Genomic DNA, 61,883 nt, shown 5'->3' with positions numbered 1-61,883 from the left:
TTATTATCAAAAAATTCAATTTTTTACAATATTTACAGTACAATATTACAATGAACAATACAGAAGACACTATCCTAACATAGGCAGGTGAACAATTCACCCCCTATCAAATCAAAGAACCCAAAGAAATAAAAATACAAAAAAAACTCAGACATGACTAAGACATAACAAATTCCACCCACAAAATAGGCAGATAAAAGCCACCCCCTACCAAATAAAAATAAACAAAGAAAATATTCAAAATAATTCTTTCAAAAATTATAAGTGATTCCTCCACCATCCACCTTTGCAAACAACCCACACCCCTCAACAAAATGTTCATCAAAATCTTCCATCCCATAATTACACCATCCTTATTCACTAATCAACATAAAATACATAATCTAATATAGACATTAGACATACTCCATTTCAGAAGTTAACCCTAACTCCCCCTCCTCCCTCCTCCATAGACACTAAAGTACTCCCCTTTATAAACATACTTTCAAATTTCTCTAGTTTTGCATTATACATTAATTCCACCTGCTTTCTTAAACCTGCTTTAAAGATTACCCAGACATTCACCTTTTTCCCTTCAAAATGTTTCATATTCCTTCTACAGTAAATTGCATACCTCACAAAACTCAAAACAATATTCAACAGGTACACATTCACACCCAAACATTTCCCCATTACTCCAAATAATATTAACCTATCCCATACAAAACTTTCTAAAAACTCTTTTCTCCAGTGCCTCCACAACAAAATTTTTACTTCCTTAAAAAAACCTGTCAGACTTGGACATTCAACAAATAAATGCAATAAAGACTCTGGCTTCATCATACACACATCACATTCCCGCCGTACATCGCGGTTTATCTGATGTAAAATAATATTTGTGTATATACGATTATGCCGTATCATAAAATCCATGTTCTCACAATTTCGTTTATTCCCAAACAAAACCAAATTCTCCCACATCAAAGAAACATCCAAATCAATAAACATTTTTCTCCACATCCTCTCAGCCGCAGGCCTCACACACACAGACTTCAACATACACTTGTACAATCTTTTCTGTGTTACTTTTGATAAAACTTGTTTCCCCGATCCTTTACCCACATAGAGACTTGGCAGCACATACAAGTCCTCATATTCCCCCCCTCCCCATTTATCACTTTTATCCACTCACCCGGAATGCATAATTTAATTCTTTCGTATATCTGCAATACTAATTTTCTCTCCACTGTATCATCAACCTCCCACACAGTATCCAGAATTGCCTGCCCCCTTAAAAACCCCGGTATAACCTCATAAAGAAAATCTTTTACCAATATTAACCCAGCCTTCATGAACATTTTGTTGTACAGCACCTTCCCACCACTCTCTATTTTCGGATTCAAAAACACAGGCTGATTAAATATGTTGTCCTTATTTGTACATGTGTACTCAATCTTAGGAAGAAATTCCCCCCATGCCAAGAACACCTCTTTATAGAACTCAGGCAAACCCTCCAACATATCCTTCTTCCATGACATCAATAATCCACTTTCTTCACAACCCCCACTTCTGTACAAAAAATGTTTAAAAAACCCTTTTCCATCCATAATCTACCTCCCCATATAAGTATTTTTGCACAGTTTTTATTCTCATTGCTTTTCTCTTCACATCCAGATCCACCAATTTCAACCCCCCATCCTTTAAATCCGAGATAAGAGTTGCCCTTGCAATCCTAGTCCCCTTCCCCTCCCATAGGAAATCTGTAACCAAACCATTGAATTCTTTTAACACCCATTGTGGCATATCCAACGAACCTAGAACATAGATACATTTGGATGCCACCAAAGAATTAATCACCACCACCTTCCCCCTCAAGAACAGTTTTCTTGCCTTCCAATAGGATAGAGTATGTTTTATTTTATTCAAAACCCCAGTCCATGTCTCATCTCTCGTCCCTTCTTTATCCACCCCCAAAACCACCCCTAAAGTCTTTATATAACCTTCAGCCTTTTTGAAAGGGAATCCACAGTCCACTTTTTTCATCTATCCCCACATACATTATTTCAGATTTTTCAACATTAAGTTTTGCCCCTGATGCCTTGCCATATACCTCAAAACACTCCATTACATTCTTCACACTTTCAACATCTATCACAGTACATGTAGTATCATCCGCATATTGCTGTATAACACTCTCCCCCCCATCCGGTATCCGTATACCTCGAATTAATTTGTTTGCTTTAATCATTGCTGTAAGCGGCTCCACCGATAAACTATAAAGAGCAGCTGATAACGGACATCCCTGCCTAACAGATCTCTCCAGAGGAAAAGAATCTGTTAAAATCCCATTACATTTTACTCTGCTCCTTGCATATCCATTCAGTAGTCTAATCCAACCTATCATTCTTTCACCAAACCCAAATTTCCCAAGTGTACGCAGTAAAAAGGAATGATCAACTCTATCAAAAGCCTTATTTAGATCCAAACTCATCACAAACCCCCCTTCCTCCCCCATATGCTTTATCACATCCCTTATTGTTCCCACTGTGTCAGAAATATCCCTCCCTGGTACACTATATCCTTGTGTCTCTGCTATTACTCCTCCCATAACTTTTTAACTCTATTAGCTAAGACCTTGGCTAAGATCTTATAATCACAATTTAAAAGTGTCAACGGTCGATAATTATCCAAATTTACCACGACTCCCCTTTATTTTTATACAGTATGGTTAAAACTCCTGTGGCCAGCGAATCTGGCACCACTTGAGTCTTTTCAATATATTCATACAGTTTTCTTAAAATTGGAGCCAACAAATCTGCAAAAGATTTATAAAATTCCGCAGTTAGGCCATCAGACCCCGGACTCCTATTGCAATTAGCATCTAATATGGCCTCCTTAATGTCAGTTAGACTCATATCTTCATCACACATGTTTTTTTCCCCTTCTGTTAACTTAGTATCCACGTGTTCAAGCACCTTATCCATACAGGAATCATTAACCTCTTCTTTTTAAATAAGCATTCATAATATCTCTCGACCGTATCCAGAATCCCCACCAAATCATTAACCTTTTTCCCCTTTATCATTAATTAACTCCGTAATATAAATCTTCTCTTGTCTTCTTTTTCTAAATTCAAGAAAAATGAAGTACACCTTTCCCCCTCTATCGCATATTGCACTCTACTCCTTACAATCGCCGCATTACATTTCTTCTTCTCATATTCATCAAGTGCATCCTTAGCCAGTAAATAATCCTCCACCCCATGACCTTCATCCTTTTCTATACACTCAAGTTCATGTTTAACCTTCTTACGTAGTTTCCTCTCCTTCTTTTTCAAAAAATAATTCCTCTTAACAGCATATTTTATAGTCAATTCCTTACATTTGGTTTTCAGCTCCTCCCACCACAACCCCATATTCACCTCCATTAACTGTTGTCTTTTGGCCTCCCCAATACATTCTGATATCATCTCAATATAATTTTCCTCCTCTAGCAAGCTATTATTTAAACACCACAGCCCACCAGATTTAGTATGTGTCCTTACTCCACAAGAAAATACCACCGCCGCATGATCACTAAAAGCTGTAAAAACATACTTAATTTCTTTCATAAAATTCCTTAAACCCTCATTTACTAAAACCAGATCTATTCGCGTCTGTTTCAACTCCCCTAAAACCACCTGCCTTCTAGAAATTCCTCTCTTGTTCGGATTCTCCTCCCTCCATATATCAATCAAACTGTTTTCAAACATAATCTTCCTTAAGACCCCCCTAGATACGTCATTTCTAAAAATAGCTCCCCTTTTCATATCTAATCTATTCATTTTTACATTAAAATCCCCTACTAAAATACAGTTACCCTTACACCATTTCCCTACTTCTAAAAATAAATTATTTCGCTCTATCTCATTATTCAGTAGCATAAATATTTATAATCCTAAAAACCCTATTCATATATTCAAAATCCAAAATTAAAATCCTCCCATTATTATCATTATATATCTTCTTCACATTTTCTACTACATCCTTCCTTAATAAAATTGCAACCCCACTTGAATTTCCCCTGCCATTGTTAACATAAATAAAATCCCTCCATATTTTTTTAACTCCTAAAACACATGCATTATCCCAGTGCGTCTCTTGAATACATAAAATATCTGAATTCTTCATTTGTACTATTCTATTAAATTTTCCCATAGTTCTCAAACCATTTGCATTTATTGACATTATATTTACCATTCTAATAAATAATAAAATAGTAAAATATAATTTCATTATCCTCTACCTGTTATCCAGTTTCTTTCCTCTTCCCCCCTTTCCCTCTCCCTCTTCCCCCGCTTTCCTCTTCCTGTATCCTTCCCTCGTTCTTTCACTCTTTTCTCCATCATCCGTGTCCGATATCTCCTCCAAGTCCATGTTATCCAGCCAACTCAACTTCTTGTCACCCTCATCCGTTGTGCTCCCCATGTTCATCTCCGTCTCTGGTATTGTCATCGTTGTGCTCCCGTGTTCATCTCCGTCTCATGTATAGCCGTCGTTGTCGTTTCTGTTATTGTTCTCAAACTCGAACCCCTCTCCATTTCTTCACCCCCGAGGTACTTGTTAGTACTGTGCTATCCCCCCAAAACCTGTGAGTCCCCCGTGCTTCCCCCAGTCCACTCCCCCTCCTCCTGAAAACTCCCTCTTCTTATTTCTGAGTCCATACTACTCCCAATTTCATTCATCTTCTGGTCCTTCTCCCTTCTTCCTTCCTCCGTCTCTCCACTCTCCACCACGTCCTCTCCTCCATCTTCTTCTCCTTCTTGCGACAATACACCTGCTTCCTCGAATAGTGCTTGACTCCCCTCTTCAGCCATAACCTCTCCACAGTTGCACTCCGCCAATCTCTTTCTGCATCCACCACAGAAATTCCTTTCCTTCTCTCCGACACATTCTCTCGCATAGTGTCCTTGCTTGCCACATTTGAAACACTTAAATTCAGGGCAGTCTTTAACTATGTGCCCGGGTTGAATACACAACCGACACACTCTGACCTATTTGTCATGAAGGACCCTAAAATATTCTGCTCCCTCCAACGTCTCAATTCTTGTAGAGTAAGGCAATGATGTCACTTTTTCTGTGAACTTGACTTTGCAAAAACGTGTCCCATCAACCACCTCCGTTCCTGGCCAAACTCTCCTCCTTATCTCCGAAACGGCTTCCACTCCCCCAGCTACTCAGCTTACCCAGTATCACACCATCTTCTACATATACTGGGAGATTCATAAAAGACACCACCAATTCCTTCACATTAACATCTCTCGCCAAAATCCTGGTGTCCTTTATCCATATTCCATCCATTAAACGTTCTTTTCCTTTTCCGTTTCTCATCGTAACTTCATACTTTTTTTTCTCCTTTCATTCGGCATCCCACCACCTCTCCACACCCCTCCTTAATTGCTCGTAGTAGTTCCATTGTCGTCACTTTGTCTTCTCCTACCAACTCAATTGCCACCGTGTATTCTTTGCCATATTTCATTCCTTCTTTATCTTCATTTTTCTTCCGTTGCGCCCTTTCGTTGTCTTTGTCCATTCCGTTTGTCATTTCCATGTTGTCCGTCATAGTGATTCAAAAAAAGAATCAGAAAAGAGAAAACTCTCCCCCAAGCAGCAAAACTGCAAGGGGGGAAGACTAACCAAACTTAAAACTATTCAACTGCAAGAACAAACAAAAAAATATATTTCGAAATCCAAATAATTAACAAAAATAGCTCTCGAGCAAACACTCTTCAGCAAACACTCACTCACAGCTCAAACCTCGCACCTGTCGTCACTTCTCCAATCAGGATGGGTGTATTCAGGCTGGTATGGCCGTAAGCGAGTGAACAACTCTTGGTACACTATATAAAGACATTAACAAAATTTACCAGTGATTCGAATTTCCGTGCAACTTAATGAACCGACTAAAAACAAAGGCTGAATGTACTGCCTATATTTTGAGGGAAACGCTTTGTCTATTATTTAATTTGACCAGGGCAGGGCAGCACATACAAACTGCATTTAGTCCAATAAAAATACATGATATTATTAGGGTGATAAATAAAAGGCAGTTGCTCCATGACACATATATTTTGAGGGAAACGCACTGTCTATTATTTAAATTGATCAGGGCAGGGCATGGCAGCACATACAAACTGCATTTAGTCCAATAAAATTACATGATATTATTAGGGTGATATATAAAAGGCAGTTGCTCCATGACACAAGAGTACTCTCTAGTGGAACAAAAGCTTACAGCACCTGTTATTCCCAGGGGGTCTCCCATTCAAGTACTAACCAGGCCCGATCCTGCTTAGCTTCCGAGATCAGACGAGATCAGGCATAGTCTGGCTGGTATGGCCGTAAGCGCAGGAAATACTCTTGGTACACTATATACAGACATGAACAAAATGTATCAGTGATTCATATTTCCGTGCAATTTAATGAACCGACTAAAAACAAAGGCTGAATGTACTGCCTATATTTTGAGGGAAACGCACTGTCTATTATTTAAATTGATCAGGGCAGCACATACAAACTGCATTTAGTCCAATAAAAATACATGATATTATTAGGGTGATAAATAAAAGGCAGTTGCTCCATGACACATATATTTTGAGGGAAACGCACTGTCTATTATTTAAATTGATCAGGGCAGGGCAGCACATACAAACTGCATTTAGTCCAATAAAAATACATGATATTATTAGGGTGATAAATAAAAGGCAGTTGCTCCATGACACAAGAGCACTCTCTAGTGGAACAAAAAGTTTACAGCACCTGGTATTCCCAGGCGGTCTCCCATCCAAGTACTAACCAGGCCCAATCCTGCTTAGCTTCCGAGATCAGACAAGATCAGGTGTATTTTTAATTTTTTTTAATTCCTCACATCATAGCTTCCTATATCATGTCATAGCTCCTTATGAAACACCATAGCTTCTAATTACATGTCAAAGCTTCTTATATCACAGCTCCTAATAACCCATCATAACTTCACAGCTTATTTTTACATATCATAGCTTCATATTTCACATCTCAGCATATAACACAGATTATCATACCACTTCATACATTCTTTTACAGCAACTGGTATTCCAAGGTGGTCCCCCATCCAAGTACTAACCAGCCCTAAACCTGCTTAGCTTCCGAGATCTGACGAGATCGGGCGTATTCAGGCTGGTATGGCCGTAAACAGGTGAAAAACTCTTGGTAAACTATATAAAGAAATGAACAAAATTTACCAGTGATTCGAATTTCCGTGCAACTTAATGAACCGACTAAAAACAAAGGCTGAATGTACTGCCTATATTTTGAGGGAAACGCTTTGTCTAATATTTAATTTGCCAGGGCAGGGCAGCACATACAAACTGCATTTAGTCCAATAAAATTACATGATATTATTAGGGTGATATATAAAAGGCAGTTGCTCCATGACACCAGAGCACTCTCTAGTGGAACAAAAAGCTTACAGCACCTGGTATTCCCAGGCGGTCTCCCATCCAAGTACTAACCAGGCCCAATCCTGCTTAGCTTCCGAGATCGGACGAGATCAGGCATGAACAAAGACATGAACAAAATTTACCAGTGATTCGAATTTCCGTGCAACTTAATGAACCGACTAAAAACAAAGGCTGAATGTACTGCCTATATTTTGAGGGAAACGCTTTGTCTATTATTTAATTTGACCAGGGCAGGGCAGCATAGACAAACTGCATTTAGTCAAATAAAAATACATGATATTATTAGGGTGATAAATAAAAGGCAGTTGCTCCATGACACATATATTTTGAGGGAAACGCACTGTCTATTATTTAAATTGATCAGGGCAGGGCAGGGCAGCACATACAAACTGCATTTAGTCCAATAAAATTACATGATATTATTAGGGTGATAAATAAAAGGCAGTTGCTCCATGACACAAGAGCACTCTCTAGTGGAACAAAAAGCTTACAGCACCTGGTATTCCCAGGCGGTCTCCCATCCAAGTACTAACCAGGCCCAATCCTGCTTAGCTTCCGAGATCGGACAAGATCAGGCATATTCAGGATGTTTTGGCCATAAGCGAGTGAACAACTCTTAGTACACTATATAAAGACATGAACAAAATTTACCAGTGATTCGAATTTCCGTGCAACTTAATGAACCGACTAAAAACAAAGGCTGAATGTACTGCCTATATTTTGAGGGAAACGCACTGACTATTATTTAATTTGATCAGGTTAGGACAGCAAATACAAACTGCATTTAGTCCAATAAAAATACAGGATATTATTAGGGTGATAAATAAAAGGCAGTTGCTCCATGACACAAGAGCACTCTCTAGTGGAACAAAAAGCTTACAGCACATGGTATTCCCAGGGGGTCTCCCATCCAAGTAGTAAACAGGACCAATCCTGCTTAGCTTCCGAGATCAGACGAGATCGGGTGTATTCAGGCTGGTATGGCCGTAAGCGAGTGAACAACTCTTGGTACACTATATAAAGACATGAACAAAATTTACCAGTGATTCGAATTTCCGTGCAACTTAATGAACCGACTAAAAAAATAGGCTGAATGTACTGCCTATATTTTGAGGGAAACGCTTTGTCTATTATTTAATTTGACCAGGGCAGTACATACAAAATGCATTTAGTCCAATAAAAATACATGATATTATTAGGGTGATAAATAAAAGGCAGTTGCTCCATGACACATATATTTTGAGGGAAACGCACTGTCAATTATTTAAATTGATCAGGGCAGGGCAGGGCAGCACATACAAACTGCATGTAGTCCAATAAAAATACATGATATTATTAGGGTGATAAATAAAAGGCAGTTGCTCCATGACACAAGAGCACTCTCTAGTGGAACAAAAAGCTTACAGCACAATGTATTCCCAGGCGGTCTCCCATCCAAGTACTAACCAGGCCCAATCCTGCTTAGCTTCCGAGATCAGACGAGATCGGGTGTATTCAGGCTGGTATGGCCGTAAGCGATTGAACAACTCTTGGTACACTATATAAATAAATGAACAAAATTAACCAGTGATTCGAATTTCCGTGCAACTTAATGAACCGACTAAAAACAAAGGCTGAATGTAATGCCTATATTTTGAGGGGAACGCTTTGTCTATTATTTAATTTGACCAGGGCAGCACATACAAACTGCATTTAGTCCAATAAAAATACATGATATTATTAGGGTGATAAATAAAAGGCAGTTGCTCCATGACACATATATTTTGAGGGAAACGCACTGTCCATTATTTAAATTGATCAGGGCAGGGCAGGGCAGGGCAGCACATACAAACTGCATTTAGTCCAATAAAAATACATGATATTATTAGGGTGATAAATAAAAGGCAGTTGCTCCATGACACAAGAGTACTCTCAAGTGGAACAAAAAGCTTACAGCACCTGGTATTCACAGGCAGTCTCCCATCCAAGTACTAAACAGGCCCGATCCTGTTTAACTTCCGAGATCAGACGAGATCAGGCATATTCAGGATGGTATGGCCATAAGTGCAGGAACAACTCTTGGTACACTATATAAAGACATGAACAACATTTATCAGCGATTCGTATTTCCATGCAACTTAATGAACAGACTAAAAACAAAGGCTGAATGTACTGCCTATATTTTCAGGGAAACGCTTTGTCTATTATTTAATTTGACCAGGGCAGGGCAGCACATACAAACTGCATTTAGTCCAATAAAAATACATGATATTATTATGGTGATAAATAAAAGGCAGTTGCTCAATGACACATGTATTTTGAGGGAAACGCACTGACTATTATTTAATTTGATCAGGGCAGGGCAGCACATACAAACTGCATTTAGTCCAATAAAAATACATGATATTATTAGGGTGATAAATAAAAGGCAGTTGCTCCATGACACAAGAGCACTCTCTAGTGGAACAAAAAGTTTACAGCACATGGTATTACCAGGCGGTCTCCCATCCATCTAGAAGGACAAGAGCAGAGAGAGAGAGTTAGCTTTAGCAGTGCGGAGAGCCTCCGTGACACAGAGAAGAGCAGTCTCAGTTGAATGACCAGTCCTGAAACCTGACTGGTTTGGATCAAGAAGGTCATTCTGAGAGAGATAGCAAGAGAGTTGGCTAAAGACGGCACGCTCAATAGTTTTGGAAAGAAAAGAAAGAAGGGATACTGGTCTGTAGTTGTTGACATCAGTGGGATCGAGTGTTGTTTTTTTGAGAAGGGGTGCAACTCTCGCTCTCTTGAAGACGGAAGGGACATAGCCAGCGGTCAAGGATGAGTTGATCAGCGAGGTGAGGTAGGGGAGAAGGTCACCGGAGATGGTCTGGAGAAGAGAGGAGGGGATGGGGTCAAGCGGGCAGGTTGTTGGGCGGCCTGCAGTCACTAGTCGCAAGATTTTATCTGGAGAGAGAGGGGAGAAAGAAGTCAGAGCATAGGGTAGGGCAGTGTGAGCAGGACCAGCAGTGTCATTAGACTTAACAAACGAGGATCGGATGTCGTCAACCTTCTTTTCAAAGTGGTTGACGAAGTCATCCACAGAGAGGGAGGAGGGGGGGGGGGGGAGGATTCAGCAGTGAGGAGAATGTGGCAAAGAGCTTCCTAGGGTTAGAGGCAGATGCTTGGAATTTAGAGTGGTAGAAAAGTGGCCTTAGCAGCAGAAACAGATGAAGAAAATGTAGAGAGGAGGGAGTGAAAAGATGCCAGGTCGGCAGGGAGTTTAGTTTTCTTCCATTTCCGCTCAGCTGCCCGGAGCTCTGTTCTGTGAGCTCGCAATGAGTCATCAAGCCACGGAGCTGGAGGGGAGGACCGAGCCGGCCGGGAGGATAGGGGACACAGGGAGTCAAAGGATGCAGAAAGGGAGGAGAGGAGGGTTGAGGAGGCAGAATCAGGAGATTGGAGGGAGAAGGATTGAGCAGAGGGAAGAGATGATAGGATGGAAGAGGAGAGAGTAGTGGGAGAGAGAGAGAGCGAAGGTTGCGGCGGCGCGTTACCATCTGTGTAGGGGCAGAGTGAGTAGTGTTGGAGGAGAGTGAGAGAGAAAAGGATACAAAGTAGTGGATGGAGACATGGAGGGGAGTTGCAGTGAGATTAGTAGAAGAGCAACATCTAGTAAAGATGAAGTCAAGCGTATTGCCTGCCTTGTGAGTAGGGGGGGACGGTGAGAGGGTGAGGTCAAAAGAGGAGAGGAGTGGAAAGAAGGAGGCAGAGAGAAATGAGTCAAATGTAGACGTAGGGAGGTTGAAATCCCCCAAAACTGTGAAGGGTGAGCCATCCTCAGGAAAGGAAGGCGTCAAGCTCATTGATGAACTCTCCAAGGGAACCTGGAGGGCGATAGATGACAAGGATATTAAGCTTAAATGGGCTAGTGACTGTGACAGCGTGGAATTCAAATGAGGAGATAGACAGATGGGTTAGGGGGAAAAATTGAGAATGACCACTTGGGAGAGATGAGGATTCCTGTGCCACCACCCCTCTGACCAGATGCTCTCGGGGTATGCGAGAACACATGGTCAGACGAGGAGAGAGCAATAGGAGTAGCAGTGTTTTCAGTGGTAATCCATGTTTCCGTCAGCGCCAGGAAGTCGAGGGACTGGAGGGTAGAATAGGCTGGGATGAAGTCAGCCTTGTTGGCAGCAGAACGGCAGTTCCAGAGGCTGCCTGAGACCTGGAACTCCAGGTGTGTGGTGCGTGCAGGGACCACCAGGTTAGAGAGGCAGCAGCCACGCGGTGTGAGGCGTTTGTGTAGCCTGTGCGGAGAGGAGAGAACAGGGATAGGCAGAGGCATAGTTGACAGGCTGTAGCAGATGGCTACAATAATGCAGAGGAGATCGGAATGAAATGAACTAAACATCTGGGAAAGGAGAGAGCAGGGCCTCCCTTACCCAAAAAAAAAATATAACTCTCCCAACTTCCACCTCAGAAACTATAATTGTTTCACTGAACCACCCGAATAAAACTCTCCCAACTTCCACTTTAGAAATTAGAATTGTTGTAAACTACAGCGGTTCAATGTTTCAAGGAATAGACTCAACTTACTTTATTCAGCTAGCTAACTATGACGCCATAGCTGACTAGCATGCTAGCATCCAATAACACACAGTTTAGCACCAATACTTGGTTACAACAAACTACCAATAGTGTGTTAACACACTAAACAGATAATTAGTGTCCGTGTCTAGTTCTTTCATAACGCAGCAATAATTAAACGTTGGCTAGCTAGCACAAAGATATTGTATTTAGCTACCACAGTACAACTAGCTGGTAGTGTTGGCTAGCTAGCAATGGCTGCTGTGTTGACTTTGTTTGAAAAACGGCGTCGCTGCGAACGAATGTAGCTGGCTAAAAGGATATTGTATTTAGTTGCTACCGTTGCTAATAGCTACTCCAACTAGTCCAGAAGGTGAGTTAGCTAGCTAGCCGTGCTACACCGGCACCGCCGCACCGCCGAATACAAAGTAACCTACAATAACTACATACAACAACTACCCACAACAGCCCACGATGCCTACCTATAATACCTAGTAATATACAGCCCACGATGCCTACCTATAATACCTAACTACAATCTAAATACATAGTTTAAGCCTTACTCGACAAAGCCCAAGCTATGTATAAAGCCAAACTTACCCGACGCCAGCTGTCTGGGTGGCAGACTGCAATCAGTAGCTGTAATTAAGTAAATAAAAGGCAGTTGCTCCATGACACATATATTTTGAGGGAAATGCACTGTCTATTATTTAAATTGATCAGGGCAGGGCAGGGCAGCACATACAAACTGCATTTAGTCCAATAAAAATACAGGATATTATTAGGGTGATAAATAAAAGGCAGTTGCTCCATGACACAAGAGCACTCTCTAGTGGAACAAAAAGTTTACAGCACATGGTTTTCCCAGGAGGTCTCCCATCCAAGTACTAACCAGGCCCAATCCTGCTTACCTTCCAAGATCAGATGAGATCGGGTGTATTCAGGCTGGTATGGCCGTAAGCGAGTGAACAACTCTTGGTACACTATATAAAGAAATTAAATTTTTTTACCAGCGATTCGAATTTCCGTGCAACTTAATGAACCGACTAAAAACAAAGGCTAAATGTAATGCCTATATTTTGAGGGGAACACTTTGTCTATTATTTAATTTGACCAGGGCAGCACATACAAACTGCATTTAGTCCAATAAAAATACATGATATTATTAGGGTGATAAATAAAAGGCAGTTGCTCCATGACACATATATTTTGAGGCAAACGCACTGTCCATTATTTAAATTGATCAGGGCAGGGCAGGGCAGCACATACACACTGCATTTAGTCCAATAAAAATACATGATATTATTAGGGTGATAAATAAAAGGCAGTTGCTCCATGACACAAGAGCACTCTCTAGTGGAACAAAAAGCTTACAGCACATGGTATTCCCAGGGGGTCTCCCATCCAAGTAGTAACCAGGACCAATCCTGCTTAGCTTCCGAGATCAGACGAGATCGGGTGTATTTTTATTTTATTTTTTATTTTTTATTTTTATTATCAAAAAATTCAATTTTTTACAATATTTACAGTACAATATTACAAAGAACAATACAGAAGACACTAGCCTAACATAGGCAGGTGAACAATTCACCCCCTATCAAATCAAAGAACCCAAAGAAATAAAAATACAAAAAAAACTATTATACAAAAAAAACAGACATGACTAAGACATAACAAATTCCACCCACAAAATAGGCAGATAAAAGCCACCCCCTATCAAATAAAAAAACAAAGAAAATATTCAAAATAATTCTTTCAAAAATTATAAGTGATTCCTCCACCATCCACCTTTGCAATCAACCCACACCCCTCAACAAAATGTTCATCAAAATCTTCCATCCCATAATTAAACAACATATCCATGTGTTTACTAAACAGTGATATAAAAATACCCCACACCTTCACCCTCTTCATGTCAAAAAAACCATAATTCCTCCTACAAAAAATAGCATACCTCACAAAACTCAAAACAATATTCAACAAGCACACATTAACGCCATCACATTTACTAGACACTCCAAATAACACAAGTTCCTCCCACACATACTTTTTTCAAGAAATCACCCCCAGTTTTTACTTAACATTTCCTTAACTTTACAAAACATATCTTTTAATTCCTCACATTCTATAAACAAATGCATAAGCGTTTCTGGGAAACATCCACATATATCGCATTCCCTTTTTACTTCACAATTAATTTGATGTAACACCACCTTTGTAAATATTCTATTGTGTCTTAACTTAAAATCATTATTTTCACACTCCTTACTATTATATTTTACATTTAAATTTTCCCATATCTTTTTTTCATCCAATTCTGGAAAAACTGTTTTCCAAAATTTTTCAGCAGCCGGCCTTCTATAACATTTTCCTACCATTATTCTATACAATATTTTCACTGGTATAGTAGATAAATGTACTTTCTTCTCACTGCTACCAATGAACAAATTAGGAAATACAAACAGATTTTCTCTTTCAACCTCACTATTTATTAAATCCACCCATGCGCTTGGTATGCTATTCTTTATCTTGTCATACATATTATTCACTGTTCCCCTTCCCACCTCTTCATCCCATTCCTTGATAATATCAAAAATAGCTTCTTCAGGTAAAAACCCTGGAATTACCTCATAGGTATAATCTTTTATTTGTCGTAGACCTGCACTCCTAAATACTTTATTATACAAAACTTGTTCTTTGTTCTTGATTTTCTCATTCAGAAATATAGGTTGATTCATAATCAGGTCAATATGACCACATTCATAATATACATTAGGCAACAACTCTGCCCATGCATTTAGCACCTCTTTATAAAAATCTGGTACCTTTTTCAAACATTTTCCTTTTAAGCCCCATCAATAAACCATTATCTCCACATCCACCACTCTCCTCTAAGTAGACCTTAAAGAAGTGTTTCCAGCCATAATCTTCACTGTCATACAAATATTTCTTTACTGTTTTTATCCTAATAGCTTTTCTTTTGACATCTAAATCTACAAGTTTTAAACCTCCATCCACATAGTCAGCTATCAATGTTTTCTGAGATATTCTAACACCTTTACCATCCCATATAAAATTAGACACCACCTTATTTAATTCATTTAGCACCCACTCAGGCATGTCCAGGACTCCCAAAACATACACAAATTTAGATAATACCAAAGCATTTGCAACAATTACTTTACCTTTTAACCTTAATTTTCTATTTTTCCAGAAATTTAACGTTAGCTTGACTTTATTAAGGATCCCAGTCCAAGTTATATCTTTTGCCTCTTTCTCCTTTACACCAATGTTTACTCCCAGCACTTTAATAAAATCCCTTGCTATCTTGAATGGAATCTCACACTTATTTGCATCGATATCCCCAACAAACATTATTTCAGTCTTCTCTATATTAACTTTAGCGCCCGATGCCTTACCATATATATCTATGATTCTCATAATGCTTCCAATGCTTCCTATATATTTCACAGTGCAAGTAGTGTCATCAGCGTACTGATGTACAACACTGATACCACCACCTGGGATTCCGACACCCCTTACCTCTTTATTACTATTTATTAAAGTAGCTAACGGTTCTGTAGAAATACTGTACAACAGAGCTGACAAAGGACAGCCCTGCCTTACTGACCTCTCTACAGGAAAAGTATCTGTTACCACTCCGTTACATTTGACACAACTTTTAGCCCCGCTGTACAACAGGTTGATCCAAGCTACAAACTTTGGCCCAAAACCAAACCTCTCCATAGTCTGTAATAGGAAGCTATGCTCCACTCTATCAAAGGCTTTGTTAAAATCCAAACTTAATACTATACCGCCTTCATTTTTCATTTGATTAACAACATCTCTAATTGTACAAATTACATCTGCAACATCTCTTCCAGGTATACCGTAGGCTTGTGTTGATGCAATAATACTCCCAATCACCTTTTTCATCCTATTCGCTAACACTTTAGTCAATATCTTATAATCGGAATTTAGAAGACTAATAGGCCTATAATTTTCTAACTTGAATCTACTGCCCCTATTCTTGAATAAAATCGTTAACATACCAGTTGACATAGACTCAGGGATTTCCTTATTCTCTTCCATATAATGAAACACCTTCCCTAAAATGGGTGCCAAAATATCTACAAAGACTTTATAGAACTCATTTGTTAAACCATCCAAACCCGGACTTTTATTGCCTTGAGTGTTAACAATTGCTTCCTTGATTTCCATAATCGAAATCTCTTCATCACACATCATTCTATCTACCTGAGATACTTTGGCACTAATTGTATCCAGCACTTATTCAACACATACTTTATCTACATCATTCTTTTTGTAAAGATTTCTGTAAAAGGATTCAACTGTATCTAAGATCTCAACAAAATCGTTTACCTTTACACCTTTTTCATTTTCCAACTCTACAATGTAACTCTTAGTTTGTTTTCTTTTTCAAGCCCCAAAAAAAGGATGTACATTTCTCTCCCTCCAAAGCGTACTGTGCCCTACTCCTAACAATAGCACCCAAACATTTCTTTTTTTCATAACGACCCAGCTCTGCATGGATTTTCAAATAATTCACAACATCATAGTCTGGATCAGTATCAGCCTTTTCAAGTTCATGCAACATCCTATTTCTAAGCATTGTTTCTTTCTGCTTATCTAACCGGTTGTGATTTCTAGCATACCTAATACTCCTGTTTTTTACTTTTCCTTTCACTTCCTCCCACCATAAACACACATTCTCTTTTAACAGTACATTAGACATTTCATCATTAATACATTCAACAATTTCATTTCTATATCCTTCCTCCTTTAACAGACTGGCATTTAAACACCAGACACCTCCCCCTCTCCTCTCCACACCAAAACCCATTTGAAATGACATTACTGCGTGATCACTATATGCTGTAAAGTTATATGCCATCTTCTTAACATGCTGCACCAATTCTTGTTTTGCTAGACATAAATCAATTCTGCTTTGTTTTAATTCCTTTAGCACCACCTGCCTTCTAGAAAACACTCTTCTGTTTGGATTTTCAGCCCTCCATATATCTACTAGATTCTCCTCATTCATAAGTTTCCATAATGCATTTCTAGAAGAGTCATATCTGAATCTAGCACAACTAGAGGCATCCATTCTACTACACCTCACATTAAAGTCTCCTATCAATATACAGTTTTCTGAGCACAGTGTTTTTAAGTTGTGAAACATTTCTCTCCTTTCAGATTCAATGTTTGAAGCATAAACATTGATTAAACGAAAAACTACATTTTGCACTTCAAATTCAATTGCAATAAGTCTGCCATCATTGTCAGCATATATTTGTTTTACATTTTGAACCACATCGTTTTTTTATCAAAATAGCCACACCACATGTTTTATCACTTCCATGACTACAAAAATTAAATCAGACCATTTACTCTTAATCTCCTGTATTTTGGAATCTGTCCAATTGGTCTCTTGAAAACACAACATGTCTGCCTTAACAGACACTAAAACCTGCTCAAATTTGCTCATGTTTCTCAAACTGTTACCATTTAGGGATGCGACTGTAATCATTAGTAATGTGTGCAGAGGTATAATCAGAGCAAAACAAGTCCTTTCAAAACCTACTTTTTCTTTTTTTCCAAATCCCATCATCTCCCTAGTTTTCGACAATGACCTCTTATTTTTTGCAAACAACTGATGATCCTCACTATCTATTTCATCCTCCGTCTCCTGATTTGGAGCGGCAGGGAAAGCCTTTTGAAAAGTGCGCTTTAACAGTGCCAGTGACTTCAGTGGACCCAGCTCGCTCTTTGGTGTCATTTTTACACACGCTTGAAACTGGCTCAGGCACCTGAGAAGCACCTTGCACCATCTCTACCTGTGTATGTATTTCACCCATCATGTGCTGCTGTTCCACCTTGTCAGCAGCAGAGACCAAAACTGCGTCTCGTGTTTTGCCAGAAGACATTACAGGCTCTTCAGGCATATCTGCCACTGTCTCTGAAGTCACACTCCCCATGTCACTCTCTTTTTCTCCTTCCATAAACACACTCCCCTCCTCTTCCTCAGAAGTGAGGTCCATTGTTTGCAAAAGTAAGTGATCTTTTCCCTTCTTACAGCTACATCTAACTTTCGGTCTGTCACACATTTCACACACATTACCTATGTTCAAACATTCTCTGGCATAATGCCCTTGTTCACTACATTTATGGCAAGTGAATTCTGGACATTCCTTAAGTATGTGCCCCGGCTGAATACATAGTCTACATACCATCACTTGATTGTCATGGATTACACGAAAATATTCAAATCCCTCGACAGTGTTAAATTTGGTAGAATATGGCAAGGATTGCACATTGTCTGTGAACTTCACCTTGCAAAATCTCGTCCCGTCTACAATGTCTGTTCCTGGCCACATCCTCCTCTTGATTGGCGTGGTCGCCTTCACTTTCCAGCCTCTTAGTTTCTCATATATCTCCCCATCTGTAATGTATGCAGGCAAGTTCAAAAAGGACACCACAAGCTCATCGTTCCCTAGCTCTTTAGCCATGATTTGACAGTTCTTTATCTTTAGCCCGTCCATTAGTCTTTCTTTTCCCTTTACATGAGACATTGTTATTTCATACTTATTTCCGTCTCTCATTCTACATCCAAGTATTGTTCCACAAACTTCCCTTATTCCTCTCAGCAATTCCATCGTTGTTATTTTCCCTTCTCCAATTATTTCCACGTTCACCGTCAGTTCCTTCTCATACTTTCTTTTCTTCAGTTCTTCATTTGAAATTCTGATTTCACTGTTGTCCTTTCTCGTCGTCGTTTGTATTCTTGATGTTGACGCCATGTTGTCCATCCGGTTATTTTAATCAATATCCCCCAAACAGCTCACGCCGATGGGGGATAATAACAAAAAAGTTTCAAAGAAAATCAACTACAATCACACACAAACTTTCAAACTTATAAATCAAAAAAACCTCCAAACAAACGATATCCTCTCTCAAGCACTCAGACACCTGCCGCTCATCCACTTCCTGAAATTCCAAAAAGGGGCGTGTTCAGGCTGGTATGGCCGTAAGCGAGTGAACAACTCTTGGTACACTATATAAAGACATGAACAAAATTTACCAGTGATTCGAATTTCCGTGCAACTTATTGAACCGACTAAAAACAAAGGCTGAATGTACTACCTATATTTTGAGGGAAACGCTTTGTCTATTATTTAATTTGACCAGGGCAGGGCAGCACATACAAACTGCATTTAGTCCAATAAAAATACATGATATTATTAGGGTGATAAATAAAAGGCAGTTGCTCCATGACACATATATTTTGAGGGAAACGCACTGTCTATTATTTAAATTGATCAGGGCAGGGCAGGGCAGCACATACAAACTGCATTTAGTCCAATAAAATGTCATGATATTATTAGGGTGATATATAAAAGGCAGTTGCTCCATGACACAAGAGTACTCTCCAGTGGAAAAAAAAGCTTACAGCACCTGGTATTCCCAGGCGGTCTCCCATCCAAGTACTAACCAGGCCCAATCCTGCTTAGCTTCCAAGATCAGACGAGATCAGGCATATTATTTTTTATTATGAAAATCAGACAATTTTACATCATTTCAATCATCATTAAAGGGTGAACAATTCACCCTTTTACAAAATCAGAAAGAAGATACAATAAATCAACAATTAAAACACTCACCTAATCCAATTAATAGTTAAACACAAGTTTTCCATTTGATGACATTCTAATAAATGTACTCCCCCACACAAATTCTTTTTCAAAGTTGCCCCCACCATATCTCTGCATTATCTCTATATTTCCCTCCAACATACTCTTAAAAAGTACCTCCACACTCACACATTTCCCTTCATAATGCCCCAAGTTCCTTCTTAGTCTTACAGCATATCGAGCATGACTTAAAACATAATTAACCAAATTAAAATTCAAAACTTTACTTTTACCATTAATACCAAAAAGAAAAAATCTCCTCCATTCCACCCCATTAAAAATCTCCTCCCCCCAATGTTTCATTAAAAGCTCCTTTAAAAACTCATGAAAACCTCTTATTCTACTGCATTCAATGAAAAAGTGCATAAAGTTTTCCACCTCTATATGACAAATGTCACATTCTCTATTAATATTTCTGTTGATTTGATGTAAGACCACATTAGTAAAAATCCTATTATGTTTTATTTTAAAATCATTGTCTTCACATTCTATGGAATTCCCCTTTACATTAACATTCCTCCATATTGACTTCACATCCAAATCTACAAAAACCTCCGACCACACTTTCTCAGAAGCAGGCACTCTTATCTCTTTTAAAATACATTTACTATAGACCGTTTTAACTTTCAAGCCTGACAAATCACATTTCACTCCACCACTTTCATACAATAAAACCGGCAAACCCCTGGCTCTCTTAACCGCCCCTGTATTTATTAAAACACCCCACTCCTTCGGAATGCACCCTAAAATTCTCTTATACATATTTTCTACTGTAGTTTTGCTTATTTCATCATCGACCTCAACAACATTGTCATAAATAGCTTGTACCGGTAGAAACCCCGGCCTGACCTCATATAGAATATCACCAATCTGTCGCATCCCAGCTCTCATAAAATATTTACAATACAACATTGTATTATTATATTTGATCTTTGGATTCAAAAAGATAGGCTGATTTAAAATATTTTCCAAACTGTTACATTCATAAGAAATGTGTGGTAAAACCTGCCCCCAAGCCTCGAAAACTTCCTTATAAAACAAAGGTATATTTCCCAACATTTCTTATTTTACACTCATTAATAAACCATTATCCCCTATCCTCCCAACCTCCTGCAAATACTCTGCAAAAAACTTTTTCCACCCATAATCTAATTCCCCATATAAATACTTCCGAACCATTTTCACTCTTATTGCTATTTTCCTCACCCTTAGATCCACTAACTTCAAGCCCCCCTCCTCATAACCCGCAATCAATGTTTTAAAAGCGATTTTCGCCCCCTTCCCATCCCATAAAAATTCAACTAAAATCTTATTCATTTCAATTAAAACCCATTCTGGCACATCTAAGACATTCATGACGTGAATACAAATTGACATCAGTAAAGAATTTATAACAATAACCTTCCCCTTTAATTTTAACAACCTCCCCTTCCACATATTTACAACCTTTCTGACTTTATTTATCACCCCACTCCATGTCAAATCCCTAGCTTCTTTTTCTTTTACACCTAAAAAAACTCCTAACACCTTAAAATATTCTTTGGCCTCTTTAAAAGGAAAAATCCCCTCATTTACCTTCCCAATATACATTACAACAGACTTTTCCATATTAACTTTAGCTCCTGATGCTCTTCCATATACTTTAAAACCTTCTATTACCCTTTTTACACTGTCCTCATCTCTAACTGTTATAGTTGTGTCATCTGCATATTGGTGAATCAAACTAAATCCCCCCTGTGGAGTCTGTACACAATTAATAAAATTATCCTTCTTAAGAAAAGCCGCTAAAGGCTCAGCTGATAAAACATACAATAAAGCAGATAAAGGACATCCCTGTCTCACAGATCTCTCCAGAGTAAAAGAATCGGTTAAAACCCCATTGCATTTCACCCTACTTTTTGCATTTCTATATAATAATTTAATCCACCCTATTATTTTATTACCAAAGCCAAATCTTTCCAAGACCCTAAACATAAAATCATGTTCTACTCTATCAAAAGCCTTATTTAAATCTATGCTTAAAACAATACCTCCTATCTTATCCCCATTCATTTTGTGTATCACGTCTCTAATCGTATTAATTGTGTCAGCTATATCTCTCCCAGGAACACTATAATTCTGTGTTGATGCTATAATATCATGTAAAACTCTCTTCATCCAATTCGCTAAAATTTTGGCTAAAATCTTGTAATCCACATTTAATAAACTAATTGGCCTATAATTTTCCAATTTCACCTTACTCCCTTTGTTTTTATATAAAATAGTTATCATTCCTGTCACCATTGATTCTGACACACAATCATTCTCCTCCATATAGTGATAAACCTCCAATAAAATAGGTGCTAAAAGACTTTCATAAACTTTATAAAACTCTGCAATGATACCATCTACACCAGGGCTCTTATTCACCTGTAAACCCTTTATCGCATCCATCACTTCATTTACTGTAATCTTCCCATCACACATCACCTTATCTTCTCCATTAATTTTCACCTCCACACTACCTAAAATCTCCTGTACACACCCCCTCATCCACCTCCCCTTTTTTAAATAAGTCCTTATAAAAACTCTGCACTGTCTCTAAAATCTCTACATAATCATCTACTACTTCCCCCTTTACATTTTCAATCTGTCTAAGATATGTTCTTCTTTGAGTACTCTTCTCTAATCCAAGAAAAAAAGAAGTGCATTTCTCCCCCTCCAAAAAATACTTTGCTTTGCTTCTTATAATGGCCCCCATACACTTATCCATGTCATATTTACTCAATGTTGCTTTCAACTCTAAAAACGTTTCTATATTATAATTAGGTTCACTGTCACACTTCCCCATTTCCTCAACCAATTTGGCTCTCAACTCATTTTCTTTTCTTTTCATCCTGCCTCTCTTTTCCCTTGCATATCTTATACTAAAAACTTTTATTTTTTCCTTAACCTTGTCCCACCATACACACTTATCCTCCCCTTTCTGCTTATCCTCCATTTCACATATTATCAAAGATTTAAGTTGTTTACAATAATCCTCATCCCCCAAATAACTCGCATTCATACACCATGTACCACCTCCTATTCTTTCTTTGTCTAAACCCACCGAGAAATTTAAACATGCATGATCACTGAATGTTGTAAATACATACTTAACATCTTTCATACAATCCCTTAAATCTTCTTTAACTAAAATCAAATCTATTCTGGTTTGTTTTAATTCCCCTAAAACCACCTGCCTTCTAGAAAATTCTCGGTTTATCGGGATTGTCATCTCTCCATATGTCAATAAGTTTTTTTCTCAACCATCATTTTCTTTAAAACCCCTCTAGATGCATCATTTCTAAAAGCAGCTCCCCTTGTCATATCTAATCTGTCCATTTTCACATTAAAATCCCCCACCACGATGCAATTTCCCACACTCCATCGTCCCACTTCAACAAATAAAACCTTGCGCTCTATTTCATTATTTGGCGCATAAACATTTATAATTCTAAACTTCATATCCATATACTCAAAATCTAAAACTAAAATCCTCCCATTATTATCATCATGTACATGTACCACTTTTTCCACCACATCCTTTCTCACTAGAATAGCAACCCCACTAGAATTCCCTCTACCATTATTAACAAAAATAAAATCCCTCCATATTTGTTTTACTTTCAATACACAATCATTGTCCCAATGCGTCTCTTGTAGGCATAAGATATCCATATTCTTCATTTGAACTATATTTTGAAATTTATCCATCGTCCTTAAACCATTTACATTTAGGGACACAAACTTAACCATTTCAAAAAATAATAAAATGAAAAGAAATACCTTCATTGTCCTCTACATTTTGTCCTGTTTCTTTCCTCTTCTATCCTTCTTCTCCCCCGCCGTCGCTTTCCTCTTCCTGTAGCTTTCCCTTAGTTTTTCTACCTTTGCCCCTTCGTCCGTATCAGATATCTCCTCCAAGCCCATTTCGTCCAACCAACTCAAGTTCTTTACTCCCACATCCGTTGTGCTCCCCGTATCTCTCTCCGTCTCTGGTATTGTCGTCAAACTCAAACTGCCCTCCATGTCTTCACCCCCTGAGGTACTCGCAGGGCCTGAGCTTTCCCCAAAAATCTGCGCGTCCCCAGTGCCTCCACCCAGCCCGATCCCCCTCCTCCTGTAAACTCCCTCTTCTCATCTCTGAGTCCAAGCTGCTCCCTATTTCGTCTGCCTTTTGCTCTTCCATCTCTCCACCTTCCTCCACATCCTCTTCCCCATCCTCTTCTTCTCCTCCCGGTGATACATCAGCTTCCATTAAGAGGTCCTGGCTCTCCTCCTCACTTACAACCTCTCCACAGTTGCACTCATCGGTTCCCTTCTGACATCCTGCGCAAACTGCCCTATCCCTCGCTCCAGCACATTCCCTCGCATAGTGTCCCTGGTTTCCGCACTTAAAACACCTAAAGTCAGGGCAGTCCTTTAAAATATGTCCAGGTTGAATACACAGGCGACATACCCTAACCTGCTTGTCATGAATCACCCTGAAATATTCACCACCCTCCATTGTCTCGAACTTAGTGGAATACGGTAAGGACTGCATGGTGTCCGTGAACTTTACCTTACAGTATCTTGTCCCATCCACGATTTCCGTACCCGGCCAGACTCTCCTTCTGATTTCTGAGACCGCAGCTACACCCCAGATCCGCAGTTTATCCAGTATAGCTCCGTCTTCGATATAAACTGGCAAATTCATAAACGAGACTATGAGTTCGTTTGCCATCATATCTCTCGCCATTACCTTCGTGTTCTTAATCATGAACCCATCCATTAAACACTCTTTTCCATTTTCATCCCCCATCGTGACTTCATATTTCCTTTCTCCTTTTATTCTGCACCCCACCACCTTTCCGCACACATCTTTAATTGATCTTAGTAATTCCATCGTCGTTATCTTGTCTTCTCCCATCAATTCCACTGCCACTGTTCGTTCCTTGCCGTATTTTGAGCCACCTTCAGGTCCAAGTTTTGTCCGTTGCGCATTGCCTTTGTCTTTATCCGTTCCATTATTCTTTGCCATGTTGTCCGTCATTAACCAAACAGAAAAAAAGTCTCAAAAAACTCACCCCCAAGCAGCAGAACTGCAAGGGGGGGGAAAAAACGAACTAACCTTAAACTTAATTGAATTCAAAATCAAACAAATGTCCTTCAATAAACTAAGAAACTCAAGCAAATAGTTCTCTCCCAAACACTCACTTACAGCTTAATCACCTGCACCTGTCTCACTCAACTCACCGGAAGGGCGTATTCAGGCTGGTATGGCCATAAGCGCAGGAACAACTCTTGGTACACTATATAAAGACATGAACAAAATGTATCAGTGATTCGTATTTCCATGCAACTTAATGAACCGACTAAAAACAAAAGCTGAATGTACTGTCTATATTTTGAGGGAAACGCACTGTCTATTATTTAATTTGATCAGGGCAGGGCAGGGCAGGGCAGGGCAGGGCAGGGCAGGGCAGCACATACAAACTGCATTTAGTCCAATAAAAATACAGGATATTATTAGGGTGATAAATAAAAGGCAGTTGCTCCATGACACATATATTTTGAGGGAAACGCACTGTCTATTATTTAATTTGATTAGGGCAGGGCAGCACATACAAACTGCATTTAGTCCAATAAAAATACATGATATTATTAGGGTGATAAATAAAAGGCAGTTGCTCCATGACACAAGAGCACTCCCTAGTGGAACAAAAGGCTTACAGCACCTGGTATTCCCAGGCGGTCTCCCATCCAAGTACTAACCAGGCCCAATCCTGCTTAGCTTCCGAGATAAGACGAGATCGGGTGTATTTAGGCTGGTATGGCCGTATGCGTGAGAGCAACTCTTGGTACACTATATAAAGAAATGAAGAAAATGTATCAGCGATTCGAATTTCCGTGCAACTTATTGAACCGACTAAAAACAAAGGCTGAATGTACTGCCTATATTTTGAGTGAAACGCATTGTCTATTATTTAATTTGATCATGGCAGAGCAGCACATACAAACTGCATTTAGTCCAATAAAAATACATGATATTATTAGGGTGATAAATAAAAGGCAGTTGCTCCATGACACATATATTTTGAGGGAAATGCATTGTCTATTATTTAATTTGATCAGGGCAGGTCAGGGCAGCACATACAAACTGCATTTAGTCCAATAAAAATACATGATATTATTAGGGTGATAAATAAATGGCAGTTGCTCCATGACACAAGAGCACTCTCTAGTGGAACAAAAAGCTTACAGCACCTGGAATTCCCAGGCGGTCTCCCATCCAAGTACTAACCAGGCCCGATCCTGCTCAGCTTCCGAAATCTGACGAGATCAGGCGAATTATTTTTTTTTTTCTCTTTTTATTATCAAAAAATTCAATTTTTTACAATATTTACAGTACAATATTACAATGAACAATACAGAAGACACTATCCTAACATAGGCAGGTGAACAATTCACCCCCTATCAAATCAAAGAACCCAAAGAAATAAAAATACAAAAAAACTCAGACATGACTAAGACATAACAAATTCCACCCACAAAATAGGCAGATAAAAGCCACCCCCTATCAAATAAAAATAAACAAAGAAAATATTCAAAAAATTCTTTCAAAAATTATAAGTGATTCCTCCACCATCCACCTTTGCAAACAACCCACACCCCTCAACAAAATGTTCATCAAAATCTTCCATCCCATAATTACACCATCCTTATTCACTAATCAACATAAAATACATAATCTAATATAGACATTAGACATACTCCATTTCAGAAGTTAACCCTAACTCCCCCTCCTCCCTCCTCCATAGACACTAAAGTACTCCCCTTTTATAAACATACTTTCAAATTTCTCTAGTTTTGCATTATACATTAATTCCACCTGCTTTCTTAAACCTGCTTTAAAGATTACCCAGACATTCACCTTTTTCCCTTCAAAATGTTTCATATTCCTTCTACAGTAAATTGCATACCTCACAAAACTCAAAACAATATTCAACAGGTACACATTCACACCCAAACATTTCCCCATTACTCCAAATAATATTAACCTATCCCATACAAAACTTTCTAAAAACTCTTTTCTCCAGTGCCTCCACAACAAAATTTTTACTTCCTTAAAAAAACCTGTCAGACTTGGACATTCAACAAATAAATGCAATAAAGACTCTGGCTTCATCATACACACATCACATTCCCGCCGTACATCGCGGTTTATCTGATGTAAAATAATATTTGTGTATATACGATTATGCCGTATCATAAAATCCATGTTCTCACAATTTCGTTTATTCCCAAACAAAACCAAATTCTCCCACATCAAAGAAACATCCAAATCAATAAACATTTTTCTCCACATCCTCTCAGCCGCAGGCCTCACACACACAGACTTCAACATACACTTGTACAATCTTTTCTGTGTTACTTTTGATAAAACTTGTTTCCCCGATCCTTTACCCACATAGAGACTTGGCAGCACATACAAGTCCTCATATTCCCCCTCCCCATTTATCACTTTTATCCACTCACCCGGAATGCATAATTTAATTCTTTCGTATATCTGCAATACTAATTTTCTCTCCACTGTATCATCAACCTCCCACACAGTATCCAGAATTGCCTGCCCCCTTAAAAACCCCGGTATAACCTCATAAAGAAAATCTTTTACCAATATTAACCCAGCCTTCATGAACATTTTGTTGTACAGCACCTTCCCACCACTCTCTATTTTCGGATTCAAAAACACAGGCTGATTAAATATGTTGTCCTTATTTGTACATGTGTACTCAATCTTAGGAAGAAATTCCCCCCCATGCCAAGAACACCTCTTTATAGAACTCAGGCAAACCCTCCAACATATCCTTCTTCCATGACATCAATAATCCACTTTCTTCACAACCCCACTTCTGTACAAAAAATGTTTAAAAACCTTTTCCATCCATAATCTACCTCCCCATATAAGTATTTTTGCACAGTTTTTATTCTCATTGCTTTTCTCTTCACATCCAGATCCACCAATTTCAACCCCCCATCCTTTAAATCCGAGATAAGAGTTGCCCTTGCAATCCTAGTCCCCTTCCCCTCCCATAGGAAATCTGTAACCAAACCATTGAATTCTTTTAACACCCATTGTGGCATATCCAACGAACCTAGAACATAGATACATTTGGATGCCACCAAAGAATTAATCACCACCACCTTCCCCTCAAGAACAGTTTTCTTGCCTTCCAATAGGATAGAGTATGTTTTATTTTATTCAAAACCCCAGTCCATGTCTCATCTCTCGTCCCTTCTTTATCCACCCCCAAAACCACCCCTAAAGTCTTTATATAACCTTCAGCCTTTTTGAAAGGGAATCCACAGTCCACTTTTTTCATCTATCCCCACATACATTATTTCAGATTTTTCAACATTAAGTTTTGCCCCTGATGCCTTGCCATATACCTCAAAACACTCCATTACATTCTTCACACTTTCAACATCTATCACAGTACATGTAGTATCATCCGCATATTGCTGTATAACACTCTCCCCCCATCCGGTATCCGTATACCTCGAATTAATTTGTTTGCTTTAATCATTGCTGCAAGCGGCTCCACCGATAAACTATAAAGAGCAGCTGATAACGGACATCCCTGCCTAACAGATCTCTCCAGAGGAAAAGAATCTGTTAAAATCCCATTACATTTTACTCTGCTCCTTGCATATCCATTCAGTAGTCTAATCCAACCTATCATTCTTTCACCAAACCCAAATTTCCCAAGTGTACGCAGTAAAAAGGAATGATCAACTCTATCAAAAGCCTTATTTAGATCCAAACTCATCACAAACCCCCTTCCTCCCCCATATGCTTTATCACATCCCTTATTGTTCCCACTGTGTCAGAAATATCCCTCCCTGGTACACTATATCCTTGTGTCTCTGCTATTACTCCTCCCATAACTTTTTTAACTCTATTAGCTAAGACCTTGGCTAAGATCTTATAATCACAATTTAAAAGTGTCAACGGTCGATAATTATCCAAATTTACACGACTCCCTTTATTTTTATACAGTATGGTTAAAACTCCTGTGGCCAGCGAATCTGGCACCACTTGAGTCTTTTCAATATATTCATACAGTTTTCTTAAAATTGGAGCCAACAAATCTGCAAAAGATTTATAAAATTCCGCAGTTAGGCCATCAGACCCCGGACTCCTATTGCAATTAGCATCTAATATGGCCTCCTTAATGTCAGTTAGACTCATATCTTCATCACACATGTTTTTTCCCCTTCTGTTAACTTAGTATCCACGTGTTCAAGCACCTTATCCATACAGGAATCATTAACCTCTTCTTTTTTAAATAAGCATTCATAATATCTCTCGACCGTATCCAGAATCCCCACCAAATCATTAACCTTTTCCCCTTTATCATTAATTAACTCCGTAATATAAATCTTCTCTTGTCTTCTTTTTTCTAAATTCAAGAAAAATGAAGTACACCTTTCCCCCCCTCTATCGCATATTGCACTCTACTCCCCTTACAATCGCCGCATTACATTTCTTCTTCTCATATTCATCAAGTGCATCCTTAGCCAGTAAATAATCCTCCACCCCATGACCTTCATCCTTTTCTATACACTCAAGTTCATGTTTAACCTTCTTACGTAGTTTCCTCTCCTTCTTTTTCAAAAAATAATTCCTCTTAACAGCATATTTTATAGTCAATTCCTTACATTTGGTTTTCAGCTCCTCCCACCACAACCCCATATTCACCTCCATTAACTGTTGTCTTTTGGCCTCCCCAATACATTCTGATATCATCTCAATATAATTTTCCTCCTCTAGCAAGCTATTATTTAAACACCACAGCCCACCAGATTTAGTATGTGTCCTTACTCCACAAGAAAATACCACCGCCGCATGATCACTAAAAGCTGTAAAAACATACTTAATTTCTTTCATAAAATTCCTTAAACCCTCATTTACTAAAACCAGATCTATTCGCGTCTGTTTCAACTCCCCTAAAACCACCTGCCTTCTAGAAATTCCTCTCTTGTTCGGATTCTCCTCCCTCCATATATCAATCAAACTGTTTTCAAACATAATCTTCCTTAAGACCCCCCTAGATACGTCATTTCTAAAAATAGCTCCCCTTTTCATATCTAATCTATTCATTTTTACATTAAAATCCCCTACTAAAATACAGTTACCCTTACACCATTTCCCTACTTCTAAAAATAAATTATTTCGCTCTATCTCATTATTCGGCGCATAAATATTTATAATCCTAAAAACCCTATTCATATATTCAAAATCCAAAATTAAAATCCTCCCATTATTATCATTATATATCTTCTTCACATTTTCTACTACATCCTTCCTTAATAAAATTGCAACCCCACTTGAATTTCCCCTGCCATTGTTAACATAAATAAAATCCCTCCATATTTTTTTAACTCCTAAAACACATGCATTATCCCAGTGCGTCTCTTGAATACATAAAATATCTGAATTCTTCATTTGTACTATTCTATTAAATTTTCCCATAGTTCTCAAACCATTTGCATTTATTGACATTATATTTACCATTCTAATAAATAATAAAATAGTAAAATATAATTTCATTATCCTCTACCTGTTATCCAGTTTCTTTCCTCTTCCCCCCTTTCCCTCTCCCTCTTCCCCCGCTTTCCTCTTCCTGTATCCTTCCCTCGTTCTTTCACTCTTTTCTCCATCATCCGTGTCCGATATCTCCTCCAAGTCCATGTTATCCAGCCAACTCAACTTCTTGTCACCCTCATCCGTTGTGCTCCCCATGTTCATCTCCGTCTCTGGTATTGTCATCGTTGTGCTCCCCGTGTTCATCTCCGTCTCATGTATAGCCGTCGTTGTCGTTTCTGTTATTGTTCTCAAACTCGAACCCCTCTCCATTTCTTCACCCCCCGAGGTACTTGTTAGTACTGTGCTATCCCCCAAAACCTGTGAGTCCCCCGTGCTTCCCCCAGTCCACTCCCCCCTCCTCCTGAAAACTCCCCTCTTCTTATTTCTGAGTCCATACTACTCCCAATTTCATTCATCTTCTGGTCCTTCTCCCTTCTTCCTTCCTCCGTCTCTCCACTCTCCACCACGTCCTCTCCTCCATCTTCTTCTCCTTCTTGCGACAATACACCTGCTTCCTCGAATAGTGCTTGACTCCCCTCTTCAGCCATAACCTCTCCACAGTTGCACTCCGCCAATCTCTTTCTGCATCCACCACAGAAATTCCTTTCCTTCTCTCCGACACATTCTCTCGCATAGTGTCCTTGCTTGCCACATTTGAAACACTTAAATTCAGGGCAGTCTTTAACTATGTGCCCGGGTTGAATACACAACCGACACACTCTGACCTATTTGTCATGAAGGACCCTAAAATATTCTGCTCCCTCCAACGTCTCAATTCTTGTAGAGTAAGGCAATGATGTCACTTTTTCTGTGAACTTGACTTTGCAAAAACGTGTCCCATCAACCACCTCCGTTCCTGGCCAAACTCTCCTCCTTATCTCCGAAACGGCTTCCACTCCCCAGCTACTCAGCTTACCCAGTATCACACCATCTTCTACATATACTGGGAGATTCATAAAAGACACCACCAATTCCTTCACATTAACATCTCTCGCCAAAATCCTGGTGTCCTTTATCCATATTCCATCCATTAAACGTTCTTTTCCTTTTCCGTTTCTCATCGTAACTTCATACTTTTTTTCTCCTTTCATTCGGCATCCCACCACCTCTCCACACCCCTCCTTAATTGCTCGTAGTAGTTCCATTGTCGTCACTTTGTCTTCTCCTACCAACTCAATTGCCACCGTGTATTCTTTGCCATATTTCATTCCTTCTTTATCTTCATTTTTCTTCCGTTGCGCCCTTTCGTTGTCTTTGTCCATTCCGTTTGTCATTTCCATGTTGTCCGTCATAGTGATTCAAAAAAAGAATCAGAAAAGAGAAAACTCTCCCCCAAGCAGCAAAACTGCAAGGGGGGAAGACTAACCAAACTTAAAACTATTCAACTGCAAGAACAAACAAAAAATATATTTCGAAATCCAAATAATTAACAAAAATAGCTCTCGAGCAAACACTCTTCAGCAAACACTCACTCACAGCTCAAACCTCGCACCTGTCGTCACTTCTCCAATCAGGATGGGTGTATTCAGGCTGGTATGGCCGTAAGCGAGTGAACAACTCTTGGTACACTATATAAAGACATTAACAAAATTTACCAGTGATTCAAATTTCCGTGCAACTTAATGAACCGACTAAAAACAAAGGCTGAATGTACTGCCTATATTTTGAGGGAAACGCTTTGTCTATTATTTAATTTGACCAGGGCAGGGCAGCACAGACAAACTGCATTTAGTCAAATAAAAATACATGATATTATTAGGGTGATAAATAAAAGGCTGTTGCTCCATGACACAAGAGTACTCTCTAGTGGAACAAGAAGCTTACAGCACCTGGTATTCCCAGGCGGTCTCCCATCCAAGTACTATCCAGGCCTGACTCTATTTAGCATCTGAGATCAGACAAGATCGGGCATATTCAGGCTGGTATGGCCGTAAGCTTGAGAACAAATCTTGGTACACTATATAAAGACATGAACAAAATGTATCAGTGATTAGTATTTCCATGCAACTTAATGAACCGACTAAAAACAAAGGCTGAATGTACTGACTAATATTTTCAAGGAAACGCACTGTCTATTATTTAATTTGATCAGGGCAGGGCAGGGCAGCACATACAAACTGCATTTAGTCCAATAAAAATACATGATATTATTAGGGTGATAAATAAAAGGCAGTTGCTCCATGACACATATATTTTGAGGGAAACGCACTGTCTATTATTTAATTTGATTAGGGCAGGGCAGCACATACAAACTGCATTTAGTCCAATAAAAATACATGATATTATTAGGGTGATAAATAAAAGGCAGTTGCTCCATGACACAAGAGCACTCTCTAGTGGAACAAAAGGCTTACAGCACCTGGTATTCCCAGGCGGTCTCCCATCCACATACTAACCAAGCCCAATCCTGCTTAGCTTCCGAGATAAGACGAGATAGGGTGTATTAAGGCTGGTATGGCCATAAGCTTGGGAGCAACTCTTGGTACACTATATAAAGAAATGAAGAAAATGTATCAGCGATTCGAATTTCCGTGCAACTTATTGAACCGACTAAAAACAAAGGCTGAATGTACTGCCTATATTTTGAGGGAAACGCATTGTCTATTATTTAATTTGATCATGGCAGAGCAGCACATACAAACTGCATTTAGTCAAATAAAAAAACATGATACTATTAGGGTGATAAATAAAAGGCAGTTGCTCCATGACACATATATTTTGAGGGAAATGCACTGTCTATTATTTAATTTGATCAGGGCAGGGCAGGGCAGCACATACAAACTGCATTTAGTCCAATAAAAATACATGATATTATTAGGGTGATAAATAAAAGGCTGTTGCTCCATGACACAAGAGTACTCTCTAGTTGAACAAGAAGCTTACAGCACCTGGTATTCCCAGGCGGTCTCCCATCCAAGTACTATCCAGGCCTGACTCTATTTAGCATCTGAGATCAGACAAGATCAGGCATATTCAGGCTGGTATGGCCGTAAGCTTGAGAACAAATCTTGATACACTATATAAAGACATGAACAAAATGTATCAGCGATTAGTATTTCCATGCAACTTAATGAACCGACTAAAAACAAAGGCTGAATGTACTGCCTATATTTTCAAGGAAACGCACTGTCTATTATTTAATTTGATCAGGGCAGGGCAGGGCAGCACATACAAACTGCATTTAGTCCAATAAAAATACATGATATTATTAGGGTGATAAATAAAAGGCAGTTGCTCCATGACACATATATTTTGAGGGAAACGCACTGTCTATTATTTAATTTGATCAGGGCAGGTCAGGGCAGCACATACAAACTGCATTTAGTCCAATAAAAATACATGATATTATTAGGGTGATAAATAAAAGGCAGTTGCTCCATGACACAAGAGCACTCTCTAGTGGAACAAAAGGCTTACAGCACCTGGTATTCCCAGGCGGTCTCCCATCCACATACTAACCAAGCCCAATCCTGCTTAGCTTCCGAGATAAGACGAGATAGGGTGTATTAAGGCTGGTATGGCCATAAGCTTGGGAGCAACTCTTGGTACACTATATAAAGAAATGAAGAAAATGTATCAGCGATTCGAATTTCCGTGCAACTTATTGAACCGACTAAAAACAAAGGCTGAATGTACTGCCTATATTTTGAGGGAAACGCATTGTCTATTATTTAATTTGATCATGGCAGAGCAGCACATACAAACTGCATTTAGTCAAATAAAAAAACATGATACTATTAGGGTGATAAATAAAAGGCAGTTGCTCCATGACACATATATTTTGAGGGAAATGCACTGTCTATTATTTAATTTGATCAGGGCAGGGCAGGGCAGCACATACAAACTGCATTTAGTCCAATAAAAATACATGATATTATTAGGGTGATAAATAAAAGGCTGTTGCTCCATGACACAAGAGTACTCTCTAGTTGAACAAGAAGCTTACAGCACCTGGTATTCCCAGGCGGTCTCCCATCCAAGTACTATCCAGGCCTGACTCTATTTAGCATCTGAGATCAGACAAGATCAGGCATATTCAGGCTGGTATGGCCGTAAGCTTGAGAACAAATCTTGATACACTATATAAAGACATGAACAAAATGTATCAGCGATTAGTATTTCCATGCAACTTAATGAACCGACTAAAAACAAAGGCTGAATGTACTGCCTATATTTTCAAGGAAACGCACTGTCTATTATTTAATTTGATCAGGGCAGGGCAGGGCAGCACATACAAACTGCATTTAGTCCAATAAAAATACATGATATTATTAGGGTGATAAATAAAAGGCAGTTGCTCCATGACACATATATTTTGAGGGAAACGCACTGTCTATTATTTAATTTGATCAGGGCAGGTCAGGGCAGCACTTACAAACTGCATTTAGTCCAATAAAAATACATGATATTATTAGGGTGATAAATAAATGGCAGTTACTCCATGACACAAGAGCACTCTCTAGTGGAACAAAAAGCTTACAGCACCTGGAATTCCCAGGCAGTCTCCCATCCAAGTACTAACCAGGCCCGATCCTGCTCAGCTTCCGAGATCTGACGAGATCAGGCGAATTCAGGCTGGTATGGCCATAAGCACAGGAACAACTCTTGGTACACTATATAAAGACATGAACAAAATGTATCAGTGATTCGTATTTCCATGCAACTTAATGAACCGACTAAAAACAAAGGCTGAATGTAATGTCTATATTTTGAGGGAAACGCACTGTCTATTATTTAATTTGATCAGGGCAGGGCAGGGCAGGGCAGGGCATTGCAGGGCAGGGCAGGGCAGCACATACAATCTGCATTTAGTCAAAAAAAAATACATGATATTATTAGGGTGATAAATAAAAGGCAGTTGCTCCATGACACAAGAGCACTCTCTAGTGGAACAAAACGCTTACAGCACCTGGTATTCCCAGGCAGACTCCCATCCAAGCACTAACCAGGCCCAATCCTGCTTAGCTTCCGAGATAAGACGAGATCGGGTGTATTCAGGCTGGTATGGCCATTAGCGTGGGAGCAACTCTTGGTACACTATATAAAGAAATGAAGAAAATGTATCAGTGATTCGAATTTCCGTGCAACTTATTGAACCGACTAAAAACAAAGGCTGAATGTACTGCCTATATTTTCAGGGAAACGCATTGTCTATTATTTAATTTGATCATGGCAGAGCAGCACATACAAACTGCATTTAGTCCAATAAAAATACATGATATTATTAGGGTGATAAATAAATGGCAGTTGCTCCATGACACAAGAGCACTCTCTAGTGGAACAAAAAGCTTACAGCACCTGGAATTCCCAGGCAGTCTCCCATCCAAGTACTAACCAGGCCCGATCCTGCACAGCTTCCGAGATCTGACGAGATCAGGCGAATTCAGGCTGGTATGGCCATAAGCACAGGAACAACTCTTGGTACACTATATAAAGACATGAACAAAATGTATCAGTGATTCGTATTTCCATGCAACTTAATGAACCGACTAAAAACAAAGGCTGAATGTACTGTCTATATTTTGAGGGAAACGCACTGTCTATTATTTAATTTGATCAGGGCAGGGCAGGGCAGGGCAGGGCAGGGCAGGGCAGCACATACAATCTGCATTTAGTCAAAAAAAAATACATGATATTATTAGGGTGATAAATAAAAGGCAGTTGCTCCATGACACAAGAGCACTCTCTAGTGGAACAAAAGGCTTACAGCACCTGGTATTCCCAGTCAGACTCCCATCCAAGTACTAACCAGGCCCAATCCTGCTTAGCTTCCGAGATAAGACGAGATCGGGTGTATTCAGGCTGGTATGGCCATAAGCACAGGAACATCTCTTGGTACACTATATAAAGACATGAACAAAATGTATCAGCGATTCGTATTTCCATGCAACTTAATGAACCGACTAAAAACAAAAGCTGAATGTATTGTCTATATTTTGAGGGAAACGCACTGTCTATTATTTAATTTGATCAGGGCAGGGCAGGGCAGGGCAGGGCAGGGCAGGACATACAAACTGCATTTAGTCCAATAAAAATACATGATATTATTAGGGTGATAAATAAAAGGCAGTTGCTCCATGACACAAGAGCACTCTCTAGTGGAACAAAAGGCTTACAGCACCTGGTATTCCCAGGCAGTCTCCCATCCAAGTACTCACCAGGCCCAATCCTGCTTAGATTCCGAGATCAGACGAGATCGGGTGTATTCAGGCTTGTATGGCCGTAAGCATGGGAACAACTCTTGGTACACTATATAAAGATATGAAGAAAATGTATCAGTGATTCGAATTTCCATGCAACTTATTGAACCGACTAAAAACAAAGGCTGAATGTACTGCCTATATTTTGAGGGAAACGTATTGTCTATTATTTAATTTGATCATGGCAGAGCAGCACATACAAACTGCATTTAGTCCAATAAAAATACATGATATTATTAGGGTGATAAATAAAAGGCAGTTGCTCCATGACACATCTATTTTGAGAGAAACGCACTGTCTATTATTTAATTTGATCAGGGCAGGGCAGGGCAGCACATACAAACTGCATTTAGTCCAATAAAAATACATGATATTATTAGGGTGATAAATAAAAGGCAGTTGCTCCATGACACATATATTTTGAGGGAAACGCACTGTCTATTATTTAATTTGATTAGGGCAGGGCAGCACATACAAACTGCATTTAGTCCAATAAAAATACATGATATTATTAGGGTGATAAATAAATGGCAGTTGCTCCATGACACAAGAGCACTCTCTAGTGGAACAAAAAGCTTACAGCACCTGGTATTCCCAGGCGGTCTCCCATCCAAGTACTAACCAGGCCCGACACTGCTTAGCTTCCGAGATCGGACGAGATCGGGCGTATTCAGGCTGGTATGGCCGTAAGCGAGGGAACAACTCTTGGAACACTATATAAAGTCAATGTGTCACTCACTCTGAAAGGGACACAGAAACGTATCCACTTTGTGACACAAACTGAAGAATCTCAACCCTTGCTTACATTTCCAATATATATATATATATTTGAGTTTTGTTGGGGGGGCATATCCTATGTTGATTTATGACAAGTTCATTGACTAGGGCCCTATAAAATAGGCGTTGCCGGACCGAATCACGGAATCCAGACATTAAACCGAAATTCAACAATATTCAAACATTTATTGAACTTAGTAAGAAATCAACTAAATCTATTCAACTTGTTAGAAAACGCATTCATTTGCCCAAGTCAATCATAAGACATGAACAAAATGCATCAGTGATTCGTATTTCCATGAACTTTCTGGCACGGCACAGGAATGCCCCTGTCTGTGTGCATGTGTGCGGTGCGCGCGTATGTCTACACTTTGTGTAGCCGTTAAGCGATGATGCTAATGATAACCTTCTTCTGGTAGGGAAGGATTGGCTTTCCCCAAAACCTTCGCAAGTAAATGTTAACTACAAAGTAGCCTATGCCTGCCTGGCAGAATTATACCGTGATCATTTGCATCACTCCAGTGGCCATTTGTTCTACAGCAACACCGCTTAACCAAACAAAGGTCTCTTCCTGGTGCACGCTTGCATTTAAGGGTAACTACACCCCAAAATCTAAATGTCTTAAATTTTTCCCAGACCTCACAAATGGTCACCTGATAGGGTTTAAACATTGTTGTGGACATAGAACATCCAATTGTGCTGTTTTGCTATTAAAAAGGTGTACTTTTGAGAGCGAAAACCTGCCAAAACAGGGACAAACGGTCAACAGGGAAATCTAAACGGTGAAAAGGGAACTTGGGAATTAACAGAATCAGGCAAAACATTGAAGGGATTTTATAGTGCCCTAATGGACTACAGACATTGACTGTCTCCTAGACTAAAAACAAAGGCTGCATGTACTGCCTATATTTTGAGGGAAACGCACTGTCCATTATTTGATTTGATCAGGGCAGGGCAGCACACACAAACTGCATTTAGTCCAAAACAATCCATGATATTATTAGGTTGATAAATAAAAGGCAGTTGCTCCATGACACAAGAGCACGCTCTACTGGGACAAAAAGCTTACAGCACCTGGTATTCCAAGAGTGTCTCCCATCCAAGTACTAACCAGGCCTGACCCTGCTTAGCTTCCGAGATCGGACGAGATCTGGCGTATTTTTTTTATTTTTTATTTTATTTTTATATATCATAGCTTCATATTTCACATCACATCTTCACATCTCATAGCTTCACAGCTTATTTTTTTTTCCATATCATAGCTTCATATTTCACATCACATCTTCACAGCTTATTTTTACATATCATAGCTTCATATTTCACATCACATCTTCACATCTCATAGCTTCACAGCTTATTTTTATATATCATAGCTTCATATTTCACATCACATCTTCAAATCTCATAGCTTCACAGCTTATTTTTTTCCCATATCATAGCTTCATATTTCACATCACATCTTCACATCTCATAGCTTCACAGCTTATTTTTACATATCATAGCGTTCATATTTCACATCACATCTTCACATATAACACAGATTTATCAGTCCACGTCATAGCTTCTTACATGCTTTTACAGCAACTGGTATTCCAAGGTGGTCCCCCATCCAAGTACTAACCAGCCCTAAACCTGCTTAGCTTCCGAGATCTGACGAGGTACACATTCACACCCAAACATTTCCCCATTACTCCAAATAATATTAACCTATCCCATGCAAAACTTTCTAAAAACTATTTTCTCCAGTGCCTCCACAACAAAAGTTTTACTTCCTTGAAAAAACCTGTCAGACTTGGACATTCAACAAATAAATGCAACAAAGACTCTGGCTTCATCATACACACATCACATTCCCCGCCGTACATCGCGGTTTATCTGATGTAAAATAATATTTGTGTATATACGATTATGCCGTATCATAAAATCCATGTTCTCACAATTTCGTTTAATCCCAAACAAAACCAAATTCTCCCACATCAAAGAAACATCCAAATCAATAAACATTTTTCTCCACATCCTCTCAGCCGCAGGCCTCACACACACAGACTTCAACATACACTTGTACAATCTTTTCTGTGTTACTTTTGATAATACTTGTTTCCCCGATCCTTTACCCACATAGAGACTTGGCAGCACATACAAGTCCTCATATTCCCCCTCCCAATTTATCACTTTTATCCACTCACCCGGAATGCATAATTTAATTCTTTCATATATCTGTAATACTAATTTTCTCTCCACTGTATCATCAAACTCCCACACAGTATCCAGAATTGCCTGCCCCATTAAAAACCCCGGTATAACCTCGTAAAGAAAATCTTTTACCAATATTAACCCAGCCTTCATGAACATTTTGTTGTACAGTACCTTCCCACCACTCTCTATTTTCGGATTCAAAAACACAGGCTGATTAAATATGTTGTCCTTATTTGTACATGTGTACTCAATCTTAGGAAGAAATTCCCCCCATGCCAAGAACACCTCTTTATAGAACTCAGGCAAACCATCCAACATATCCTTCTTCCATGACATCAATAATCCACTTTCTTCACAACCCCCACTTTTGTACAAAAAATGTTTGAAAAACCTTTTCCATCCATAATCTACCTCCCCATATAAGTATTTTTGCACAGTTTTTATTCTCATTGCTTTTCTCTTCCCATCCAAATCCACCAATTTCAACCCCCCATCCTTTAAATCCGAGATAAGAGTTGCCCTTGCAATCCTAGTCCCCTTCCCCTCCCATAGGAAATCTGTAACCAAACCATTAAATTCTTTTAACACCCATTGTGGCATATCCAACGAACCTAGAACATAGATACATTTGGATGCCACCAAATAATTAATCACCACCACCTTCCCCCTCAAGAACAGTTTTCTTGCCTTCCAATAGGATAGAGTATGTTTTATTTTATTCAAAACCCCAGTCCATGTCTCATCTCTCGTCCCTTCTTTATCTACCCCCAAAACCACCCCTAAAGTCTTTATATAACCTTCAGCCTTTTTGAAAGGGAATCCACAGTCCACTTTTTCATCTATCCCCACATACATTATTTCAGATTTTTCAACATTAAGTTTTGCCCCTGATGCCTTGCCATATACCTCAAAACACTCCATTACATTCTTCACACTTTCAACATCTATCACAGTACATGTAGTATCATCCGCATATTGCTGTATAACACTCTCCCCCCATCCGGTATCCGTATACCTCGAATTAATTTGTTTGCTTTAATCATTGCTGCAAGCGGCTCCACCGATAAACTATAAAGAGCAGCTGATAACGGACATCCCTGCCTAACAGATCTCTCCAGAGGAAAAGAATCTGTTAAAATCCCATTACATTTTACTCTGCTCCTTGCATATCCATTCAGTAATCTAATCCAACCTATCATTCTTTCACCAAACCCAAATTTCCCAAGTGTACGCAGTAAAAAGGAATGATCAACTCTATCAAAAGCCTTATTTAGATCCAAACTCATCACAAACCCCCCTTCCTCCCCCATATGCTTTATCACATCCCTTATTGTTCCCACTGTGTCAGAAATATCCCTCCCTGGTACACTATATCCTTGTGTCTCTGCTATTACTCCTCCCATAACTTTTTTTAACTCTATTAGCTAAGACCTTGGCTAAGATCTTATAATCACAATTTAAAAGTGTCAACGGTCGATAATTATCCAAATTTACACGACTCCCTTTATTTTTATACAGTATGGTTAAAACTCCTGTGGCCAGCGAATCTGGCACCACTTGAGTCTTTTCAATATATTCATACAGTTTTCTTAAAATTGGAGCCAACAAATCTGCAAAAGATTTATAAAATTCCGCAGTTAGGCCATCAGACCCCGGACTCCTATTGCAATTAGCATCTAATATGGCCTCCTTAATGTCAGTTAGACTCATATCTTCATCACACATGTTTTTTTCCCCTTCTGTTAACTTAGTATCCACGTGTTCAAGCACCTTATCCATACAGGAATCATTAACCTCTTCTTTTTTAAATAAGCATTCATAATATCTCTCGACCGTATCCAGAATCCCCACCAAATCATTAACCTTTTCCCCTTTATCATTAATTAACTCCGTAATATAAATCTTCTCTTGTCTTCTTTTTTCTAAATTCAAGAAAAATGAAGTACACCTTTCCCCCTCTATCGCATATTGCACTCTACTCCTTACAATCGCCGCATTACATTTCTTCTTCTCATATTCATCAAGTGCATCCTTAGCCAGTAAATAATCCTCCACCCCATGACCTTCATCCTTTTCTATACACTCAAATTCATGTTTAACCTTCTTACGTAGTTCCCTCTCCTTCTTTTTCAAAAAATAATTCCTCTTAACAGCATATTTTATAGTCAATTCCTTACATTTGGTTTTCAGCTCCTCCCACCACAACCCCATATTCACCTCCATTAACTGTTGTCTTTTGGCCTTCCCAATACATTCTGATATCATCTCAATATAATTTTCTTCCTCTAGCAAGCTATTATTTAAACACCACAGCCAACCAGATTTAGTATGTGTCCTTACTCCACAAGAAAATACCACCGCCGCATGATCACTAAAAGCTGTAAAAACATACTTAATTTCTTTCATAAAATTCCTTAAACCCTAATTTACTAAAACCAGATCTATTCGCGTCTGTTTCAACTCCCCTAAAACCACCTGCCTTCTAGAAATTCCTCTCTTGTTCGGATTCTCATCCCTCCATATATCAATCAAACTGTTTTCAAACATAATCTTCCTTAAGACCCCCCTAGATACGTCATTTCTAAAAATAGCTCCCCTTTTTCATATCTAATCTATTCATTTTAACATTAAAATCCCCTACTAAAATACAGTTACCCTTGCACCATTTCCCTAATTCTAAAAATAAATTATTTCGCTCTATCTCATTATTCGTGCATAAATATTTATAATCCTAAAAACCCTATTCATATATTCAAAATCCAAAATTAAAATCCTCCCATTATTATCATTATATATCTTCTTCACATTTTCTACTACATCCTTCCTTAATAAAATTGCAACCCCACTTGAATTTCCCCTGCCATTGTTAACATAAATAAAATCCCTACATATTTTTTTTACTTCTAAAACACATGCATTATCCCAGTGCGTCTCTTGAATACATAAAATATCTGAATTCTTCATTTGTACTATTCTATTAAATTTTCCCATTTTTCTCAAACCATTTGCATTTATTGACATTATATTTACCATTCTAATAAATAATAAAATAATAAAATATAATTTCATTATCCTCTACCTGTTATCCAGTTTCTTTCCTCTTCCACCCTTTCTCTCCCCCTCTTCCCCCGCTTTCCTCTTCCTGTATCCTTCCCTCGTTCTTTCAATCTTTTCTCCATCATCCGTGTCCGATATCTCCTCCAAGTCCATGTTATCCAGCCAACTCAACTTCTTGTCACCCTCATCCGTTGTGCTCCCCATGTTCATCTCCGTCTCTGGTATTGTCATCGTTGTGCTCCCCGTGTTCATCTCCGTCTCATGTATAGCCGTCGTTGTCGTTTCTGTTATTGTTCTCAAACTCGAACCCCTCTCCATTTCTTCACCCCCCGAGGTACTTGTTAGTACTGTGCTATCCCCCAAAACCTGTGAGTCCCCCGTGCTTCCCCCCAGTCCACTCCCCCCCTCCTCCTGAAAACTCCCTCTTCTTATTTCTGAGTCCATACTACTCCCAATTTCATTCATCTTCTGGTCCTTCTCCCTTCTTCCTTCCTCCGTCTCTCCACTCTCCACCACGTCCTCTCCTCCATCTTCTTCTCCTTCTTGCGACAATACAACTGCTTCCTCGAATAGTGCTTGACTCCCCTCTTCAGCCATAACCTCTCCACAGTTGCACTCCGCCAATCTCTTTCTGCATCCACCACAGAAATTCATTTCCTTCTCTCCGACACATTCTCTCACATAGTGTCCTTGCTTGCCACATTTGAAACACTTAAATTCAGGGCAGTCTTTAACTATGTGCCCGGGTTGAATACACAAACGACACACTCTGACCTGTTTGTCATGAAGGAACCTAAAATATTCTGCTCCCTCCAACGTCTCAATTCTTGTAGAGTAAGGCAATGATGTCACTTTTTCTGTGAACTTGACTTTGCAAAAACGTGTCACATCAACCACCTCCGTTCCTGGCCAAACTCTCCTCCTTATCTCCGAAACGGCTTCCACTCCCCAACTACTCAGCTTGCCCAGTATCACACCATCTTCTACATATACTGGGAGATTCATAAAAGACACCACCAATTCCTTCACATTAACATCTCTCGCCAAAATCCTGGTGTCCTTTATCCATATTCCATCCATTAAACGTTCTTTTCCTTTTCCGTTTCTCATCGTAACTTCATACTTCTTTTCTCCTTTCATTCGGCATCCCACCACCTCTCCACACACCTCCTTAATTGCTCGTAGTAGTTCCATTGTCGTCACTTTGTCTTCTCCTACCAACTCAATTGCCACCGTGTATTCTTTGCCATATTTCATTCCTTCTTTATCTTCATTTTTCTTCCGTTGCGCCCTTTCGTTGTCTTTGTCCATTCCGTTTGTCATTTCCATGTTGTCCGTCATAGTGATTCAAAAAAAGAATCCGAAAAGAAAACCTCTCCCCCAAGCAGCAAAACTGCAAGGGGGGAAGACTAACCAAACTTAAAACTATTCAACTGCAAGAACAAACAAAAAATATATTTCGAAATCCAAATAATTAACAAAAATAGCTCTCGCGCAAACACTCTTCAGCAAACACTCACTCACAGCTCAAAACTCGCACCTGTCGTCACTTCTCCAATCAGGATGGGCGTATTCAGGCTGGTATGGCCGTAAGCGAGGGAACAACTCTTGGTACACTATATAAAGTCAATGTGTCACTCACTCTGAAAGGGACACAGAAACGTATCCACTTTGTGACACAAACTGAAGAAGCTCAACCCTTGCTTACATTTCAATATATATATATATATATATATATATATATATATATATATATATATATATACATATATATATATATACATATATATATATATATATTTGAGTCTTGTTGGGGGGGGGGGGAGAGAGGGCATATCCTATGTTGATTTATGACAAGTTCATTGACTAGGGCCCTATAAAATAGGCGTTGCGGACCGAATCACGGAATCCAGACATTAAAACGAAATTCAACAATATTCAAACATTTATTGAACTTAGTAAGAAATCAACTAAATCTATTCAACTTGTTAGAAAACGAATTCATTTGCCCAAGTCAATCAAAAGACATCAACAAAATGCATCAGTGATTCGTATTTCCATGAACTTTCTGGCACGGCACAGGAATGCCCCTGTCTGTGTGCATGTGTGCGGTGCGCGCGTATATCTACACTTTGTGTAGCCGTTAGCGATGATGCTAATGATAACCTTCTTCTGGTAGGGAAGGAATGGCTTTCCCCAAAACCTTCGCAAGAAAATGTTAACTACAAAGTAGCCTATGCCTGCCTGGCAGAATTATACCGTGATCATTTGCATCACTCCAGTGGCCATTTCTTCTACAGCAACACCGCTTAACCAAACAAAGGTCTCTTCCTGGTGCACGCTTGCATTTAAGGGTAACTACACCCCAAAATCTAAATGTCTTACATTTTTCCCAGACCTCACAAATGGTCACCTGATAGGGTTTAAACATTGTTGTGGACATAGAACATCCAATTGTGCTGTTTTGCTATTAAAAAGGTGTACTTTTGAGAGCGAAAACCTGCCAAAACAGGGACAAATGGTCAATGGGGAAATCTAAACGGAGAAAAGGGAACTTGGGAATTAACGGAATCAGGCACAACATTGAAGGGATTTTATAGTGCCCTAATGGACTACAGACATTGACTGTCTCCTAGACTAAAAACAAAGGCTGCATGTACTGCCTATATTTTGAGGGAAACGCACTGTCCATTATTTGATTTGATCAGGGCAGGGCAGCACACTCAAACTGCATTTAGTCCAATAACAATCCATTATATTATTAGGGTGATAAATAAAAGGCAGTTGCTCCATGACACAAGAGCACGCTCTACTGGGACAAAAAGCTTACAGCACCTGGTATTCCCAGGCGGTCTACCATCCAAGTACTAACCAGGCCCGACCCTGCTTAGCTTCTGAGATCGGACAAGATCGGGCGTATTTTTTTTTTTTTTTCTCTTTTTATTATCAAAAAATTCAATTTTTTACAATATTTACAGTACAATATTACAATGAACAATACAGCAGACACTATCCTAACATAGGCAGGTGAACAATTCACCCCCTATCAAATCAAAGAACCCAAAGAAATAAAAATACAGAAAAAACTCAGACATGACTAAGACATAACAAAATCCACCCACAAAATAAAATAGGCAGATAAAAGCCACCCCCTATCAAAAAAATAAACAAAGAAAATATTCAAAATAATTCTTTCAAAAAATAATCTAATATAGACATTAGACATACTCCATTTCAGAAGTTAACCCTAACTCCCCCTCCTCCCTCCTCCATAGACACTAAAGTACTCCCCTTTATAAACATACTTTCAAATTTCTCTAGTTTTGCATTATACATTAAATCCACCTGCTTTCTTAAACCTGCTTTAAAAATTACCCAGACATTCACCTTTTCCCTTCAAAATGTTTCATATTCCTTCTACAGTAAATTGCATACCTCACAAAACTCAACACAATATTCAACAGGTACACATTCACACCCAAACATTTCCCCATTACTCCAAATAATATTAACCTATCCCATACAAAGCTTTCTAAAAACTCTTTTCTCCAGTGCCTCCACAGTAAAATTTTTACTTCCTTAAAAAAACCTGTCAGACTTGGACATTCAACAAATAAATGCAACAAAGACTCTGGCTTCATCATACACACATCACATTCCCGCCGTACATCGCGGTTTATCTGATGTAAAATAATATTTGTGTATATACGATTATGCCGTATCATAAAATCCATGTTCTCACAATTTCGTTTATTCCCAAACAAAACCAAATTCTCCCACATCAAAGAAACATCCAAATCAATAAACATTTTTCTCCACATCCTCTCAGCCGCAGGCCTCACACACACAGACTTCAACATACACTTGTACAATCTTTTCTGTGTTACTTTTGATAAAACTTGTTTCCCCGATCCTTTACCCACATAGAGACTTGGCAGCACATACAAGTCCTCATATTCCCCCTCCCCATTTATCACTTTTATCCACTCACCCGGAATGCATAATTTAATTCTTTCGTATATCTGCAATACTAATTTTCTCTCCACTGTATCATCAACCTCCCACACAGTATCCAGAATTGCCTGCCCCCTTAAAAACCCCGGTATAACCTCATAAAGAAAATCTTTTACCAATATTAACCCAGCCTTCATGAACATTTTGTTGTACAGCACCTTCCCACCACTCTCTATTTTCGGATTCAAAAACACAGGCTGATTAAATATGTTGTCCTTATTTGTACATGTGTACTCAATCTTAGGAAGAAATTCCCCCCCATGCCAAGAACACCTCTTTATAGAACTCAGGCAAACCCTCCAACATATCCTTCTTCCATGACATCAATAATCCACTTTCTTCACAACCCCCACTTCTGTACAAAAAATGTTTAAAAACCTTTTCCATCCATAATCTACCTCCCCATATAAGTATTTTTGCACAGTTTTTATTCTCATTGCTATTCTCTTCACATCCAGATCCACCAATTTCAACCCCCCATCCTTTAAATCCGAGATAAGAGTTGCCCTTGCAATCCTAGTCCCCTTCCCCTCCCATAGGAAATCTGTAACCAAACCATTTAATTCTTTTAACACCCATTGTGGCATATCCAACGAACCTAGAACATAGATACATTTGGATGCCACCAAAGAATTAATCACCACCACCTTCCCCCTCAAGAACAGTTTTCTTGCCTTCCAATAGGATAGAGTATGTTTTATTTTATTCAAAACCCCAGTCCATGTCTCATCTCTCGTCCCTTCTTTATCCACCCCCAAAAACCACCCCTAAAGTCTTTATATAACCTTCAGCCTTTTTGAAAGGGAATCCACAGTCCACTTTTTTCATCTATCCCCACATACATTATTTCAGATTTTTCAACATTAAGTTTTGCCCCTGATGCCTTGCCATATACCTCAAAACACTCCATTACATTCTTCACACTTTCAACATCTATCACAGTACATGTAGTATCATCCGCATATTGCTGTATAACACTCTCCCCCCCATCCGGTATCCGTATACCTCGAATTAATTTGTTTGCTTTAATCATTGCTGCAAGCGGCTCCACCGATAAACTATAAAGAGCAGCTGATAACGGACATCCCTGCCTTACAGATCTCTCCAGAGGAAAAGAATCTGTTAAAATCCCATTACATTTTACTCTGCTCCTTGCATATCCATTCAGTAGTCTAATCCAACCTATCATTCTTTCACCAAACCCAAATTTCCCAAGTGTACGCAGTAAAAAGGAATGATCAACTCTATCAAAAGCCTTATTTAGATCCAAACTCATCACAAACCCCCCTTCCTCCCCCATATGCTTTATCACATCCCTTATTGTTCCCACTGTGTCAGAAATATCCCTCCCTGGTACACTATATCCTTGTGTCTCTGCTATTACTCCTCCCATAACTTTTTTAACTCTATTAGCTAAGACCTTGGCTAAGATCTTATAATCACAATTTAAAAGTGTCAACGGTCGATAATTATCCAAATTTTCACGACTCCCTTTATTTTTATACAATATGGTTACAACTCCTGTGGCCAGCGAATCTGGCACCACTTGAGTCTTTTCAATATATTCATACAGTTTTCTTAAAATTGGAGCCAACAAATCTGCAAAAGATTTATAAAATTCCGCAGTTAGGCCATCAGACCCCGGACTCCTATTGCAATTAGCTTCTAATATGGCTTCCTTAATGTTAGTTAGACTCATATCTTCATCACACATGTTTTTTTCTCCTTCTGTTAACTTAGTATCCACATGTTCAAGCACCTTATCCATACAGGCTTCATTAACCTCTTCTTTTTTAAATAAGCATTCATAATATCTCTCAACCGTATCCAGAATCCCCACCAAATCATTAACCTTTTCCCCTTTATCATTAATTAACTCCGTAATATAAATCTTCTCTTGTCTTCTTTTTTCTAAATTCAAGAAAAATGAAGTACATCTTTCCCCCCTCTATCGCATATTGCACTCTACTCCTTACAATCGCCGCATTGCATTTCTTCTTCTCATATTCATCAAGTGCATCCTTAGCCAGTAAATAATCCTCCACCCCATGACCTTCATCCTTTTCTATACACTCAAATTCATGTTTAACCTTCTTACGTAGTTCCCTCTCCTTCTTTTTCAAAAAATAATTCCTCTTAACAGCATATTTTATAGTCAATTCCTTACATTTGGTTTTCAGCTCCTCCCACCACAACCCCATATTCACCTCCATTAACTGTTGTCTTTTGGCCTTCCCAATACATTCTGATATCATCTCAATATAATTTTCCTCCTCTAGCAAGCTATTATTTAAACACCACAGCCAACCAGATTTAGTATGTGTCCTTACTCCACAAGAAAATACCACCGCCGCATGATCACTAAAAGCTGTAAAAACATACTTAATTTATTTCATAAAATTCCTTAAACCCTAATTTACTAAAACCAGATCTATTCGCGTCTGTTTCAACTCCCCTAAAACCACCTGCCTTCTAGAAATTCCTCTCTTGTTCGGATTCTCATCCCTCCATATATCAATCAAACTGTTTTCAAACATAATCTTCCTTAAGACCCCCCTAGATACGTCATTTCTAAAAATAGCTCCCCTTTTCATATCTAATCTATTCATTTTAACATTAAAATCCCCTACTAAAATACAGTTACCCTTGCACCATTTCCCTAATTCTAAAAATAAATTATTTCGCTCTATCTCATTATTCGGCGCATAAATATTTATAATCCTAAAAACCCTATTCATATATTCAAAATCCAAAATTAAAATCCTCCCATTATTATCATTATATATCTTCTTCACATTTTCTACTACATCCTTCCTTAATAAAATTGCAACCCCACTTGAATTTCCCCTGCCATTGTTAACATAAATAAAATCCCTACATATTTTTTTTACTTCTAAAACACATGCATTATCCCAGTGCGTCTCTTGAATACATAAAATATCTGAATTCTTCATTTGTACTATTCTATTAAATTTTCCCATTTTTCTCAAACCATTTGCATTTATTGACATTATATTTACCATTCTAATAAATAATAAAATAATAAAATATAATTTCATTATCCTCTACCTGTTATCCAGTTTCTTTCCTCTTCCACCCTTTCTCTCCCCCCTCTTCCCCCGCTTTCCTCTTCCTGTATCCTTCCCTCGTTCTTTCAATCTTTTCTCCATCATCCGTGTCCGATATCTCCTCCAAGTCCATGTTATCCAGCCAACTCAACTTCTTGTCACCCTCATCCGTTGTGCTCCCCATGTTCATCTCCGTCTCTGGTATTGTCATCGTTGTGCTCCCCGTGTTCATCTCCGTCTCATGTATAGCCGTCGTTGTCGTTTCTGTTATTGTTCTCAAACTCGAACCCCTCTCCATTTCTTCACCCCCCGAGGTACTTGTTAGTACTGTGCTATCCCCCAAAACCTGTGAGTCCCCCGTGCTTCCCCCCAGTCCACTCCCCTCCTCCTGAAAACTCCCTCTTCTTATTTCTGAGTCCATACTACTCCCAATTTCATTCATCTTCTGGTCCTTCTCCCTTCTTCCTTCCTCCGTCTCTCCACTCTCCACCACGTCCTCTCCTCCATCTTCTTCTCCTTCTTGCGACAATACAACTGCTTCCTCGAATAGTGCTTGACTCCCCTCTTCAGCCATAACCTCTCCACAGTTGCACTCCGCCAATCTCTTTCTGCATCCACCACAGAAATTCCTTTCCTTCTCTCCGACACATTCTCTCACATAGTGTCCTTGCTTGCCACATTTGAAACACTTAAATTCAGGGCAGTCTTTAACTATGTGCCCGGGTTGAATACACAAACGACACACTCTGACCTGTTTGTCATGAAGGACCCTAAAATATTCTGCTCCCTCCAACGTCTCAATTCTTGTAGAGTAAGGCAATGATGTCACTTTTTCTGTGAACTTGACTTTGCAAAAACGTGTCACATCAACCACCTCCGTTCCTGGCCAAACTCTCCTCCTTATCTCCGAAACGGCTGCCACTCCCCAACTACTCAGCTTGCCCAGTATCACACCATCTTCTACATATACTGGGAGATTCATAAAAGACACCACCAATTCCTTCACATTAACATCTCTCGCCAAAATCCTGGTGTCCTTTATCCATATTCCATCCATTAAACGTTCTTTTCCTTTTCCGTTTCTCATCGTAACTTCATACTTCTTTTCTCCTTTCATTCGGCATCCCACCACCTCTCCACACACCTCCTTAATTGCTCGTAGTAGTTCCATTGTCGTCACTTTGTCTTCTCCTACCAACTCAATTGCCACCGTGTATTCTTTGCCATATTTCATTCCTTCTTTATCTTCATTTTTCTTCCGTTGCGCCCTTTCGTTGTCTTTGTCCATTCCGTTTGTCATTTCCATGTTGTCCGTCATAGTGCTTCAAAAAAAGTTCCGAAAAGAAAACCTCTCCCCCAAGCAGCAAAACTGCAAGGGGGGAAGACTAACCAAACTTAAAACTATTCAACTGCAAGAACAAACAAAAAATATATTTCGAAATCCAAATAATTAACAAAAATAGCTCTCGCGCAAACACTCTTCAGCAAACACTCACTCACAGCTCAAAACTCGCACCTGTCGTCACTTCTCCAATCAGGATGGGCGTATTCAGGCTGGTATGGCCGTAAGCGAGGGAACAACTCTTGGTACACTATATAAAGTCAATGTGTCACTCACTCTGAAAGGGACACAGAAACGTATCCACTTTGTGACACAAACTGAAGAAGCTCAACCCTTGCTTACATTTCCAATATATAGATATATATTTGAGTCTTGTTGGGGGGGGGGGGGGGGGCATATCCTATGTTGATTTATGACAAGTTCATTGACTAGGGCCCTATAAAATAGGCGTTGCGGACCGAATCACGGAATCCAGACATTAAACCGAAATTCAACAATATTCAAACATTTATTGAACTTAGTAAGAAATCAACTAAATCTATTCAACTTGTTAGAAAACGCATTCATTTGCCCAAGTCAATCAAAAGACATGAACAAAATGCATCAGTGATTCGTATTTCCATGAACTTTCTGGCACGGCACAGGAATGCCCCTGTCTGTGTGCATGTGTGCGGTGCGCGCGTATGTCTACACTTTGTGTAGCCGTTAGCGATGATGCTAATGATAACCTTCTTCTGGTAGGGAAGGAATGGCTTTCCCCAAAACCTTCGCAAGTAAATGTTAACTACAAAGTAGCCTATGCCTGCCTGGCAGAATTATACCGTGATCATTTGCATCACTCCAGTGGCCATTTCTTCTACAGCAACACCGCTTAACCAAACAAAGGTCTCTTCCTGGTGCACGCTTGCATTTAAGGGTAACTACACCCCCAAAATCTAAATGTCTTACATTTTTCCCAGACCTCACAAATGGTCACCTGATAGGGTTTAAACATTGTTGTGGACATAGAACATCCAATTGTGCTGTTTTGCTATTAAAAGGTGTACTTTTGAGAGCGAAAACCTGCCAAAACAGGGACAAATGGTCAACGGGGAAATCTAAACGGAGAAAAGGGAACTTGGGAATTAACGGAATCAGGCAAAACATTGAAGGGATTTTATAGTGCCCTAATGGACTACAGACATTGACTGTCTCCTAGACTAAAAACAAAGGCTGCATGTACTGCCTATATTTTGAGGGAAACGCACTGTCCATTATTTGATTTGATCAGGGCAGGGCAGCACACACAAACTGCATTTAGTCCAATAACAATCCATGATATTATTAGGGTGATAAATAAAAGGCAGTTGCTCCATGACACAAGAGCACGCTCTACTGGGACAAAAAGCTTACAGCACCTGGTATTCACAGGCGGTCTCCCATCCAAGTACTAACCAGGCCCGACGCTGCTTAGCTTCCGAGATCGGACGAGATCAGGCATATTCAGGATGGTATGGCCGTAAGCAAGGGAACAACTCTTGGTACACTATATAAAGTCAATGTGTCACTCACTCTGAAAGGGACACAGAAACGTATCCACTATGTGACACAAACTGAAGAAGCTCAACCCTTGCTTACATTTCCAATATATATATATATATATATATATTTGAGTCTTGATGGGGGTGGGGGAAGAGGGCATATCCTATGTTGATTTATGACAAGTTCATTGACTAGGGCCCTATAAAATAGGCGTTGCGGACCGAATCACGGAATCCAGACATTAAACCGAAATTCAACAATATTCAAACATTTATTGAACTTAGTAAGAAATCAACTAAATCTATTCAACTTGATAGAAAACGCATTCATTTGCCCAAGTCAATAATAAGACATGAACAAAATGCATCAGTGATTCGTATTTCCATGAACTTTCTGGCACGGCACAGGAATGCCCCTGTCTGTGTGCATGTGTGCGGTGCGCGCGTATATCTACACTTTGTGTAGCCGTTAGCGATGATGCTAATGATAACCTTCTTCTGGTAGGGAAGGAATGGCTTTCCCCAAAACCTTCGCAAGTAAATGTTAACTACAAAGTAGCCTATGCCTGCCTGGCAGAATAATACCGTGATCGTTTGCATCACTCCAGTGGCCATTTGTTCTACAGCAACAACGCTTAACCAAACAAAGGTCTCTTCCTGGTGCACGCTTGCATTTAAGGGTAACTACACCCCAAAATCTAAATGTCTTACATTTTTCCCAGACCTCACAAATGGTCACCTGATAGGGTTTAAACATTGTTGTGGACATAGAACATCCAATTGTGCTGTTTTGCTATTAAAAAGGTGTACTTTTGAGAGCGAAAACCTGCCAAAACAGGGACAAAGTTTTAACAATACATCTTATGTCAAATTCCATTGTAACTAATTGCCATGGAAAAGCAGTCAAGTCAGCCATCCCATTGACAAATTCATCAAAAACAGTCAAAGGACAGAACATTTAAAATGTATTTGTACAGTTCAGTATCCCAGTAGTGGACTTTATTACTTAAAGCCATAGTGTACATTTTTGTAACAGGTATGGAAAAGACTGAATTTGACTGTGAGCTGACAGCAAGGTGAGAGTTGGAGGAGTATTTTAGTGGGAGAAGAGCTTTTTGGAAATAGAATGTGTTTGACTAGAGGCTGACAGCATGGGAGGGGTGGAGGGAGTGGTCTCAGATGTGTTTATAAGCAGCAACTAAGCAGCCTGGAGCATTGTACTTCCTGGATAGCTGAAGTGATTGTGTAAAGGTTTTTATTTACTGTTATTTCACTTTTCAATAATATAGATGGCTCCAGTGCGTTCTCTATTTCGTTCATGTCCACTTTGCTTTAAGGTTGTGGTTGGCTTCAGTCAGCACCTTAGGCAAGTACACAACGTTCGGAACACTGAGGAGAGGATTCTCCTTTGTAATTGGCAGTGGGGCCGTGTCAATATCAGGCAGGAGCGGTGTCCAGTGACAGGATGCTCCACCCATGTCAGCAGGCTGGACCGGCATATGGACTCCCATACAGAGCTCAACAGAGCACAGAGGAGACGGGCTTTAGAGGAGGTGAAGAGACGTCTGACAATGGAGAGGCTGGCGGCATTGAGGGCGTCGGTCCCTGCCATCCCAGTGGCCACCGATTTTGATATTGTGGAGACTGCGATGCAAGAAGAAGAGGAGGATAACTTTTTAGATACTTTTGCAGAGGAAGAGGAGGAAGAGGGCTGCACTAATGATTACTGCCACTGCCAAGCACCACTTTTGAGGCTGCAGAAAGCTGTGAAAGAGAGGGATGAGGCCCTGACCAAGAAAAGTGAGACCATCCAATCCATTAGAGAGGACAACCTGAAGCTGATCTCTGAGCTGCATAGAGTGAGGAAGAGGTACCAGCTACTGAAAAGGCAGATGGGGATTCTCAGGGTGAGTCCGGCAAAGGAGAGGTCGGCAAAGAGGTCCCTCAGCTTTCAGGCCGAGGCAGACACAGCCCAAGAGGAGCTGCAGCTGGACCAAGTGACAGGTTCAGGGGACCAGACAGAGGAGGCTACAGCGTCCGGATCTGGCAGCAAACTTATCTTCCCGGGCTCTGCCATTAGTAAGTACTGTTTCTTTAAATAGTGTCAAGTGTTTGTGTTGGAAAGTTTTTTTTTTTTTTTTAACAGCCTGACTGATTCATGTTGCCTCATGAGATTGTAATTATTGTCTAAAATGTTATGTTTCTTTGACAGGTGTGTTTCTTGAGGGATTCAGGAAGACCTGTGAGGGCCCCAATCCAAATTATAAGCTAAGGGAAAATTGTGCCGGAAAGATCAAAAGGGTGACGCAATTGTTGAACTACATGGCGAAGGATGAGACCTACCAATCCAATCTCATTTTCCTGACTAACCATGACAAAATAAGGGGGTAAGCAGAGTTCTTTCTTTTTAGTCTCATCAGCATTCATTAACAATGCAGTAATTGATTGTATGATTTGTGTGTGTGTGTGTGTGTGTGTGTGTGTGTGTGTGTGTGTGTGTGTGTGTGTGTGTGTGTGTGTGTGTGTGTGTGTGTAAAGGTGAAAGACAGCAAGGAAGCCAAGGTTGTTTCCAGAAAGACCCTGCTGGAGTGCCAGTCTCTTGCCAAGGCCAATATCCCAGAAGTGCTGAGTAAGTGTTTCTAAATCTGTGATGTCACTGTTATTACACACTTATAAACGTCAGACATGTATAGAGTGCAGTGTGAAGATGCCTGTTATTATTTTCATGTCCCTACAGAAACCTTGGAAGAAACAAGGACACAGAAAAATCAGTACCAGTTTAATGGATACCTGTGGGCCTACTTTACCTCGATAGACGGCCATAGACCGGGCCTGGATAAGAACATGTTGATGGAGGAGGTGGAGGAGGCTAAATGTGACCAGTCTGGGATGTATCTGATCAGTGTAAGTCTATAAACATACACCTGAATGTGTTTATTTGTTTGTTTGGTTGGTTGGTTGTTTTTGGAAACAATTGCAGTCGCCTTTGCGTCATTTGTGTGTTTTTTCTGTTCAATTTCTAATAGGTGGAGGAACACAAAACGAATAGAGACCATGGCATGGTCCAGATGTCGCTGACAAAGGATGAGTACACTTGGTTTTCAGACTTCCTCAAATTCAAGCACTGCCTCCCAGGGGGAAAGAAGTCCCAGCACTTTTTTTTCAATTCTACAAGCACTCAGCTCAAGAACCTGCCTGCCTACCTGAGGGAGGTGTGGAAGGAGATGGGTCTGCCTGAAACTCCTACCTTCACTGACCTGCGGACCTCCATTGTCACTCATGTAAGTCAGATTAGATATGAATAGAAGTATTGTAAGATCCTATTCCACTGTTGTCTGAAATAATATCAATTATTTTTATTTATTTGTGTCTGTGTGTGTGTGTGTGTGTGTGTGTGTCTTTTTTGCTTGTGTCTTACAGGTCAAAAACATGCTCCCGAAGGCTGACAGGGAAAGGGTGGCCAACTTCATGTGCCACGACATCCAGACGGCAGATACATTTTATGCCATCAATTTAAATCCGTCCCAAGCCAGTGAAACCAGGGCACTTTTCGAGGCAGCATTAAAGGGAGAAGATACCTCTGTCACCACCGAGAACCAGGCCTCCACCTCTTCAAAAAGAAAGCGGAAGGCAAGAGAGGAGGACTCCCTCTCCGAGGGGAGCACCACCCCCGAAGAGACCAAGGTGATGTACCAGGAGTCTGGCCCGTCCTCCAGGGACTCGGAGGAGGAAGAGGTCGAGGATGAGGAACGGACGGCCAGACAACCTGTGGTAAGATCAGCTATTCCGACACCACACATTAGATTACCAAATGTGCTTGTACACCATGTAACAGTCAAACGTGCATTTTTTTATATATATATGTTCTCTTTTGTGTTTGCTGTGCCTGAAGACACCCTCCAAGTTGACCATGCCTGAGCTGGAGCAGTACCATACCCCGAGCAAGAAGCAGCTCATCCTCAGGCGCCGCATGGTGGTCGCCGTCAGCCCCCTGCTAGTCTCACCCATCAAATTGAAGAGCAAGTCGCCCCTCACCTCCCCCATTGTCACGATGCAAGGTATGCAGCAGCTGAATTCAAATGAAGACCGACTCAAAAAAGCCATTGCCTCAAGGAGGAGGAAGCTGGATGAGAAGGTGCACAAGGAAAGAGGGGAGACCTCTGTCAGCCAGAAGGAAGGGGAGCCGACCCACTTCAAGACTCAACAAGGGGAGGAAGGAAACAGCAGCACCTCTTACCAAGACTCTTAAAGACTCACTCACATTTACACTGTTCTGATTTTGTGTTGTGTGGTTTTCTATTTTAGTGTGCTTGTTCAGATCATAAAATGTGTGTAATTTATTCAAACTGTCTAATCTATTTTCCATGTTGGTGTGATTCTTTATAATGTTCCAAGGTTTGCTCTGTTTAATAAAAAATGTTTTTGAGTATTTTATTGTGTTGTGCTTTTTTTAAGGTTTGTATTTGGTCTGTGTCACTTATATTGCAAGTGTTGAACCTGCACTGTCTTGTCTTTATTTTTTTAAACCAACATTCACAGACAATAATCTTAATCCATTGTGTCTGTGAATGTTGGTAAAAACAATAATCTTAATTAATTTCTCTCTGTTATTTATCAGAGTGAAATTACTTAGGAAATAGTCCATTTCAAAACCTTCTCAGAGTGTGAACACAATGCAGCTGCCAACTAGGTTTATTGTTGGTTTGACTTAGAGTTTTCAGAGTTTTATGTCCTGAAATAATGGTGTTTTTTCGACTTGGTAGCTTCATTTAGCACCTATATCCACTCTATTCTTTTGTGTTCCTTAACTTAGTTTGGTTCATTTAAAAAGAAGAATGCAATAACACATTAGCTCTAATCCAGAGCGATTTACAGGAGCAATTAGTGTTAAGTGCCTTGCTTAAGGGCACATCGACAGATTTTTCACCTAGTCGGCTCGGGGATTAGAACCAGCAACCTTTCGGTTACTGGCACAACGCTCTTAACCACTAAGCTACCTGCCACCCTAACGCTACTTTTCCCTAACCCAAACCCTTGTGGTATTGGCTAATAACAATTCAATTGAACAAGTATCTTTTATAACAATAACATCTTTAATAAAACTTCAAAAACAATTTTCAATACCCAAACACTTATGGTATTGACAAATAACAATTCAATTGAACAAGTATCTTTTATAACAATAACATATTTAATAAAACTTCAAAAACTATTTTCAGTATAGGAAGAAATGATGACACTTGCGTTGACAATCTAGACAGATTTACACAAAGGAATAATTATTTGATCAACATTCTCATGCAAAAAAGATAAAAACTCTTCTTCTGCGACAGACAGTTCTGCTTGTGTTGCCTGGGTATACCCATCCTGTACATCCCAACCAGCTACACTCCAGTCTGGCCCAATGGGAGATTCCAGCAGTCCTACAATGTCCCATTCGGTCACCATTGGAGGCTGAGGGTTTTTTAATCGAAGAGCCCTTAATTTAGACAGGGCTAGTTCTCTTCTCAGGATGTCAAGCTGCGTTGTGGCTTCTGAATGCTGAAAAAAACAGAAAAAACAAGAAATGTATGAGGGTTTGATTCTGGTTAAGCAGTTGAACAAACACAAATAGGACTTAAAAATGTATCAAAGCTAGGACTTACATCTTGCCTGTGTACTGTCATCATGTGACGCAACAGCCGTTCATATTTTATTTTGCAAATGGGACAGTGTGTGTTCTGTACTCCTATTTTGCCTCTCACTAAGGCCTAAAGGAAGGCTCTTTCCATCGTGTTCATCACTTTGTGGACAATCCTTAAGTGAGAACGAAGGACAGCATAACTTTGCTGACAAATGGGGCAACACAACATTGTTGAGCTCATCTGTGAGGGGAAAATATAAAAAGTCTCACCATGCATTGTTTTAAAAACATTTCCCCAACATGACAGCTAGAGCAGACCCCCACCCCTACATACACCTTGCTCTGACTCTCCCCAAAGCTGCACACAGTCTCCCAAGAGTCACACAATAATCTGACAGGCCACTCTGCACAAGCTGAATTTTGAAAAGAGAATTATAAAAACATTTTAAAGGTGTACCTACAAGATGTTTGTCAAAGTTCCTCACTATGAGGAATCTTCAGTGTGTATTGTTCTCTCAGATTGTTAAACTCTGAGTGAATGACATACTCATTTACATGTGAGAAAGCTACTTCGAATACACACAGACACTAGGTGACAAAAGGGGCATGATACAAGTTCAAAAGCCAATCACAGGAGGGGTCAAGAAAAGAGAGAGAAGTGAAGAGCTACATATTTCCACAAAACACACTACTTAATAAACACACCAATTAATGAACACAACTTACATTTACATTTACGTCATTTAGCAGACGCTCTTATCCAGAGCGACTTACAAATTGGTGCATTCACCTTATAGCCAGTGGGTTAACCACTTTACAATATATATATATATATTTTATTTTTTTTTCTCTTTGGGGTGGTGTAAGGGGGGGTAGAAGGATTACTTTATCCTATCCCAGGTATTCCTTAAAGAGGTGGGGTTTCAAGTGTCTCCGGAAGGTGGTGAGTGACTCCGCTGTCCTGGCGTCGTGAGGGAGCTTGTTCCACCATTGGGGTGCCAGAGCAGCGAACAGTTTTGACTGGGCTGTGCGGGAACTTTGCTTCCGCAGAGGTAGGGGGGCCAGCAGGCCAGAGGTGGATGAACGCAATGCCCTCGTTTGGGTGTAGGGACTGATTAGAGCCTGAAGGTACGGAGGTGCCGTTCCCCTCACGGCTCCGTAGGCAAGCACCATGGTCTTGTAGCAGATGCAAGTTTCAACTGGAAGCCAGTGGAGTGTGCGGAGGAGTGGGGTGACGTGAGAGAACTTGGGAAGGTTGAACACCAGACGGGCTGCAGCGTTCTGGATGAGTTGTATGGGTTTATTGGCACAGGCAGGGAGCCCAGCCAACAACGAGTTGCAGTAATCCAGACGGGAGATGACAAGTGCCTGGATTAGGACCTGTGCCGCTTCCTGTGTAAGGCAGGGTCGTACTCTCCGAATGTTGTACAGCATGAACCTACAGGATCGGGTCACCGATCATAGGATGCCACCTTTCTAACAAGTCAGTTCATCAAATTTCTACCCTGCTAGAGCTGCCCCGGTCAACTGTCAGTGCTGTTATTGTGAAGTGGAAACTTCTAGGAGCAGCAACGGCTCAGCCGTGAAATGGTAGGCCACACAAGCTCGTAGAATAGGACCACCAAGTGCTGAAGCGCGCAAAACTTGTCTGTTCTCGGTTGCAACACTCACTACCGAGTTCCAAACTGCCTCTGGAAGCAACATCAGCCCAATAACTGTTCATTGGGACATTAATGAAATGGGTTTCCATTGCCAAGCAGCCGCACACAAGCCTAAGTTCACCATGTGCAATGCCAAGCGTCGGCTGGAGTGGTGTAAAGCTCGCCACCGTTGGACTCTGGAGCAGTGGAAACGCGTTCTCTGGAGTGATGAATCACGCTTCACCATCTGGCAGTCCTACGGACAAATCTTGTTTGGTGAATGCCAGGAGAATGCTACCTGCCCGAATGCATAGTGCCAACTGTAAAGTTTGGTGGAGGAGGAATAATGGTCTGGGGCTGTTTTTCATGGTTCGTACTAGGCCCCTTAGTTCCAGTGAAGGGAAATCTTAACTCTACAGCATACAATGACATTCTAGATGATTCTGTGCCTCCAACTTTGTGGAAACAGTTTGGGGAAGACCCTTACGGCCAACATCAGTGGGGGGACCAACTTCATATTAATGCCCATGATTTTGAAACAAAATGTTGGACAAAGCAGATGTCATGTAGTGTATCTACCTCCATCACTCCAGTATCCTTATAGTATATATATATAGTATATACTTTAGTATGACATTGGAAATATAGTACTGGAACTGACCCTTTATAAAGCTTGCTTAATTCTCCTGTTTTTGTTCTACCTCATGTTATTTTTAGTACTACTTAGAAAAATAGTTTACATGTTGTCGACAATCTAAGCCAACCCCATCTGTTTTGACTCATAGTTGCGCACACGTCGGTTTTGTTGCTAAGTAACCAACCCATCTATAGCAGGGGTGTCAGACTGATTAATGGTTTTAGTTATTTCCTTTCAATTCATTTCAATTAAAACCTAGACAACCAGGTGAGGGCAGTTTCTAACTAATCAATTAAAACCTAGACAACCAGGTGAGGGCAGTTTCTAACTAATCAATTAAAAACCTAGACAACCAGGTGAGGGCAGTTTCTAACTAATCAATTAAAACCTAGACAACCAGGTGAGGGCAGTTTCTAACTAATCAATGAAAACCTAGACAACCTGGTGAGGGCAGTTTCTAACTAATCAATTAAAACCTAGACAACCTGGTGAGGGCAGTTTCTAACTAATCAATTAAAACCTAGACAACCAGGTGAGGGCAGTTTCTAACTAATCAATTAAAACCTAGACAACCAGGTGAGGGCAGTTTCTAACTAATCAATTAAAACCTAGACAACCAGGTGAGGGCAGTTTCTAACTAATCAATTAAAACCTAGACAACCAGGTGAGGGCAGTTTCTAACTAATCAATTAAAACCTAGACAACCAGGTTAGGGCAGTTTCTAACTAATCAATTAAAACCTAGACAACCAGGTGAGGGCAGTTTCTAACTAATCAATTAAAACCTAGACAACCAGGTGAGGGCAGTTTCTAACTAATCAATTAAAACCTAGACAACCTGGTGAGGGCAGTTTCTAACTAATCAATTAAAACCAAGACAACCTGGTGAGGGCAGTTTCTAACTAATCAATTAAAACCTAGACAACCAGGTGAGGGCAGTTTCTAACTAATCAATTAAAACCTAGACAACCAGGTGAGGGCAGTTTCTAACTAATCAATGATGTTAATTGATCAATCAAGGACAAGGAAGGAGCTAAAACCTGCAGAGCTAAAAGAGTTTAACACCCGTCCTATAGATACAGTATAGCTATGTTTCATACAGCCAGAAGAGGGCACCAAAGACAAACACTGGGGACTGTGTCCCTGCCAGACACCAGAACCAGCTAGAGTACTAGAGCCAACGGAGAGAGGGACGATGAAAAGAAAGATGGAGAGAGAGATGGGGAAAGAGAGAGAGAGAGAGAGAGAGAGAGAGAGAGAGAGAGAGAGAGAGAGAGAGAGAGAGAGAGAGAGAGAGAGAGAGAGAGAGAGAGAGAGAGAGAGCCTGTTCATGAGGGAGGCTGGGCAAAGAGTCCACCCTAACCTCAGTCGCTACACAGTAGCATCGATAATAAGGACGACTGCAGTGTTTTATATAAATCCCATCAGTGTGTGTCT

The 61,883-nt window shown here is 39.8% G+C and overlaps 2 protein-coding genes, 13 non-coding genes and 8 pseudogenes across 15 annotated transcripts; 2 read left to right on the top strand and 21 right to left on the bottom strand.

Annotated features, from left to right (window-relative positions):
- Positions 1-6,245: 6,245 nt before the first annotated feature.
- On the bottom strand, positions 6,246-6,364 carry LOC123485203. The gene has a single exon (XR_006658935.1). It is a non-coding gene; the product is annotated as a 5S ribosomal RNA (ribosomal RNA).
- Positions 6,365-7,070: 706 nt separating this feature from the next.
- Positions 7,071-7,189, bottom strand: LOC121560472. Its single transcript, XR_006658929.1, has one exon. It is a non-coding gene; the product is annotated as a 5S ribosomal RNA (ribosomal RNA).
- Positions 7,190-7,458: 269 nt separating this feature from the next.
- Positions 7,459-7,575, bottom strand: LOC123485211 (annotated as a pseudogene).
- A 365-nt stretch (positions 7,576-7,940) lies between these two features.
- Positions 7,941-8,059, bottom strand: LOC123485198. The gene has a single exon (XR_006658928.1). It is a non-coding gene; the product is annotated as a 5S ribosomal RNA (ribosomal RNA).
- Positions 8,060-8,329: 270 nt separating this feature from the next.
- LOC123485197 lies at positions 8,330-8,448 on the bottom strand. The gene has a single exon (XR_006658927.1). It is a non-coding gene; the product is annotated as a 5S ribosomal RNA (ribosomal RNA).
- Positions 8,449-8,853: 405 nt separating this feature from the next.
- LOC123485206 lies at positions 8,854-8,972 on the bottom strand. Its single transcript, XR_006658937.1, has one exon. It is a non-coding gene; the product is annotated as a 5S ribosomal RNA (ribosomal RNA).
- A 410-nt stretch (positions 8,973-9,382) lies between these two features.
- On the bottom strand, positions 9,383-9,501 carry LOC123485199. The gene has a single exon (XR_006658930.1). It is a non-coding gene; the product is annotated as a 5S ribosomal RNA (ribosomal RNA).
- Positions 9,502-12,850: 3,349 nt separating this feature from the next.
- Positions 12,851-12,969, bottom strand: LOC121560461. The gene has a single exon (XR_005998978.2). It is a non-coding gene; the product is annotated as a 5S ribosomal RNA (ribosomal RNA).
- Positions 12,970-25,445: 12,476 nt separating this feature from the next.
- On the bottom strand, positions 25,446-25,564 carry LOC121566284. The gene has a single exon (XR_006658939.1). It is a non-coding gene; the product is annotated as a 5S ribosomal RNA (ribosomal RNA).
- Positions 25,565-32,190: 6,626 nt separating this feature from the next.
- Positions 32,191-32,309, bottom strand: LOC121565854 (annotated as a pseudogene).
- Positions 32,310-32,720: 411 nt separating this feature from the next.
- Positions 32,721-32,839, bottom strand: LOC123485208 (annotated as a pseudogene).
- A 410-nt stretch (positions 32,840-33,249) lies between these two features.
- LOC123485210 lies at positions 33,250-33,368 on the bottom strand (annotated as a pseudogene).
- A 415-nt stretch (positions 33,369-33,783) lies between these two features.
- Positions 33,784-33,902, bottom strand: LOC123485207 (annotated as a pseudogene).
- A 410-nt stretch (positions 33,903-34,312) lies between these two features.
- LOC123485209 lies at positions 34,313-34,431 on the bottom strand (annotated as a pseudogene).
- Positions 34,432-34,846: 415 nt separating this feature from the next.
- Positions 34,847-34,965, bottom strand: LOC123485202. Its single transcript, XR_006658934.1, has one exon. It is a non-coding gene; the product is annotated as a 5S ribosomal RNA (ribosomal RNA).
- Positions 34,966-35,270: 305 nt separating this feature from the next.
- Positions 35,271-35,389, bottom strand: LOC123485205 (annotated as a pseudogene).
- A 270-nt stretch (positions 35,390-35,659) lies between these two features.
- LOC123485204 lies at positions 35,660-35,778 on the bottom strand (annotated as a pseudogene).
- Positions 35,779-36,073: 295 nt separating this feature from the next.
- Positions 36,074-36,192, bottom strand: LOC123485201. Its single transcript, XR_006658933.1, has one exon. It is a non-coding gene; the product is annotated as a 5S ribosomal RNA (ribosomal RNA).
- Positions 36,193-36,482: 290 nt separating this feature from the next.
- Positions 36,483-36,601, bottom strand: LOC123485200. The gene has a single exon (XR_006658932.1). It is a non-coding gene; the product is annotated as a 5S ribosomal RNA (ribosomal RNA).
- A 545-nt stretch (positions 36,602-37,146) lies between these two features.
- LOC123485196 lies at positions 37,147-37,265 on the bottom strand. Its single transcript, XR_006658926.1, has one exon. It is a non-coding gene; the product is annotated as a 5S ribosomal RNA (ribosomal RNA).
- A 15,147-nt stretch (positions 37,266-52,412) lies between these two features.
- Positions 52,413-52,531, bottom strand: LOC121564551. Its single transcript, XR_006000210.2, has one exon. It is a non-coding gene; the product is annotated as a 5S ribosomal RNA (ribosomal RNA).
- Positions 52,532-54,046: 1,515 nt separating this feature from the next.
- Positions 54,047-55,125, top strand: LOC121563803. Its single transcript, XM_045216113.1, has 3 exons — positions 54,047-54,626; positions 54,760-54,934; positions 55,086-55,125. Exons 1-3 carry the CDS (start codon positions 54,047-54,049, stop codon positions 55,087-55,089), a joined length of 759 nt encoding a protein of 252 aa, XP_045072048.1. The 3' UTR covers positions 55,090-55,125.
- Positions 55,126-55,323: 198 nt separating this feature from the next.
- LOC121563802 lies at positions 55,324-56,937 on the top strand. The gene is made up of 4 exons (XM_045216115.1): positions 55,324-55,451; positions 55,574-55,828; positions 55,968-56,318; positions 56,440-56,937. The coding sequence occupies exons 1-4, from the start codon at positions 55,392-55,394 to the stop codon at positions 56,794-56,796; spliced, it is 1,023 nt and encodes a 340-aa protein (XP_045072050.1). The 5' UTR covers positions 55,324-55,391; the 3' UTR covers positions 56,797-56,937.
- Positions 56,938-61,883: the final 4,946 nt, after the last annotated feature.

The sequence above is a fragment of the Coregonus clupeaformis genome, unplaced genomic scaffold (genome assembly GCF_020615455.1).
Source record: "Coregonus clupeaformis isolate EN_2021a unplaced genomic scaffold, ASM2061545v1 scaf0612, whole genome shotgun sequence".
NCBI classification, from domain to species: domain Eukaryota; kingdom Metazoa; phylum Chordata; class Actinopteri; order Salmoniformes; family Salmonidae; genus Coregonus; species Coregonus clupeaformis.
The sequence above is the reverse complement of the archived record's forward strand: the minus strand, read 5'-3'. Positions and strand labels throughout refer to the sequence as shown.

Excerpts from the sequence above, each read along its gene's own strand:
- LOC121563803 (XM_045216113.1), top strand. The coding sequence starts at position 54,047 with ATGGACTCCCATACAGAGCTCAACAGAGCACAGAGGAGACGGGCTTTA. Across the intron at positions 54,627-54,759 it reads CTTCCCGGGCTCTGCCATTA|GTGTGTTTCTTGAGGGATTC; the intron begins GTAAGTACTGTT and ends TTTCTTTGACAG.
- LOC121563802 (XM_045216115.1), top strand. The coding sequence starts at position 55,392 with ATGTTGATGGAGGAGGTGGAGGAGGCTAAATGTGACCAGTCTGGGATG. Across the intron at positions 55,452-55,573 it reads CTGGGATGTATCTGATCAGT|GTGGAGGAACACAAAACGAA; the intron begins GTAAGTCTATAA and ends AATTTCTAATAG. Across the intron at positions 55,829-55,967 it reads GGACCTCCATTGTCACTCAT|GTCAAAAACATGCTCCCGAA; the intron begins GTAAGTCAGATT and ends TGTGTCTTACAG.